Raw genomic sequence first — 72,089 nt, 5'->3', positions numbered from 1 at the left:
AATTCAGATTTTTTTATTGTAGTTGCCCAAGATTTGTTTTATGTATTTTAGTATGAATTATGACAACAATAGAATATGCACACAATTAATAGACAAAACTATATATTTCATACCTTGAATGCAATATGAGATATGCTTACTTTTTTATCCGAATTATCTAGTTCATCCTTAAATTTCATAGAAAATAAATCATAAATATTAGTCAACAATAAAACATATTTGACATAAAATAGCACAAAAAGAAAGCCATTCATTTTGTGTGTGTACATGTATATATTTTTTTTACCTTTGTTCCTAACAAATGAAATAGAATATTTTATAAATTCCACCACTTATATATTTAAGATATTGGCCAAGTAGTGTTTTAAACAACTTTTTGTCACTTATATACAAGTAAATATATATTTTTAGATTAAATTGATAATATTTTAATTAAAAATTTTAAAAAGAAAATTCATAACAAAAAAAAAAAGAAAAAAAAAAGAAGAAGAAGAAGAAGAAGAAGAAGAAGAAGAAGAAGAAGAAAAGACACCCCATTGAAAAAAAAAAAGAAGAAATTTGACCAAATAATCAATCTCAAGACACTTTTATGTAAACGTTTTTTATCCAGTAATCAACATCTCAGTACCTTGAAAGCAAGGTCCCAAATCCAAAAACAAACGAAAACCATTCATTTGGATTTTTCTTTGTAGTTCCCTAATATCTGTTTTATGTATTAGTATGAATTATGGGAACAATAGAATATGCACACAATTAATAGACAAAACTATATATTTCATACCTGGAATGCAACATGCGATATGCTTGCTTTTTATCCTAATTATCTGGTTCATCTTTAAATTTCATGAAAAACAAATCAAAAATATTAATCAACAATAAAACATATTTGACATAAAATAGCACAAAAAGAATCACTAATAGACAAATTTATATATTTCATACCTTGAAAGCAACATGAATTAATTGCCCCAAATCCAAAAACAAATCAAAGACAGTCATTTGGATTTTTCTTTGTATTTCATTATGATCAAGACATTATAGTAAAGCCCAAGATCTATTTATGCATTAGTATGATTATGGAAGTAATAGAATATGCACAAAGAGAACAATTAATAGACAAATCTATATATTTCGTACCTTGAATGTAACATGAGATGTGTTTACTTTTTTTATCCTTATTACCTGATTCATCTTTAAATTTCATAAAAAACAAATCAGAAAAATAAGTGAACGATAAAACATATTAGACATAAAATAACACAAAAAGAATCACTAATAGACAAAGCTATATATTTTATTCATACCTTGAAATATATCATGTATGAATTATATGAACAATTTGATACGATTTCAAAGACGGTTTAAAAAGGATGTAGAAGGATGATACTACTCAAAATATGATAGTTTTATATAAATTCTTAAAATCTGTGTATCGTTTTTTGTAAAATAAAAATATAGGATTGAAACTCAAATTGGAAAAAGATTCAAAACATCTGATTTTTTGTATATAAATTATATTAATATTATAGAAAGAAAAAATATCCCTACTCCACTTTTCAACATTTGCACTACAATCTTAAATGAAATGACAACTCTAACTTTACGTTTATAAGTAAATAATTATTACTTTTTAAATAACACAACTACCCTTTCATATTTTATCTCCTTATCTCTAATTTTTAATATTTTAAATATCTTTTGACAACACAAATAAAATAAAATAAAAATTGAATAAATTTTTTTTTAAGGGACCAAAAATAAAATAAAATTTTGTTATGTTGAATAAATTGCCTCTTTTGGCCCGATAAAAAAATAAAAAGTAACCATTTAAAAAATTATCTCTTTTGACATGAAGAAAAAAAAAAACCCAAAAATATATTTATTGAATAAATTATTTCTATTGTCAAGATCTCAAAAATAATAATAATAATAAAAGTACAAAATATGATTAAAAACAAATTATCTCTATTGAATAAATTATCTCTTTTGATAAGACAAAAAAAAAATATATATATATATATATATATTATTTTTATCAAATAAATTATTTCTTTTGACAGGACCCATAAAAAATTACCAAAAAATAAAGTTACCTCTTCTGACAAAATTTTAAAAAAAAGTCAATTTTGTTGAATAAATATCTCTTTCGATTGTGTAAAAAAAAAAAAAAAAAAGTCACTATGGAATAAATTATCCCTTTTGACTGCCAAAAATAATATTATTAATATAGAATAAATTATTTTATGTGAGAGGACCACCGGAAAAAGCAAAAAGAAAGGAAAAAAAAATAGTAAAAAAAGTAAAGAAAGTAAAAAAAAAAAAAATTAAGTTGTATAAAGTGTAGTTATGACATTATAAATTAAGGAATTGCGCATTAATGCATCCAAGGACTTTCAAAGAAAATGATAAATATACTGCAATTGGAGAAAAATAGAGTGCGAATATCGTCTCCCATATTATAAGGTATGTGGATTACAAAAGCTAGGAAGGTAAATTTATTATTAATTTATTATAAAAAAATATATTTTATTTAATTATAAAGTATATTTATATTATAAGAATGGTGGATTATAAAAATAATGTGAATTTATCATTTATTTATTATTAAAAAAAATGTAATCAACATTAATCTACTGAAACAGAATATGTACTGAAACTCTTTGTACTTTTAATAATAATAGAAAAAGGCACGTGTGTGGTGAATGTTTTGTAACTTATAGAATTTTTGTTTTTTTTTTTTTTTATTATTGTTGATTTGAACCTTGTAATAATAAACCTACAATTTTTTGTAACTCTTTTTATATTAATTAATAAATATTTTTTTATATGAATAAATAAATACTAAAATATTTTGAAATTGATAAAATAGATTAGTTTTGGTAGAGTTTTATATAAATTATTTTATTTTCTGTAAAAATACTCATAATAAATAAATAAATACAAGTTATATGTGATAGAGTTTTATAGTAAATAAAATAGCTAATTTGTGGTATAGTTTTACGGAAATTATTTTATTTTAACCATCTGTGGCCTAGCGGTATTAGGCCCCTACTTTCCAAAGGGAGGTCAGGGATTCGAACCTCAGTGGAGGTATGTGTGTGTGGGTACCGACTAGGAAAAAAAAAATTATTTTATTTTGTTTAAATATATTCTCTACTTGTCTAATTAGATTTTATTTTATTAAAAAACTGATAATAAATAAATAATGTGATAGAGTTTTATAAAAATAAAATAACTAATTTGTGGTAGATTTTATAGAAAGTTTTTATTTTCTTTAAATATATTCTTATTTAATTATATTTTCTTCTATTAAAAAAACTCATAATAAATAGGTAATATGCATTAGAGTTTTATACAAAATATTTTAAAAAATCTTTTTATATGAATTAATAAATATTTTTATATATTAATAATTCTTGTCTACTTAAATTACCTTTAATTAACAAAAAAAAAAAAAAAAAAAAAAAAAACTCACATTTAAAGGTAATTTGTGGTAGAGTTTTAGGAAAATTATTTTATTTTTTATATCAATTAAAAATATATTTTTATATCAATAATTTTTGTTTAATTAGATTTTCTTTTATTAAAAAACTCATAATAAATAAATAAATAAATAATTTGTGTTAGAGTTTAATAAAAACTACTTTAAAAACTCTTTTTATATCAATTAATAAATATTTTTTATATTAATAATTATTCTCTAATTAGATTTTTTTTTATTAAAAAACTCATAATAAATAAATAAATAGGTAATTTGTGTTAGAGTTTTATAGAAATTGTTTTAAAACTTTTTATTCTATCAATTAATAAATAATTTATTATATTAATAATATTTGTCTAAGTAAATTTCCTTTTATTATAAAACTCTTAATAAATAGATAAATAGATAATTTGTGTTAGAGATTTATAGAAACACTTTAAATATATGTTTGTTTAATGTGATAGATTTTTATTGAAAATAAAATAGGTAATTTGTGATAGAGTTTTATAAGAAATTATTTTATTTTTTAATATATCCTTGTCCAATTAGATATCATTTTAGTACGAAACTCATAATAAAAGCTAATTTGTGATAGAGTTTTAAAAAAATTATTTTATTTTATATATCAATTGATGAATATTTTTTATATTAACAATTCATTAATTCTTGTCTAATTAGATTTTCTTTTATTAAAAAATTCTTAATAATAAATAGGTTAATTTGAATTTTATTTGGTAGATTTTAGAGTTTTATGGAGTTTTTTATTTATTTTTTTATTTTTATTTTTATAAAGACTATTTTCATATCAATTAACAAATATTTTTAGAAATAAATAAATAAATACTGAAACTCTTTGGCAGAGTTTCTGTATTTTACTCTGAATTTCTGAGTCTATGCCCTTCTGAATTTATCTTTCAAATTCTAGATTTCTAGAATTCTCAATTTATGTGCCCCTTCCTCCTTCCTCTAAGCCTTTATTTATAGGCTTCCTGGATAAATAAGATGATGACATGTGTCATCTCCTGATAATGACATAATCATAACTGTAACTGGGTTGGGCCGGTTATATTTTGTTGATTATCCATAAAAAATAACTATTCTTTTTTGTCAATTAATAAATATTTTATTGTGATTGATTTTATTAAGTAATTTGTAGAGTTTTATAGAAACTATTTTTATAAAAACCTTTTTATATCAATTAATAAATATTTTATTGTGATTGATTTTATTAGATAATTTTTAGAGTTTTATAGAAACTATTTTTAAATCAATTAATAAATATTTTATTATATAAATAAATAAATAATAAAATTCTGAAACTCATAATAAAAGCTAATTTGTTATATGTGATAGAGTTTTTTTTAAAATAAAATAGTTAATTTGTGTTAATAATAAATAGATAAATTGGTAATATGTGTTAGAGTTTTATATAAAATCTTTTAAAAACACTTTTAATATGAATTAATAAATATTTTTACGTATTAATAATTCTTGTCTAATTATATTACCTTTTATTTATATAAAAAAACTCATAATAAAAGGTAATTTGGGATAAAGTTTTAGAAAAATTATTTTATTTTTTATATCAGTTAAAAAATATTTTTATATTAGTAATTTTTTTAATTAGATTTTTTTTTATTAAAAAACTCATACTAAATAAATAAATAGGTAATTTGTGTTAGAGTTTAATCGAAACTCTTTTAAAAACTATTTTTATATCAATTAATAAATATTTTTTATATTAATAATTTTTGTCTAATTAGATTTTCTTTTATTATAAAACTCATAATAAATAGATAAATCGGTAATTTGTCTTAGAATTTTATAGAAAGTCTTTTAAAACATCTTTTTATATCAATTAATAAATAATTTTGTATATTAATAATATTTGTCTAATTAGAATTCCTTTTATTAAAAAAAATAATAATAAATAGATAAATATGTAATTTGTGTTAGAGTTTTATATAAGCTCTTTAGACATATATTTGTCTAGTGTGATAGAGTTTTATTAAAAATAAAATAGGTAATTTGTGATCGAGTTTTGTAGAAATTATTTTATTTTCTTTAAATATATCATTGGCCAATTGATTTTATTTTATTAAAAAACTCATAATAAAAACTAATTTATGGTAGAGTTTTAGAAAAATTATTTTATTTTATATACCAATTAATAAATATTTTATATATTAATAACTCTTGTCTAATAAGATTTACTTTTATTAAAACATTCTTAATAATAAATAGATAAATAGGATAATTTTAATTTTATTTGGTAAATTTAAGAGTTTTATAGAGTTTTTTTTTTTTTTTTTTTTTTTTAAAAAAAACATTTTTCATATCAATTGAAAAATATATTTTTAATATAAATAAATAAATAACTAAACTCTTTGCACATTTAATAATAGTAACCTATAAATATTTTATAATTTATTAATACACTATTTGGTAGAGCTTCTATATTTTTACTCTGAAATTTTGGATTTCTGAGTCTATGCCCCTCTGAATTTACTATTTGAAATTATGGATTTCTAGAATTCTCAATTTCTGTACCCCTTCCTCTATACCTCTGTTTATAGGTTTCTTGGATTAGTAGAGTGATGACATGTGTCCTCTCTTGATAATAACATAATCATAACTAGGCGGGACTGATTATATTGTGATAATTATATATGAAAAATAACTATTCTTTTTATTTCAATTATTAAATAATTTATTGTGATTGATTTTATTAAGTAATTTTTAGAGTTTTATAGAAACTATTTTTATTAAAACTTTGTTATATCAATTAATAAATATTTTACTGTGATTGATTTTATTAGGTAATTTTTAGAGTTTTATAGAAATTATTTTTATAAAAATGATTTTTAAATCAATTTAATAAATATTTTTTTTATGTAAATAAATAAATAAATACTGAAATATTTAAACTCGTAATAAAAGCTAATTTGTTATATATGATAGAGTTTAAAGAAAATAAAATAGTTAATTTGTAATAGAATTTAGGTAATTTGTTTTAGAGTTTTATAGACTCTTTAAATATATTATTGTCTAATGTGATAACGTTTTATTGAAAATAAAATGGGTAATTTGTGGTATAATTTTATATAAATTATTTATTTTTCTTTATATATATATATATATATATATATATATATATATATCCTTTTTTAATTAGATTTTCTTTCAAAAACTTATAGTAAAAGGTAATTTGTGTTAGAGTTTTAGAAAAGTTATTTTATTTTTTATATAAATTATTAAATATTTTTTATATTAATAATTCTTGTATAGTTATATTTTCTTTTATGAAAAAACTCATAATAAATAGATAAATAGGTAATTTGTGTTAGAGTTTTATATAAACTCTTTTAAAAAATTATTTTATTTTTTTTAAATACATCCTTATCTAATTAGATTTCCATTTATTAAAAAACTCATAATAAATAGATAAATACAGGTTATATGTGATAAAATTTTACAGAAAATAAAATAGATAATTTGTGGTAGATTTTTATAGAAATTATTTTATTTTAACTCTTTTAAAAAATATTTTTATTTTCTTTAAACATATCCTTGTCTAATTAGATTTTCTTTTATTAAAAAGCTCATAATAAATAGATAAATACAGGTTATATTTGTTAGAGCTTTTTTAAAAAATAAAATAAATAATTTGTGTTAGAATTTTATAGAAAGTATTTTATTTTTTGTAAAAATATTCATAATAAATAAATAAATACAGGTTATATGTGATAGAGTTTTATATAAAATAAAATAGTCATTTGTGATAGAGTTTTATAGAAATTATTTTATTTTAAAAATATATCATTGTCTAATTAGATTTCATTTTATTAAGAAACTCATAATAAAAGCTAATTTGTGGTAGAGCTTTATAGAAATTATTTTATTTTTCGTAAAAATATTTATAATAAATAGATAAATACAGGTTATATGTGATAGAGTTTTATAGAAAATAAAATATGGTAGAGTTTTATAGAAATTATTTTATTTTTTTTAAAAATATTTCCTTGTTTAATTAGATTTCATTTTTATTAAAAAAAACTTATAATAAAAGCTAATTTGTGGTGGATTTTTAGAAAAATTATTTTATTTTGTATATCAATTAATAAATATTTTTTTATATTAATAATTATTCTAATTAGATTTTATTTTATTAAAAAATTTGTAATAATAAATAGATAAATAGGTTAATTTGAATTTTATTAGGTAGATTTTAGAGTTTTATAGAGTTTATATATATATATATATATATAAACTCTTTTCATATCAATTAATAAATTTTTTTTTATATAAATAAATAAATATTGAAACATTAAAACTCTTTCAACATTTAATAATAGTATAGATATAGATAAAAATTCTTTTTATATGAATTAATAAATATTTTTTTATATAAATAAATAAACACTGAAATTATTTGACTGAGCTTCTGTATTTTACTTTGAAATTCTGGATTTTTAGAATTCTCAATTTCTATATCCCTTACTCTTTCCTCCATACCTCTATTTTTAGGCTTTTTGGATTAATAGGGTAATGACATGTGTCCTCTCCTGATAATAACATAATTATAAATTGACGGGACGGGTTATATTGGGATAATTATTCATACAAAATAAATATTCTTTTTATATCAGTTAATAAATAAATAAATACTGAAATATTGAACTTTGTACACATTTAATAATAGTATATATATATATATATATATATATATATATATATATATATATATTGATATAAGTATAGATAGATACAGTCTTATAGATATAGATATATATTGAAAATGAGGTCATCTGTACAACTGTTTTCAACTAGAGCGCTTGAAGTAAGGAGCTGATCAGCTGCATGGGATGAATCCTCTTAAGCAACCTCACTAATATTTAATCATATCAAATTAGAAAAGATTAATTAACTTGCGCACGATACCTAGGTACGTAATGAAGAATATAATACATGGAGAGAGAGAGAGAGAGAGAGAGAGAGAGAGTGGGAGACGCTAGATACATTGTACGTACCAAATGAACAATTTTTTTAAAAATATCAACAGCTTTGTCTTAAAAGGGAGATTTTTATATTCACCAGCTTTGTCTTCTTCTCAGTTTAAAAGAGGACCCTGGAATATTATTAGTATACAATTACAAAAAAGTCTTCAAGAATAAAAATTATATTATGAACACGCGAAAACACGTCTCAGTACCAAGTGATACGGTCCAAGCATGCTACTTCAATCCTGACGGTTGAATTAAGGTATAATGACATAATTTATACTGAAATTTAACGTCATTATCGACGAATCGAATGGCTAGGGTTTAGGTGGTGTGGTAATTCTGTATTGTTGGGGTTATGTTATTATTATAATCCAAAATAATATGTGACATTCTATATAAAAAATGTAAAGAGTGCCGAAACCGCTTTGTCAAAATTAAATTAAAAAATAAAAAATGTTCCAGTTTTTCGACGCGGTCCATGTTCATTTTGTCTTTGTCAGGAGATGGTTTTATAGGTTGTTTTTGTACTATAAATCTGTCACAAATTTTATTATCTGGATTATGAATTTGCAGTGTGTCGAACACATTGACTATATATATATATGAATTCATACTACACCATGAGGAACAATCCCACGTAGTATGTATTAATTCACCAATTATATTTTTATGAGTGTTTTCAATAAATATTGCATTCTCATTTTGAATTGTTATTAATGAATGTGTTGGTCTAAATTAGTTGATTCAATCATTTTAGATGTTAGATATCATATCAATGTTGAGTTCACTTATGTTTGTCATGCAGTATTAGTGGAAGAAGCACAAATATTAGATACGACTTCGAACAACTGGACACAAATACAAACATGATAATACAATAAATCTCTAAAAAATAATATACGAGTACATAAAATTAAGAATTACCCATTGAAATCTCATGTGGGACAAGAACACTTGGGTGATTAGGTCCACAGTGAACTATGATGCTATCGTAATCCCAGCAAAACTAAAACTGTGTGCCACCTACGGTATAATGAAAAAGGAGTTGCCAAATAAATAGTAGAATAATAAGATGCATAGTAAGTCAACTATAATATATGGTTAGTTTCGGTTTTCTTGGGCAGTGCACAGGGCCATCCGGTTCACCGCCCCCTAGGATAATTTAATAAATTAAATTCGATTCATTCTCAAAAAAAAAAAAAAAAAAAAAAAAAATTGATATCACTTTAAATCCGTTTTAAGTTACCAGTAGAGTAATATCTATTCTTCCTTAAAATGAAATGCAAGGGTTTGAGCCTTTCCGTAAAGATTGTGGAAGTTCTTTGGAATATATATATATATATATATATATATATATATAAGTTACTCTTATTGAAACTAGTTTGGAGAATTGTACTGGTTAGTTTGGTTAGCATGAATAACTGAGAAAGGAAATTTTTATTTATTTATATATTTTTTTTACAAAGAAAATTTTGAGGAAAATTACTTTATATAACAACTTATTTTTTTCATAAATTTTTTTTTCTAAAAATTACAAAAAAATAAATATTATGTTCTTAAGAAAATTTTGTGAAATTACAATATTGTCATTTCTTTTATGGTAAATTACATACTATTCAAACCATAAATGATAATTTTACATAATTTTCTTGTAAAATTTTCATACTAACCAAATTGATGTTGAAAGCTTAATTTCCCTTTATTTCACTCCACTTTCTTTTACTTTCCATCACATTCGTGTAAAACATATGAATTTAATTAGTAAGTCGTTATTTTTTAAAAACACTTCATTTTTTAAACCATGGTATGAAATTAACCACTTCAAATTTTAAAAACAGTACTTTGCTTACTTCTTACAAGACATTTGATAATTTGCTAGTGTTCTAGATAGTAATATCATTGACATCTTATTTTAATATTTTGTTTTTTTTTTTTAAAGTTTTACTCAAATACGGAACACACCCATATGAGGAGTTAGATACTCTATCAATTAGAGCGCTTAGTAATACCCTTCTAAAATTTTAGACTTAAATTCATTGATAGGGATCAAATGATTTTACTTTTTAATTGGTTTTAGTAACCAACAAAAAGAAAGAAAAAAAAAAAAAACTTTTTAGTGGTAGAAAATTTGGTCTTGGAGGGTCCATATAATTAGATGAAAAATGATATTGAAAAGTGGAAGTAAAATAAAGTAAAGTGAGTGAAAAAAAAATTCTTCATATATATGATTAGTTTAAAAATTATGCAAAATTATCATTTTATAATTTGAATAGCATGAAACTTACTATAAAAAGAAATGACATAATTGTAAGTTAATATAAGGGAGACAATATTCGTACTCCACTTTTCTCAAATTGCACTACATTTAACTTCTTTTTTTTTTTTTTTAAGGAAATGACAAAAAGGTCATTGAATTCATTAATGCATTAAATTTATAATGCCATAACTACCTTTTATACAATTTTAACTTTTTTTTACATTCTTTACTTTATTTGCTATTTTTTTTCCTTTCTATTTGTTTTTTTTTGTAAAGATGCTCTCAAAGAAAATAATTTATTCCATACTAATAATTTTATTTTTGATAGTTAAAAGAAATAATTTATTTCATAATACGTTTTTTTTTTTTGTTTTTTGTTTTGTTTTGTTTTGTTGTTGTTGTACAATTGAAAGGGGTATTTATTCAACAAAGTTAACCTTTATTTCAGTCAAAAGCGGTAAAAAAAAAATTTTGATAATTTTTTATGGGCCCTGTCAAAAGAAATAATTTATTAGATAAAAATAGGCTCATTCTCTTTCTTTTCTTTTTTTGGAGATAATTTATTCAATATAGATAAAAAAAAAAAAAGAAGATAATTTCTTCAATAAAAATTTTTTTTTGGATTTTTTTTTTAATGTCAAAAGAAATAATTTTTTTAATGGTTACTTTTTCTTTTTTTGGTCCGGTCAAAAGAATCAATTTATTCAACATAAATTTTTATTTCTTGGTCTCATAAAAAAAAAAAATTATGCAATTAAAATTTTTTCTTGTCAAAAGAGACCTAAAATAATAAAGATGGAGATGAAATCTAAAAGGACAATTTTGTCATTTAAAAAGTAATAATTATTTACTTTTAAAGTTAGGGTTAGAATTGCTATTTCATTTAATAATTTTAGTGTAAACATTAAAAAGTAGAGTGTGAATATGGCATTCTAATATAACTTTCTCAATAATTTTTTTTTCTACGTTTTTTCATAGATTTTTTTTGGATAAAAATAGGCAGTTAGCTAAAGTAATATTTCCTCAAAATTTTTATTTTCATGATAACCAAAGTGTTCAAAAATATATCATTTCCATTTTTTTCTTATTATTTCCATCTAGCGGGAATTTAGTCAAAAATTCAAAGTTTAAATTTTTTAAGTTAAAAAAGGAAAGGAAAAAAAAAAATGGCGGAATGGTCTATTTGTGGATAGTAAATTTGTGGTATGTGGGTAATTATGGATATTCCGAATTTAATTTATAATCAAATGTTCAAAAAGCTTGTGGATGGAATGATTTTTCATTAAGAAAATACGGTAAAAAACAAAAAAAGAGAGAGAAAATAAAATTAATCTGACGGTGCCGATCATCTTTTCATCCACCTCATCCAATAAAATCATCATACATCATGATTCATGATTCGCGATGGTGTGTCGGCACACCTAAAGCTTCATGTTACAATTTTTTCCCTTGACAGCGAGAGGGCGTGAAAGGAAACGTTTTAATTAAATTTAATAGAAGGGTATTATAGGAAAGTTACCTTTACCGCGTAAAATAAACAGCTCGCTTTTATATTAACCCAGAGAGGAAAACGACCGTTATCTTTCACTAACACAAAGGAATATATAAGGAAAATCTAACTGGATTTAGTCATTGACCATGTGACAGAAGGGAAGGAGTATAGAGAGAGAAAGAAAAGTAGAGAGAGAGAGAGAGAGAGGAAACCCTTTTTTTAGTAAGAGACAGTGGACCTGAAAGAGGGGAAGGCAATTCCAAAATGAAATGAAATTTTTTTTCAAAATATTCACGGAGGGAGTGAGAAATGGAGTTTCCAAATAGATTTTTCTAATTGATTGGAAATGTTCCTTATTTATTTTTCTATGATGTGGATTGGTTTTTCTGGAAGTTTGTGAGAAAGGCCACCACTCCTCTCTCTGTCTTTCTTCTATAAATCACTCACTATCCACCTTTCTCCAACCCCTCCCCAGTCCCCTCTAAAGCTTTTGATTCTGAAATCTAGAGAGAGAAAGAGTTTGTGTTAGAGTGAGAAAGTTATGGAGGATGTGGCTTCTTTTTGGGGTTATGATCAAGAGGTGGGTCACTCTATATTCTTGTTTTTTTTTTTTGTCAGTTTTTCACTTCATTTCTTTTACATTTAAAGCTTCTTCTTCTTCTTCTTTTTATTTTTTTATTTATTATTATTATTTTTTTTTTTATGGAGTGTATTGCATTGAATTCAAAGATGGTTTTTTTTTTCCTTCTAAATCTCCATTCAGTTTCAATTTCAGTTTCTTTATGTGAAATTAATTGGGTTTGGGTAATTGAGTTTTGTCCTGTTCTTTTAAGTGTTACTTTAAGTTTCTTTTTTTTTTTTTTTCTTTTTTTTTTTTTTTTTCTTCTAAGTTTTCGATTTTTTGTGAATTTTTAACCTTACTATGAAAGGTTGACTATTGTGCAAGAATTGTGAGTGTTCTGGTTTTAAATTTTTAGGACTTCGCTTGAACTGGTAGCTTTTGGAGAAATTATTTTTGTCTGTCTCAAAAAAAATGCCATTATTCAGTGTGGTTTGACTGATATGTTTGCAGTGATGAATTGATGACCCAAAACCAAGCTTTTTTCCTTTATAAAAGTTGGATCTTCAATGAAGATTCATCTCTCAGTTCTTTAAAATTGGTTAAATTGGTTCTGTGCACACATACAAACACTTAAATATACATATATATATATATATATATATATATATATAGTTGTATGTATAGATTTTTGTATGTAGTGAAAGTCCGAGATTCTTTAATTTCATGTGATTTAGAGTTCGTGTTGTGTGTGTTGGTTTTGTTTGGCAAAAAGGGTACCGTAATTCTTGTTCCCTCCTCTCTGAACTGAAGCATGTCTCTGTTTTAGACTTTTGAGTTAGAATTTCTTGGTTTTGATGATTGAAACTTGTGGTGTTTGATGGAATAATCATTTTAAAGGGCCCAAGGTCCATTTTGGTTTTTGATGATGGAATCCAATGGTAAATAAACTCTTTTTTTTTTTTTTCTTTCTTTCTTTCTTTTTTCTTCTTGTGCTTTTAGTTCTTTTTTTAATTATTAAAAAGTGGTATCTATTGACTAAAATGTCTTGTGATCTTCATGGTCCCATGATGGACTTTTAACTGTTCCTCCTAACTTTGAATTATTTGTTCATGGAATAATTCAGAACCAGTTTGTTACAATAATATCTTTTCTTTATGTGTCTAACAGCTCCTTGGTGCTCATCTCCTCTTAACAACCTAGAGCACTGATGTGATTTCTTCTACTCATTGAAAACATAAATACATAATATATGTGTGTGTATATATATATATATATATGTCTGTTGAAATTATGATATGACCAAAATCCTCTCGAGTCACGTTTCCATGGTGAAATTTTACCGTTATAGTCTTGCTGTGTAGTTTCCGATCACTTATGTTGTCTGTGGATGGAACTAATTTTCGTACTTTTATGAATTGGCAGAACGTGAATGAATTGAAGCAGAAGCTTATGTTTGCCACTATTGAACTGGAAACAGTGAGAATGGAAGCAAGTAATGAAATGACAAAGAGCCAGGAGCATGTGAAGCATTTGCTTCAACTACTGAAAATTGCTTTTAACGAAAGAGATGAAGCAAGAGATCAACTGCAGAAGCTACTGAACAAAGTCGCACCTTCTTCTACGCCATCCGAATTCCTCAATGTTCTTCCTCTACAGCAATACGAAAGCCCCCTCGTAAACACCACAAAAGCAAACTCAAGTATAACTGAATCCAACAGTCTCTCCGAGACATACAATTACAAGTCACGCGGTTCATCCCCGGTTGAGTCCTTGTTTGATGCTGTCCCATCTCCGGAACTGTCAAACATAGACGTTGGTGATTCGAGAAACTTGGCGTTTGTAAACCATCCCTTAGTTCAAGACCTTAGTGGCACTGTGTCAACCGGTCTAGTCCCTTCAGGGATACCTAAAATCGATCATGCTTCTATGGTAATTGATAATCTAGCCAAGGGAAGAACTCTGCCACAGAAAGGAAAACTCCTGCACGCTGTTTTGGAGGCAGGGCCCCTTCTACAGACACTGCTCGTGGCTGGTCCACTTCCTCAATGGCGCAATCCTCCCCCACTGCAACCATTTCAAATTCCACCTGTTTCGATTAAAGGCTGTGACGTTGAATTAGTGACTCAAAAACCGGTTGCAAATTCAAGCTATGTTGTTCCGAAACCATTGAATTCATCACCATATGTTGAGATGTCTTGTGGGACTTCTCAAATGTTGTCTACATCTATGTTGAATTTTGCAAGTGTTTCTTCTGGTTCATGTCTGGGCAATGGAAGGTTGATATCTGCTGGCGCCAATACTAACGTTCACTTCCCAACTGGCAAGCGGCAAAGGTTCCAATGAGATCATGAACAGAGCTGTGCTTCCTTTTTGTATAAATGAGATTTTGTGTGGTTCGATGGTGTAAATTGGGGGATAATTGTTTTTGGTTTTGAATGACATAGCTGTTTGACTTTTCCTGTCAATGTCGTTTTCTTGTTATCTTCAATATATTCAAGATTATGTATTTGAAGAAAACAGCTCAGTACTCCAATTCATGAATGAGGAATATAAAATTGTACTGCTTTGCATTGGACAATTCAAAAATCCCAATGTCATTGTATAAGTTTTGTCTCTCTGTCGATTTTCATCCTCAAGCTCTGATTAGTGACAGTGATGGTGAGCAATGCAAAGGATGAGGAAACTTGGTGAATGGAGAGAATCTCTTGCTCCTCCAAGAAGAGAAACACGCAGGAAACCGTCCTGCAAGCTCTAAAACAACTACCATAATGTTCAATTTCTTGTCCATCCAAACTCGAATCGCAAAACTAATTTAACAGAATGATCATGCTATCTTGGAGTGGTCTCGGTTTTTTTAATACAGCTGATATCTTGGAGGTCTCTCATTTTTTTTAATACAGCTGATACATTCAAATAACACGATCAACGCAAACTTACCTGACTACCTGATTTTCCTGACCTATTGAGTCACTAAGAAATGCATTTTCTAGTTATTGTAATTGGCAATCTCAAAGCACAGATATAATTTTGTTGCATTTTTTCTGCCATTGTAGATCTTAACAATGAGCAGTGTTCATAATGATTGGAACATCAAAGCAGAACAATCTATAAATTTCAGATTTTCAGAACTAAACATGTGTACAGATCATGGAATAATGAGCAAAGTAAATGCTGCTTTGAACATCAAAGCTGAGAGATCTCTATAAATTTCATGTATCCAGAACTACACATTTTGCGAGAGAATATCAGCACCATTTCATAAGCGCCTGCAAGTGTTTAGATTGCAATTATGCTTTTTTATGAATGGATTGCTCTCTGCAAGTATATACAAATCGAAAAAATCTGTAACAAGGAAAATAAACTGAAAAAATGAAATTCTATATCGTAAAGAAGAGAGTTGCCTGTCTCAAATTTAAAATGTGCGAGTATCATTCGAGCTTTTGCACTCCTTGTTGTGGAGCTGTGTTAGTTACATTTGGATTGATGAATCCGGCTAATGGTCCTTGAATATCAGATCCATATACATGACCCATCTTAGTACGTTTTGTTTCCAAGTACTTCTTGTTTTCCTCTGTAATGGGCGTAAGGACAGGTACGCGCTCAACAACAGCCAAGCCGTACCCCTTCAGACCGGTGAACTTGGCAGGGTTGTTAGTCATCAGCCGCATTGTTTGAACTCCTATATCTCTTAGTATCTGTTGGCATCAAGCAACATAAGTTACTATGCATGTTGATATAACAAGAACATCTGTTGGCATAAGACTGAAGATTCCAACAATTAAAATCTATCCCATAAGTTGAATTTATCAACAAGGAGTGATATATTATATGACTTCTATTAAAACTGACCTGGGCACCAATTCCATACTCTCTTGCATCAGCAGCAAATCCGAGTTCTAGATTGGCTTCGACTGTGTCATGACCTTCATCTTGCAAATTATAGGCCCGAAGCTTGTGACCAAGGCCAATGCCTCGTCCTTCATGACCTCGAAGGTAAACAACAACTCCTCTTCCAGCTTGCTCAATTATTTGCATCGCCAAATCTAACTGGTTGCCACAATCACACCGAGCTGAACCAAATATATCCCCAGTCAAGCACTCGGAATGAACCCTTACTAGGACATCTTGTCCATTTCCAATGTCTCCCTATTCAGATTTGAAGAAAAAAATAATTTAATATGAACTCTGAAATACCAACATGTTTAAGTGGTTAATTGAACATCATGAAGACCATCTTAGATTAACATGGAGCACCAAACCTTTACAAGGGCTACATGCTCCGTTCCATCTAGCTTTGAGCGATAGCAATATGTCTGGAACAGACCCCATTTAGTTGGCAAACGCGAAATGGCACTTTTTTCAACCAGCTTTTCCCTTTTTCTCCTATACCTACAAGCAGAATAAAAGCTGCTTTTATACCCAAAATTAATGAAAAAAAATTCTAGATTGAAAATTTTCTAAACAATCTAAAAGGACGAAAGGATATGTATTATCATTAATATGAGGCAAAAACTAAAGAATGTGCTTTGTTAAAACTACTCATACTCTATTGGAACCCCTTCGTAAGGAGTGCATGAAAGCATGTATATAATTTGTTTGGAACAACTTCAATAGAGTTGCATATAATAACCAGTTAAAGCTAAGATTCTATTTTGAATACAATACAAAAAGACATCTAAAGTAGACAGACAAAAATGTAATTCTTCATGTAAATTATTTCGAAAAATATCCTTAATATTCACCAATTTCAATGGGACACCATGGTAGAACTCACCTGATCAAATCAGTGATTGTAACAATCGGAATGCTGTGTTCCAACGACAACTTTCTTAAACTAGACATAGAGGCCATAGAACCATCATCTGAATCAACAATAGCTGAAATAACAGAAATTGGTCGTAGACCAGCAAGCATAACCATATCTAGAGAAGCCTCAGTATGCCCGGCTCTCCTTAGAATCCCACCATTTCGGTACTTGAGGGGAAACACATGACCTGGCCTTCTGAAGTCTTCTGGCTTGGAATTTGGAGATGAAAGAGCCAGGACAGTCTTTGCCCTGTCTGAAGCCGATACCCCAGTAGACGTGCCAGCTTTCAGATCCTATATATAAAGTCAAGCAAATAGTATGTGAATCCCCATAGCCACTCCACCTTAAAGTTTCAAATAAAATTGATTTGTCTGTCTAAGAGCACATTTGGGCATTTCATGGAAATTAGCTCCACTTCGAATTCATCACAGTGGAATTAACAAATATATGCACCAATTTTTTTAAAAAAAGACATGCCCCCATTTTCTGTAATGACCCCATTTATAATGACAAGTTTTAGCAGAAATTCAATACAAATTAAACACAAGATGCAACCAATTTTCATTGAATGCCCAAATATGCCCTAAATGATGTATATCCAAATTGAAACAATACCACTGTGATTGTGAAAGACGGAGAAGAGGAATCATTTTCCTCTTCAGGTGACATTAGAGGGAGCCTTAGCCTCTCAAGATCCTCCTCCTTCATGCATACAGAAACAATCCCTGATCCATGCCTCATCATAAATGCGATAGCCCGGGAACTTGTACATGATGCTGCCATGATAAGGTTTCCTTCTGTGCCCTCATTTTCATCATCTACAACAATCACAAACTAAAAAAAAAATTCTAATAAAGGGTCAAATACAAAATCATAGCTTAAACCAAAAAACTCACTTGTAAACCAAAAAAAAAAATTTGTGTTAGCACCTATACTCATAGAAAAAACAATGTCAATAATGCATACTAACTTTGCCTTGTTGTAGCGTATGAAGTGCCTGGTCGATAGAAGAGAAGCCTTCAGATGGACAATCAGGATCACCATCGGCATCACTGACAAAGAAATCAGATGTTTCTGGTGTAATTTTAGCATCTAATGTCCCAAACAGTGCGTAAGAAGAGTCATCTAAAGCACCAAACAGAGAACCATTTTCATTTGCTCTCAGAGAACTATCATCAGACAAGTTTTGAGCACCAACTCCAGATACTCCGACAGCCCAGTAAGCAGAATTCAGCAATTTGTTCCTGTACTGCAGCCCAAGTCCTAAACTATGAGGAGCTGCAAAAGATCGATGAAAACTGAAACAGAATCATCAGTTTTAAGTTTATAACATACATGTTTATATTTGGTTGCATGAAATTGGTGTTGTAGAATTTGAATCCAAAAAAAATTTAGTCTAAACTTGAAATTGGAATCGGAGAAAAAAATTTCGATTCCAATTCCAAGACATCAATTCCATGAAACCAGACATAGCATTAATTTTTGAGCTACATAAAGTAGAACTAGAGCTAGAGCTTCATTTAGGAGTACTTAATTATATAATAACACGATATATGTACCTGGAGCTGATGACTATGTGAGGGAATAGTGGATACTGAAACAAGATACAATCCATGGAGGTATTTGATGAAGTTTTTTCACATAAAGGTGTGAAAATTTAGAACTTCTTGTTGAGTTTGTGTTTTTGGTGCCATAAGTTGCATGGTGGCGTGCTAGGTTTGAAGAAGAAACCCAACCTCAAGTTGTGGATGTGTTTGCGATTGGTGGGCGGGTTTCATTTTCAATTAGTAGGATGAAGTGAAAGGGGGGCTTCAGGATGGGCGTGGACCATGTAATGCATCTATGGATAAAGTGGTCAAAACAAATTTGTGAAATAATGGGTTTTATTTTTTTTTCTTCAAAAATTCATTATATTGCCCTAACAAAACTCCAACACTTTAACACCATGTTACCCCTTTCCGTCCATCTGTTTGCGTTGCTGACAGGCCCAATTTAAACATATTCTACGCAGTCACTCACATATCTTTTTGCCCACACTCCGCCTCAAATCCGTTTCCTTTTTTAAGATACGAAGATTATACCATTGGGTTAGACGTCTTTTAATATATGTATTGTTGTATATGAAACTTCTCTAAAAATGTAATTTGTGTTACTTTACCTAAATTGAAAATAATAATGAACTTCTCTAAAAATGTAATTTGTGTTACTTTACCTAAATTGAAAATAATAATGAACTTCTCTAAAAACGTGATGTGTGTTTCTTGATCTAAATTGAAAAGGATAATACTTGTCTACTCAAAGCATTTCCAGCGGTCTATTAAAAAAAAAAAAAATGTGTAAAATATACACTATCACATGTGATTTATAAATTTTTTTCATTTCTGGTCGTTTGTTAAGATACAATGCCACATCACCAATGTATAAAAAGGTTTTGTATTTTACACACCAGTTTTACACTACCATGTAAGCATATTTTCTCTTTCCTCTCCTTTTCCACCCTCGGTTCTCTTTCTTTTCTCTCATTCCTTTACGCATCTTTATTTCCCACTTTTCTAGAGTGGAATAGTGAATAATCTGTAACTGGCGGCAAGGTAAGAACTGTTCGACCATCTTTTATTTACTTTTTTTAATAAACATAGTTTGATTCATTACTTTGGTTTGATCTTATCTTCTGCAATCATACTGTAGATTCTAGGATTTTTAGATTTTTTATCCTTTTACATTCTATTCTAATGAGATAAATATGTACTAATCAAAGATTAGATATATATTTTAATCACGTAGTTTCTACATACTTAAATCTTATTTTATTATTTGTTATAAGTTAGAATTCCGGTGGCGATAGCGTAAAAGGTTTGCTATCGGGGGGATGGGAAAGTAATATAGGAGAAAATTATTATTTTTTTTCTAATTAAGTAGGATTGGGACGTGAGGTTTAATCGCCAAAAAGTAAACGGAATAAAGTAGGTTTGCAAAAGTTAGGTAGGGCCTTAGGTATAACATGTGGTTGGTTGTTATTGGGGGATAGTTTTTTACACAAAATGTATAAAATAACCGCTGGAGCTAAAAAATAGTTAGTACAAAATTTTGGTGTAAATTTACTATGACACATCATTTTTACACAAAAAAATTTAACAGATCGCTGGAGATGTTCTCACCAGTGAGTAGAAAACTCATTCTCACCACGTATGTGGCGAATTACTAAACTGACAAATATTCTTACATTTTAAAAAATAAAAAATTTAATAGCTATCGGATTAAACCCAAATAATTTACACTTTAAAAAATTAAAAATTAAAAATTTAATAGCTATTTGATTAAACACAAATAAATCTGAATCAAATTATAATTCTCTCTCCTCTCCCTCTTTTTCACATTTGATTGTTCCAATTCTCAAGATGTTTCAATGTCTAATCAATAATAGTCTCATTCCTCATCCATGCATAGATAGAGCCCTATTTAATTTCAAGTTTCAGCTGTCTTTTTACTCCAGCAACTATAGAAAGATGGACAAGGGCCTTGAGTAGTATATGAATTCATTTCTTTGTGTGTTGGTATTGAGCATGTCAAGGGATCAAATTACATGATAGATTTGTTTTTTTTTTTTTTTTTTTTTTTTAAAGTGTCCTTAGATTTTATTTTGTTTTCCCTAAATGATTTGTTTATTTTTTATTTTTTTAAATGTAAGGACACTCTTCAGTTTAGTATTGCACCATATTAGTGATGAGTATGAATTTTCTTCTCACCGGTGAGTAAACAAATATTGTCCAATTAAAAATAATGATTAAAGGTATTTTATTCTACTTATCAGATTAAAAGTAACTATTAAATCAAAATTAAGTTTTTAGTTTTGAACCAACACAATGTTAGTACCTCATAATTGGGATAGGTGGATTTTTCAATAAATCTCCTGTATTCATAGGATTTTATTTATTTATTTTTTTTTTCACTTTATAACATTTTAGGATCAAAGTTTCATTGAATTTAATTTTAATATTTGATATCTCAAAAAAGGTGCATTCACTATTTGACCATCATTGACTCAATGAAATCAACCAAACTTTAATTTTTTTACTAATCAAATATAATTGTAAACTGGTTAACCCAGAGGTTAAGTTTTGAGAGATGGAGATTTCCCTTATCAGTTATAACTGAAAAGTTTTAAAAGTATTAAAAATAAATTATAATTTTTTTATTTTTTTTTACAATGTAAGAAGTGTTAAAAGTTAGATTAATAGATACAAGCTTGACACTCCAAAGTTCACCGAAAACACTAATCCACTAGACTATCAAGGCATCTACAAAAATAAACTATAATAAACATTTAAAATTTTCAGTATTTATCCATTTGTTTCAATATAAAATATCTTTCCAAAAAAATATTTTCTATATAAAACTTTTTTAGATAAATTATCTTTTGGATAATACTTCAGTCCTGCCCCTATCAAGACAGATTGTGTCCTGCACACTAACGGTCTCAATAAGAAGATGACACTTCTTTTAAATTTAAAAAAATACAAAACATGGGTTATACCAATTTTTTAGGATTAAACCCGACAAATATATTTTTTTCCTCTCTTTGCTCCCATCTGTGTATCTCCATCTGCATCTTTCTTTTTCCTTAGCCGCCAATCATTCCAAAACACATATTGGATTTTGATTTCGATTTGGTCTTAGCAGGCTCCCATTTGTGTATCTCCATCTGCATCTTTCTTTTTCCTTAGCCGCCAATCATTCCAAAAAACATATTGGATTTGGATTTGGATTTCGATTTAGTCTTAGCAATGATTGATTTATTTTCTTAAAACAGGTATGTTAAAACATTATGTTTGCCCACCCGTGTAATTTTTCATATATAGTGTAATACCCCTAATTTCAAAATGATAATCCTGGTATTTCCTTTATTGGTTAAATTTACATTTTTAATTGTTTATATGTATATGTGTTTATTTAATTGCTTTAATTGTTGTTACTTTATTTATTTGTCTTAATTATTGATTTAGTTGTCGTTAATTTATTTAATTGCGTTACTGTTTTACTTATTGATTTAATTGTATTAACTATTTAATTGTTTATGGTACTTCATTGTTTTAATTATTGCTTTAATGATATGTTTTAATTTCATTTAATTAGTTTTATCGTGACTGTAGGATTGGTTGCATATATAGGTTACACAGTTTATAGCCGACATTGGTATTAACCTAGATTTCTGTATAGGTCAAGTAAATCCAGTTAGGGTTTAAGAGAGCCTACGATTAGTGTGGCTTATAAATACTCATCTACGGTGTCTGCCTAGGGTTTTAGAAGTATATTACGCCATAGTCGGACATTGAAAGTTTGGAGACGTCTGGGGAATCAACCAAGTGAAGAAACAGAGGGTTCGTCGGAGATTATAGACGGACGTCGGTGTAAGGCAAGTTCTATCCTTACTCTCTCCCTTAGACTTCGTGTTCTTTGCATTCTTAAACAGTTTTAGGATTAATGGAATCAATTTAAAACATTTTCTGTTTGTGCTTAAACTGTAATTTATCAATATGTTTTTATGCTTTGTAAAACTGTTAAAAACATGATGGTTGCTTGCATGAATCTTTATTTAAAGCCATGTATGTAATGTAAACTAGACTTAAGCATAGACTGGGAACGTACTGGGATTGGGTTACAGCCTCTGGAAGTCATGGCGGTGAAGTAGCAGAGGCGTAAAACGAAGACAAAGGCGAAGAGACGAGGCAGAGAGGGGGGAGAGCCGGCTCTCCCTTTGAGAGAGCCGGCTCCCTTTGATGGGAGGTGGCTCCCAAGGATGTGGGAGCTGGCTCCAAGGGCAAAGAGTCAGCTCCACACTTGTTTTGGAGCAGGCTCTTGCTCCAGTTTTGCCTTTTAGTTCATTTTTTGTAAGTTTTCAAGTAGTGTATTGATTTCTGAAATTTTCAAATGAGTTTAGGACTGAATGTGGAGGGTTTAAATGAGGCTCATGTCTGTATTAAGGTTTCAGGAGGAGTGTTCATTAATCTAATCACTTGGAATAGCTTGGACAGTAGAGAACTTAATCAGACAAGCACACTGTATTTAGTGTTGGAAGACTTGTAATACTTTGTTCTCTGCATGAGTAATGCTCTGAGATGGATAAGGAGATTAAAACATGTTTCACCATATACCATGATTATGTATCTGACTTATACTTATTTAGGATGTGTTGGTGTTAAATGATACAAAGACTTAAACTTAGCACTGTACTGGATTTTGGTGAAACAACCTAAACTACGCATGTTTATGTATATACTGTGGTTCTGTTTTTAATGATAACGTGATTATTGCTACTATAAATCGTGGGAAGATGAACTTGGTTGATGTTTACCTTAATTGATTGTAATACCAACTGCTGGATGTTGAATGCTACAAAGATTTAAACTTAGCTTTGCACCGGATGCTATGAAACACTACAAATTGAGTATGTTTATGAATATACTGTAATTCTGTTTTGATGCTTTCATTAACACTATTAGTAGCAATTGTTGGAAGCATGGATTTAGTTGATATTTACCTTAAGTATATGTTTTATCAACTGCTGGATGATTGGATAATATACACCGGTATAAGACGGTGGTATACTAGGGATGGTTTGGTTTAAAAACACCAAAACCTACCTACTCTGGATTAAGAATTGGATTAACTAAAAGTTAAGTCCTATTGATTGTAGTGTCATGGTAACAACTAGTTGAGCGACACTACTAGAATACAAGGATGGATTTAAAATATATTGTTATGGTACGTCGATATGAGCTTGAGTCTCAGGATCGACGGTTAGGGAGCGTATATGCATTGGGATGCATAGCTGGATACGATGGTTGGAGGTGTACCCTGTTTAGGTTTAGGTACACATGCCCACTTCGTGTGCGTTTTAGCATGTTACCTCTATTCAGGTTGAGACCGACCTGTAGTCTAGTGAGAGTCCTTTAGTGTGACTATATATATATTTACGGACTATTAGCTATTGTTGAATTGTTTAGGATGTACATGTGTATCGGGCCTCTGTTTGGTTTGTAGTGGTATAAAATCTGCGCGTGGGCCTGACCTATTTCTATTTTTCAGGTACACGACAGTTCCAGACTTCGACGTATTCGTGCTGAGCAGAGGTTTCTACTCACTCTACTGACGACGTAGGATTTTCCTCCATAGCTTATCAGGATGTTCTTTTAGTTGTTTTAATTCAGTTTGGGTTTTTATTAGGGGTCCACTAGAGATGAATTCCCGAGTTGTTAAACTTATGGAGTTTTGGATTGTCAGATTTTTAGTATGCAATTTTTAAAGGATTTATATTTAGTTTCTTTCAGCTTAAATTTTATTTCTTAATTTAATTTGTATTCTGTGTTCATTATAACATATTAATTGTTTGATATCCCTCGGGTTTGGGCCTAGGTTTGATCAACCCGTGTCTCGGATTCGAGGGGTATCACGTATAGCATGCATAAAAAACAATTAAGGTAGTTTTAAAAAGGGAGAAATAGAAATGGTTAGTTCAATTTTTTTAAGAATAATTTTCTATCTTAAGAAAATAAAAATAACAGAAAAAGGTAGGAAAGACAAATTTCCATGAGTTTGTTCTTTAGAAACAGAATTAAAAAAATACATTCAAAGTTGAGTAATTTTAAAACTATATATATATATATATATATATATATATATATATATATATATACATATACATATATATGATTTTAAAAAATTGCCTTGAATTATTTCAGAAATATTTTTTTTATTATTATTCTAAAAAGTGGAGGTGTGGTAGGAAATATTATGATTTGGAATGATTGGCAGTCAGAGTTAAGGGGAAAAAAAAAAGATATGGATGACTGAGTGAGATACATAGATGGGAGCAGAGAGAGGAAAAAAAAATAGATTTGTTGGGTTTAATCCTAAAAAATGGATATAACCCATGTTTTGTATTTTTTTAAAAATTTAAAAGAGATGTCAACCTCTTATTAGGACACAATCTGTCTTGATAGGGTAGGACTGAAGCATTATCCTTATTATTTCTCTATTTTATTTTTTGGTGTTTGACAAAGGGTTTAATTTTTTTTTTCAAGTTTTCTTCTAGGAATCTATATTGACAAAGAAGAGGGTTCGGAATGTTGATATGTTTTATGATTTAGGGATTCAAAGTGTATGGAGAGAGGAGGAGAAGAAATTTCACAGCGGATAGAAAAGAGAGGAAGTGAGACAAGTATGGGTGGTAATTCGTGTTCGTGGGTCGTGTTTGTATCGTGTCGATGTAAGGGTATTATACTAAATAGGTAAACCCAACCCATTTAATAATCGTGTCAAGAATTCTCAACATTAACTCAACCCATTTATTAAATAGGTAAACGTGTTAACCCGTTTAATGACCTGTTTATCAAAATAAGACTTTTAATATTTAATCAAATACTAAATAATAGAAAAATTGTCATGATTAACCCAAATATTCAAAATAAAAAGAAAAAGTAGAAGGCATAGACAAAGTTTATGTTGAAATGACTTAAGTATCTATAGTACTTGGGTTTAAATAGGTAACATATTATATAGTTCATATTTACAATTATAACATGTTGAGTTAAATGGGTCATAAATGGGTTACACGGGTTGAATCCCTCAATCCTAACTCGACATGGTTAAATAAACGGGTTAATCGTGTTGACTCTTTTATGACTCAAACCTATTTATGTCAAACCCAAAGTCGTGTCGTAAATTGTCACCCTAGAGATAAGGTTGTCTGATCTGAAGTAGAGGTTAGAGGTCGATGATTCAATTGAATATAGTTGTGCATAAAATACGGGTCGTGATACTCAGACCGACGATTTTGGCCTATTTCTTAGGCAGAATCCAAAGCGGCAGTCCAGCTGGCAATGAACCTAAAAAAAAGACGTCTGGAGTGGGTTTGTTCTGGCAATGGCGAACTCAAAACGGCGATGGCGAGCTTATAGCAAAGATGGCTTTGTAAACCCACTTTGATTTCTTTCTAAGCTAATACCGAATCTCGCCGGTTAGTTCAGTCACCGGTGCCATTCAGTTGCCAATGGACATTATACCTCCATTAACAACACCCCAAATCGACAAAACAACCCCATCCGCCCACAACCTTCACCACCACCCAAACCACCATCCATCCGCAACCAAACCATACCTGCAAAGCAAAATCAAAATCGCAACCCCAAACCTCCATTACCACCATAATCAACCTAATCATAGAACCCGAAACCTAAAACCCAATTGAAAAACAAAATAAAACAGACAACAACAGTGAACAACCCAAATCCTGGTCTGAAGAACTGAAACTAACCATCGCCGGAATCTCGCCATTACAGTCACTATTCGACGGCATTTTAGTCCACTTCACCTCCATTCCGTTCTCCTTCCTCGTTGCTTACAGTCTCGTCAGTACCATCTGTCTATCACCGGCATGTAAACGCTCACTGTCAGCCCGCCATCTTGGTCACCGAGCAGTTCTCTGTGCTCTTTTTTTCCTCCCTGCGGTTCCTAGCCTTGATTCGTTTTTAGCCATCCTCGCTACATATCAGGATCAATCCTCGCCGATCTGTGATTTATTGCCCCCAAACCCAACATCAGAAGGCAAAACGAGCCCCCCCCCCCATTGCTCTGAAACACAAAATCTTCATCGCCCTTGTTGAGCAGAGAGACGAATACAGGAAGGAAGTTTAGGATTCATGAACGTGTGCGTCGGTTTGAGCCGGAGTCGGAGTAGGGGAGGATAGACCGGCGCTTTAGGCTTACGTTCTTCCACTGTTGCATGACCTATTTGAAGCCCACGATTTGGGTGATTTTGTTGACCTTTACGGCGGAAGACAATCACTTTATCCGCATCTTCTTGCCGGATTTGTGTGTGGTAAGTGAGATGCTTGAGAGAGAAGGAGATATAGGAGAGATGAAGGAAAAATGCCAACTAAATTGCCACGAGTCTATCCACGTAGACTCTGCCTAACTAATCGGTCAAATATCTCAGCCAAAATATCATTTTCCATAAAATAATTAACTAAAAATACAAAAGTATAAAAAAGTTGAGTTAACCAAACGCTAAAACTAAAACATGTTTTTTTGAAAAAATATTTTATTTGCAAACAAATGGAGCTAGACAAGACAACCTTAAAACCCCATCCCACCATAAGTGGAGTGGGCAAGCTTGGACTCCAGTCCGCCAGGCCCGGCCCCAGTTCTTCCCAACTTCTTTTTCCATTTAAACATTGCGCTAGCCCAACATCCCCTGCCCAAACTAACGAGAAAATTTAAACCGTCCATCTGATACATGCACCTGCGTCCGTAATGAGGCAAAATTTTTTAAAAACCAAACCAACCTCCCAATTATTATTATTATTTTCTTGGCCTACCATAAAAACTAATGTCTACATCTCACACTAATTTTAGTGTCATTTATGTCCTGTTTGGTATGTGATATGTTTTAGGCCTTATATTTTTTTTGTCAATACCAACTACTGTTTTGTTGTTTGAGTGTTTTAGATAGAAATCGAAACTATATTTGGTTACGAAATTTTGTATTGGAAAAATAAAAAATTTGCTTTAGTTTACAAAAACACACAATATCACCAATTTGGTGATATGGGTTTGGGCAAAAAAAAAAAAAAAATCTGATATGTTATTAACTATTTCAAACTAATATAAATTGTCTCAAACATGACATGGGTTTAAATTTGAAGACCAATATCAGAAAAAATAATATTATAACACATTCCAAATAGACTCTAAATATTCTATTTTTGTTAGCAAATTATGGACTTGAATCTTCTCCACATGGTCAGGTACTGTATCATATGTTGAAGTACCAAATGGGCAATAGTTCAATTGGTACAAATTTGGATGCATCATCAGGCGTAGAAGTAGACCACGATAAGTGAGTCCTACTTGATGATGGGGTGGAGGGAAAATAGAAATGAATGAATAAATTTTTTTTTTTTATTTGATAGAAATGAAATGAGAAGAGAAAGGATAATAGGATGGATGAATCATTCTTCACAAATTTTGTTCCTTCCAATATGGACAAAAGAGAAAAGAAATGCAAAGTAGGGAATATTATAAAAGTTTTAAATTACAATAGATATTTACTATAGATAGTGGGCTACTTTCTTTTTTTTTTTTCTTCCTCTTTGCTTTATTTTATTTTATTTTTTTATGATGAAATATGATTTTGCTTCTTAAAAAAAGAAAATAATAGACAATCAAATTTTGCATGCATAACAAATTAGAGTGAAATTAATTGTACTTATAACATAATAAATGTTCAAATAAAGTGATGGATATAATAATAAAATAATTTAAATCTCCCTTTTCCCTTCTTTCCAATAAAGTAATAGATAATAATGAATTTAATAATAAAAATGATTTAAAACTCTTCTTTCCAAGTAAAGTGAGATTTTTCTTCTCATATCTCAACCCGAAGAAAAAGATGAATTGTCTAATCCATCCTGTCTTTTGTCTCCGGGTTATTCAATTTTTTGTTTCCTTTTTTATTGGAGAGAGCATAAGTTTATTCTATCTAATTTTGATTCTTATTTTTTCTTCACACTTTTATTGAATTAAGGATGTGCAAACCAATTAAGGTGCACAAAAATGGGTTAGAATAGACCGGAATTGTTTCCGACTATTGCTTAATCAATTTCGGTTTCAAAATAAAGACTCGCTAATTTACAGTTTCAGTTTCGATTCTACACCCATTAGAATCGAACCATAAACTAAACTATATATATATATATATATATAAAATAAGAGATAATTACACTGACCTCTCTCTTATTTGTCAAATTACACTGACCTCCTTTGTAAGAGTGAAGTTACTAATTTGCCCTCATTATATTTAATTGTATTTTATTGCAAAAATGATAAATTTTGAAAAGACCAAAAAACCCATCTCTAAAACCCTATTCTCTCCACCTCCTGTATCATTTTTTTGGATCACCACAAATAGATTATCGGGCGTTGCAGCCCTACCATCCCCACCCCCACACAACCGCCCATTACCACCATTATTAACCCCACCCACACAAGAATGACCACATCAGTAATGTTAAGGTTCTTCATTAAAAAATAAATTGAGTCAAGCATTGCGTCGAGCACAATGAAACAAAGTGTTTGGATCCACCATTTTTTTCGAATGTGGCAATGGGTAGAACTATCCAAAAGAACAACCCCTTTGTTCTCCAAGGATAGGGAGAATAATTGGGACAAGGTTTGGTCGAAGAATGCTTGAGACGGCGGGAATGGGTCGAGAACAATTGACGCTACACGTGATGTCGAGATCTTGATCTGAGTGTGGAGATTGGCAACGATAAGAGCGCTGTAGAGGGACTTGATTGCCATTATGAGTAGGGGAGCGAAGAGAGTATGGTGGTCAGGACCTCGGCGACGGCGGTGATAAACGTTTGCGGGTAGTACACAGCGATGTTGCGGCTGTTCCAGGCGGCGGCGGCGGCATTGTAGGACCCAATTGCGAGGAGCTGGTTGTTGGGCACACTGATGATGTCCCGAATCTTGGTTTTGGCCAGAGCTTTGAGAATGTCTACGTCGGCATCGTAGAAACGAACGTGTGTTATCTTTCACTCATGTAGAAACAAAACCAAGTCCTTTGGTGATAACAAATTTTATATATCTGTACCTATGTTGACTCCAACATATGGCTCATCTTCATCTTGTTACGCTTTAATATCTGCAAACAATACAAATTCAGTATACAATTCTACATATATACATAAATGGGTATGTAGGTATGTAAAGACTGATATTTTAGAAATGGGTTTGTGGAAACAATGCTAATTTAGTATACAAATCTATACATATACATATATGTTTGTAAGACTTTTTAGTATACCAATCTATTAAAGATTGATTTTTCTGAAGTGGGTTTGTGGTTTTTTACCTGGTAAGAATGTGGATGTTACTAAAGACAGTGAGATGATGAAGAGGGTGAGCTTAGAGTCTGCCATTAGAGAGACGCTTGAGCTCTACTTTTTACTTTTTCTGTTATCCTCTGCTTCTGGTTTAACTAAGCTTTGTTGCATTATCTTATGCAAGACCACTCACGGCCTGGGTGGGTTGCAATGACTGATGGTGATGGTTTGGGCAGACCCAAACTCAGTGAAGTGTACAGAAGCTTACACTGTCCGGCAACCCCCAAGCAACAACGAACCAGTTTGATTGGTTTGGCCTTAAAGAAAGAAGATGTGATATTTAAGTAATTTCATATGATTTAGTTAGGATAATAATTTATTTACATGTCTAAAATGGGAATTTGAGAATTAAAAATTGATGACATCATCATTTTCAGTAATGGAGGGGAGGTCTATGTTATCAGTATACAAATATCGAGGGAGGTCAGTGTAATTTGACAAACAAGAGAGACAAGAGGGAAAGTCAATGTATATTAATGAAACCTCAAAGAAGGTTAGTGTAATTATCCCTAATAATAAATATTAATATAGCATATGTTACAAAGATAAGACTACACACAAGCACACAACAATATATATGTTTTAAATTACACAAAAAAAGATAAAGCTATAGTCAAATAATTTTTAACTTCTAAATTCATATTTGTTTCATAAGAACAAGATAATAACTCATTTGCTTTTAAATTACAAAAATATTTTGTTTGTTATATAAAACTTATATTTACTTTGGTAAACTAAATCTATGTGCTATGTAGTCACTGAGTTTTTTTTTTATTTTTTTATTTTTAAGATAAAAAAAAGTGATGCATAACCAAACCAAATCCAATTTTAATTTTAATTTTCAGGAACTATTAGAATGGATTCAGTTTTGTTTTAGCTAATCAGACTTGTTTTACTCTCCTTAAGTAATACTTCATCTATTCCAAAATACTTGCTCATCTTTTTATTTTAAAACGTACAAAAATACATGTCTCATTCTAAAATTAGATATACTATTTTTTATAACATTTCTAAACTATTCTTTTAACATTTCTAAACTGTTCATACTTTATTAAACAAGTGCATTAATTTAGGAGTATATGTCTTTCTACTAGTAACGATAAATTTTAAAATTAAAATTTTTCAATACAATAAAAAGTAGTTAAAAAAAAATTTAAAAAAAAAATATTCAAAATCATAAAAAGTGAATTCCCAGGTGAAGAATTTTAAGCCGAGGGAGTACTATTTTTTACAAGCTCTATGGGCCCCAGTTATTTTGAATTATCCACGTAGAGTTAAAATTATCCACGTAGAGTTAATTCGAAGCTATGTGGGGCCTACCCTGGTTATTCTGGAGGGCTGACGCGGCATAAAGTTACGAGGGGAGACCGACAGAGACACGACGGCGACAGCGAGTTCAAACTCTTCCCTCACTCCTGAGTTTCTTTACTTTGCAATCCCAGCATCTCTCTTTCTGTCGCTCTCTCGCGCGCGCGCAAACACTCAACCCCATTCATTTCAACCTGTTCCGTGATTCCCTCCTTCCTCTCTATCGACCTGTCTCTTCCTTTCTCTAAAGTCTCCGATCACAAACACTCCATTCTTGCATCACTTATCACCTGCCTTTGAATTTTCCGGTGAGCTGAAGCGGCAATTTTCAACCAAACTACTCGTCTTTCTCAGTTGTAGCCTTGTAGGTGACTCAATCTTTTACTCTATTTTCTCTCTCTCTATATATCAGACATATGCACATAACATTTAGATATTTTCAGAAATATTGATTTGATGTCAAACTTGTGATGAATGTAGATGTTGAGTATTTTTTATTGAGGGTGGTGGTGGTGAATTGGATGGGATATGGCGGAACCACGGTCAGTGGACTTGAAAGAGACCAAGTTCCGTAAAGGGGTTTTCGCTGTGGTTGGAATCATGTCCACTCTCCTCATCTATGGCCTCTTACAGGTTCACATTTATCATCTCATCCACTGCTCATTAGTTTCCATCGGATGAACCTTTTAATTATTTTAATTTGAGTACCTGATAGACTTTGTTTTCTGTACTCTCTTTTTATTTTTTTATTTTTATTTTATTTTTTTTCACAATTCAGTGCAATTGAATTATGTTCACTGTGTTGTCAAAGGAAGGAACTTTGTTTTGAGAAACTATAAATTACCACATATGAATGCATCTTTGAGCTAGTGCTTGAAAGGTGATTGTTTGTTCATTTCCTAACTGACACTCTCATAATCATTTTTGGTTCTATTTACTTTGATAGGAAGCAAAGTTGAGGCCTTACTTTGTATTTATTGATACCCTAAGTAAGGATTTGAAAGACTGCCTGGTGTGTCAGTGTAGAAACCCTTTACTTGTAGAGGTTGAACTGTGACATGAGGACCCCAAATATGCTAGATATGCGCAGGAGCATTTGGAAGTTATAGTGTGGCTTTGATTTGGGAGAGGGGATTTTGAAATGGTAGAAGAATTTGCTTTGGATTATCTTGCCTGACCTGTCAATTTGTTTACTTACAATGCCATTAGAGCCTTGTTTGTGACTCATCATTGCTTGAACAGTCCTTTGGGGCCTTATCAATGACCCTTCATTCTTCCCTTTCAATGTCAAGGTCAGGTTGATATTGCCAGAATTTCATTCACAATGATTCATATAGGATGATATTTTTGTTTTGGATTCCTAATTCTCGAAATGCCTCAAGAGCATATGCATTTTGAGATAGTTCTACTATATGTTCTTGATGATAATTCATAACTATCATATATAGCTATGGTTGATGACCGCGCCACGTTAGCTGCTTAAACGGCGCCACCTTTGCAAAATAGGCACAACTAGCCAGCGTTTACTTGGCATGCCCACGGTGGATTAGGTATTCTCGAGCTACCTATCCAATAATTGAACTCACTGGCCGAGGAAGGGGTCACTACCCTTCCTCTACTGTGGTCGCGCCCCGCTCCAGTCGGATGGGCCCCTCCCCCCCCTGGCTCGTTCGAGGATGCTCTCTGAAAGAGCGGCCTCTGCTAATCTGCTTTGCACACCCCCCTTTCCGGTTAAGGAAGCTTTGGGATGAAATTGGGATAGAATCCCGCGAGATCATGAAGGCAGGATCTCGAAAGGGATCTATTCCTTCTGAAGGTCGGGAATCTGAGGACATGTGGATAGGTGGCTGAGATCCAAGGGCTCGTCTTGGCCCGAAGACGGCATGAGGGGGAAAGGATACTCGGTACCCGAGCTCGAACAAGGATAAAAGACGTATTAATTACGAAAGACGTCTGATAGGACCCATATTAATTAAGAAGCGCCATTACCCCTTTGAACCAAGGGGTAAAGCATGGCGAACCATCCGTCAATGTCTTTTCCGTCAGAAGGAGAGACCCTCGAACCTTTGGGTAAGAGCGAGTTCATTCAAAGAACTAAAAGATATTAACCGAAGAGGAAAACACTATAAATAGGAGTGTTAATCAGCCTTTAAGACAACAACAACCCACATTAATAGCTCTTATCTGATAAGCTCGAGCTTATACGGTATCGGGGTCGGCCTTCCCTTTCTTAACCTCCATAGCCGGAGAATCCTTCGTGTTGCTTGGATCTCCACTTGGATACTGTTCTCAAGATTCTTGGCTTATGTGGAACGATCTTCTAATCCCATTCACGATTCACGAACTACCATCAACATTTTGGTGACTCTACTGGGGAAGGAGCGCTTCACATTTGTCAAGTATACGAGAGATCAGTCCACCCTTTCAAACTAGCCCTGCCCTAGTCGAGGGCTACGATGGATGTGTGAGCATGCCGGGGTCGTACTTTCCCGGAATCAGGATTATCTACCCTGATGCCTTAGTCGAGGCCCATAACGCGCTGTCGTACAGAATGGAATAGCTGGAAGGCACAAAGCGAGAGGTGGTGACCTTGCTGCGGGAGATTGTTGGCTGAGGGGTACCTCGGCGAGGTGCAGATTCGATCGGTGACCCCTCTGACGAGCTCACTGGGGGGATCCGACCCCGGACAACTCGGCACGACATGCGCTCTCATCATCAGCCGAAGTGAGGCGGGTTGCTGGCTAACGCAGGTGGTCACGAGATATGCCGCCACGGGCTCGCTGAACTCTTTTTAGTACCCCTCTTTCGGCACCCGCGAGGGTGGGTATGCCAAGTACCAGCCGAAGGGAGGCGCGTTATGGGGACACGGGTTCGAAGGAGCTTGGACATCAACAGGATCTTGCGCAGCGGTCGCCGTATGTGACCATAGCGGATCTGCAAACACTGCTGCGGAATGAAAAGAGTATGCTGATGCAAGAAACGGCCCCAGAACCACCTTACGCACAATCCATCGTGCTTCTCCCTTACCCGCCGGGGTACCTGACCCCTAAGTTCAGCAAGTTTGACTGGAGGAAAGGAAATCCGCGAGAGCATGTGGTGCGATTTATTGAAGCTTTGGGGCCTTTCGGAAATGATCACACTCTGCGGCTTAGGGAGTTTTCAAAAACTCTCACAGATAGGGCCTACAAATGGTATGCGAACTTGGAATCCGGGTCACTTAGTACTTGAAACCAACTAGCCACGATTTTCCAATCGAAGTTCTTTCGGGCAGAGGAAAGGGTGACTACTCTCTCTTTGACTAAAGAGACTCAAGGGCCCAGGGAGGACTTACTTACGTATGTCCATAGATTCCACGACCGAGCTATGGAATGTTACGAAACCCATGAAGAAGAAGCGCTAGGTAAGATTTGCATACAGGGCATGCAGGGGTCCTACCGAATCCATCTCATTAACTTAAAACTCCTCACTTTTGCCGATCTAATAGAGGCGTCTCGGAATTTGGCGAGTAACCTCGCTATTTGTGCGCAGGGCGCCACGCAGGAGGAGTACAGAAGCAAACGTAGACCTTAAGTTTCGGCTGCAGACGAGCCTCCCAGCAAGAAGAGCTCGAGGGGGGCCCGCACCCCTCGACCCAGGAATCCGGACGAGGCGCCTCCGTCGTTTCCATGCACTTCGGAAGAAGTAGAAACTATCCTTAAGAAATGGATCCAATATGGGGATATCAGACTGCCCGAGGTCTCTCGTGAGCTAACTACGGAAGAAATGACCCACCCAAATATTGCATGTATCATCGGCATACTCGCCACCCCACTTACGACTGTTGGGCGTTGCGAAATATTTTTTATAGGCGGATTGCTAATGGCGAACTCATTCTCCCTTCCAAGGATGTGAGGGAGGAGCCTTTTCCTACGCATGACCGAGGTGTTGCCATGATGGTCTCGGGCGTGGCAGTCGACGGGGAAGGAGCCGAGGAGGGTGTTGCCCAAGTCGCGCTGGTCAAGGGAGATGACCTCGATGCATTCCGTCTGTTGGAAGCTGCCCCTGTTAAAAGCATTCTCCAGAAAATGGACTTTTCTCCTCTTGCTCAAAAGGAAATAGCCAAGTTTCTGTGGCTGGTGGCTAAGGAAGGTGTAAAGGAAGTCGTGTCAATAACATCACTCCCTGTACCACAAAGGTCACCTGGATCGGCCATAGTCTTTACTGAGGAAGACAAGTGTGTTCCTACCCCGCACAACAGGCTGTTGTATGTTACGGCTTCACTCAATGGAGTCGAGCTCAAACGGGCATTTCTTAACAATGGTTCATCCCTCAATATCATGCCGTTGGAAGTCTTTCGCCGCAGCGGGATATTGGACGAGAAACTTATTCGGAAGCCGATTGAGATTGCCGGATTCAGAAGTGATATCCGGAGGACTGAGGGGCACGTAACGACCGAGTTGGCTATCGGAAAGTTCAAGGGTTCAGTTAAGTTTCACGTTATTGATTCAGACACCTCTTACAATTTACTCATGGGCCGAGGTTGGATGCATAAGTTTGGGATTGTCCCTTTTTCGTACCATCAATGCATGAAAGGGTTTTGGAATGGGGAACAAGTAACGGTCCGTTGCTCCGATTGACCGTTTACCAAAAAAGAATCTTATATGGTGGAGGCTGGGTTCTTTAATGAGCTAGAGGATCTGGAGGAACCCTAGCCGTTGAAGGCTATTCCTCTACCGAAGTGGGAGGAGATTGACCACCAAAGGAGACAAAAAACGCCCACAACGACTGCCAATCAGAAGAAGCCAGCTGTCTGCAAAAGGGTACGGTTGTCCAACGGAAGGATCGCCTATCGCTTATGACGGTGTTGGGGGGCACGACCTCGGGCGAGACCGTGCCCCCGGGTAGAGTCATGTCAAGTGGAGTTTCCGAACTCCATGGAGGAAGCCAGAGTAGAGTCGGCCGAATCGAGTCGGCTTGGTCAGGAGGAATTGGAAGAAGTCAACCTAGCCAATGATGGTCGCCACCGGGTGATCTATGTGTGTAAGCTGTTGGAAGGGAATGCAAAAGCGGCATTAGTAGCCCTACTCAAGGAATTTGAAGATATCTTTGCCTGGATATATGAAGAAATGCCTGGATTGAACTCTCAGGTAGTGGCTCATCATCTCAACATACGACCGGATGCACATCCAGTTAAGCAGGGGCAAAGGAGCTTCCAGCCAGAGGTCGAGTTGCAAATAGAGGAGGCAGTGCAGAGGCTTTTGCGAGCCGGCTTTATCAAACCTGTTCAACACCCATGGCTAGCGAATGTGGTGCCAGTAAAGAAGAAGAATGGAAAGATCAGGGTTTGTGTTGATTTCAGAGATTTGAACAGGGCATGCCCAAAAGATGAGTTCCCGCTCCCCATAATTGATAACTTGGTTGACTCAACCTCGGGGCATGAAATGTTTTCGTTTATGGACGGATACAGCGGATATAATCAGATTAGAATGGCGCAGGGTGATGCAGAGAAAACAACATTCCGCACGCCCATGGGGAATTTCTATTTCACAGTCATGCCCTTTGGCTTAAAGAATGCAGGGGCCACTTACCAGCGAGCCATGACGGCTATTTTCCACGACATGTTGTATAGACAAATGGAGGACTATGTGGATGACCTAGTAGTAAAATCACGAGCAAGGAGTAATCACCTAGCCGATTTAAGAAGTGTTTTCGAAAGATGTCGACAGTACAAATTAAGGATGAACCTGCTAAATGCGCCTTTAGGGTCGGGGCTGGCCGATTCCTGGGTTTTATAGTGCATCGACAAGGTATTGACATTGAGCGAAGCAAGGCCCGAGTTATCATGGAGATGCCGCCGCCGCCGCAATCTCTCAAACAGCTAAAGAGTTTGATGGGACGGGTTTCGTATCTACAACGCTTCATACCCGCACTTGCCGAGGTAACTCATGTCTTTGGCACTCTAACAAAAAAGGGCTCCGAGTTCAGATGGAGTGAGGAACATCAACGGGCTTTTGACCATCTTAAGGGGTTGTTATCCTCGCCGACCACCATGATAGCCCCTCAGATAGGGGTTCCTCTCAAGCTTTATATTACCTCGACGGAACGCTCCATTGGGGCGTTTCTCGCCCTGGAAAAAGATGGCCGAGAGCGTCCAATAACATCAGTCGAGTTGTGCAAGGTGCCGAAGCACGATATTCTCTGATAGAGCGCCACTGCTTGTCCTTAGCATTTGCAGCTAAAAAGTTTCGCCATTATTTTTTGGCTCATACCGTTCATCTCATCACCAAATGTGACCCGCTGAGGTACTTGCTTTCGCGGCCAATCATTTCAGGCCGAGTGGCGCGGTGGCTCCTGATGTTGGCCGAGTTTGATATCCAGTGCCTGGCACCTCGCGCCATCCTGAGTCAAGCCATGGTAGATCTGATAGCTCAATTCCCTTCTGGAAACTTAGAGCAGGTGCATGACGACCTTCCTCACGACGAGTTCAAGTCGGTTTGCTGCGTAGACGAAAATATGATATGGACTCTGTCATTTGACGGGTCGTCGACCTCTACAGGAGTTGTATTGACCCTTGAGGAAGGCAAAGCCCGAAATCTTTCATATAAGCTTACCTTCGGATGCTCCAATAATACGGCGGAATATAAAGCCCTGGTGTTAGGCCTCTTAGTAGCGCGAGAAGCTAAGGTCAAACGGTTGCACATTCAAGGTGACTCGAACTTGGTAGTAAACAGTTGGATGGTTCTTATGCTATCAAGGAGCTGACTTTGGCGGCATACAGGACAGTCATTCAGAAGCTTAGCAGTAACTTCGATGAACTCCGTATAACTCATGCGCCTCGGACGGCCAATCGACACCCGGGCGCTCTGGCTACCTTGGCGTCTAAGGCTGAAATTACAGGGGAGTCGGTAGACATTCGAATCCAGAAGAAAGAGGAGTCTTGCTTGCACAGTGAAGAGTTTGCTGATCAGAAGGATGAGGGGGACTGGCGGAACCTGTATGAGTCGCAATTGAAAGGCAGTGCGGGCGAAATTCCTTTGCAGATACTCAAAAACTTTACGTTGTATCTAGGAGTGTTGTACTTCAGGGCACCGGGAGGAACCCTGGCCAGATGTATTGGAAAACAGGAGGCCGACCAAGTGCTGGACAAATTGCACAGGCATACGTGTGGGGATAACTCCTTGAGCCTGTACCGGAGAATACGAAGGCAGGGATACTACTGGCTTTCGATGGCAAAGGACGCAGTAACAATACAGAAAGCATGTCTCGATTGCCGAGAATTACTCGAGGAGGCTCAGTGTGTGGCCAATGTCGAGGAAGACTGGAGGTGCAAGTATACGGGGTATTTTGAAAAACGATATCTCCCACAGGACCCCGAGGAGGCCGCTCTACTTAGGAGGGAAGCAATCCGATTCTTCATCTGCAACGGCGAATTAATGAGGCGAAGCTTTGACAGTAAGGCTAAGCGATGTGTCAGTATGACTGAAGCCCGTGAAGTTCTGAAGCAGGCTCATGACGACGAACACTAGGGGTGGAAGAAATTGTACAACCGCATCATACAACTAGGCTATTACTGGCCTACGATGCAGATTGACAGCAGAGATTACGCCAGGAAATGCAGAGAATGCCAAATCCAGTCATGCCATCCACGCGCCAGCAGTAGAGCTACACCCCACGGACGCCCCTTGGCCGTTTCACACTTGGGCCATGGATTTGATAGGACCAATCTCGCCCAAGTCGGGAAAAATGAAGTGGATACTAGTGGCAACAGAGATCTATACTAAGTGGGTCGAGGCAGTAGCTCTGTCGACGGCAATCAGGCAGGTGGTGGCGAACTTCATTAAAGAAAATATAATATGTCGCTTCGGTGTACCTCGGGTCATCGTATCGGACAACGGAACCCCCTTCATCAACAACAGGGTTCATGCACTCCTTCGAGGATATCGGGTGGCCCACCGCAAGTCTACGCCTTATTATTCGAAAGGTAACGGACAAGCAGAGGCGACTAACAAGACCCTACTTCGGATTTTGAGTAGAACTTTAAAGGAACAGCATGACAAATGGGCTAAGCAGTAACCACTTGCGCTTTGGGCATACCGAACTACCACAAGAGGAGCCACAGGTACCACGCCCTTCTCCCTGGTATATGGTACAGAAGCAGTGCTCTCAATCGAGATAGCAATTCTGTCTGGAAGTTTGGCAGAGCAGAGTCAACTGCGGTTTGACCCCAGGATTGGGGAGCTCGAGGGGGATTGCCAAATTCTTCACGTGCGCTCCACTTCAAGAGTCGGGAGGTGTGCTGCACAGACGCGGTCATACTGGAAGGAGGAAACTCTTCAAGAAGCCTATCATCTTGATAGCACGAAGCTATCTTCCCCGCCGAGGTAACGCCGTTACGCAACTTGGCAGCAAGTTTGACTTCGTCCTCAGGAATGGACTAAGAGTTGGGGTCGTGTTCACTAAACACATTTAAACACATAAGCTGTACTACGTCTTCTAAGGTTCTTCTAAGGTGGGGGAAAACTCTCCCCAAGAAGTGAAAAAAGTATGGGTATCTCGGCTCCACCGAGACAGAAGAAGAGCGAGGTCATGAACGTCTCGAGGTATGGTCAACTCTCGGGTGTTGCGAACAGCGTCTGTAATCCTTGAAGCCTGCAAAATCCCTGAAAACTCGGCATCAGACAAAATCGCATTTGTCCATAATTCCCACCCTCGTCCATAGCCAGTTTGACTCGTAAAGGGAACATTAGAATGAGGAAAGTCGCCGCGCTCTACCTTGAACCGCAAAATCGAGCTAGGCTGAATGGGCACCCCCGCGAGTGCATAAGGTTCGCCCTCAAATAAGAAAGTGCTTTCCTGAGCCTCGTCCATTTCACTTAACGCATCGCTGTTAGCCCAGAAGGTGTCGTTTGGACCAAAATAAGGAGCAACTCGCCACTCATTCAAAGGGGGGACATCGGGGACATCGTCACGCACTGCCATGATCTTTGGCTCTGAGTGTGAATCTTTGTTTACCGAGGGGGGAGTGAGGAGGATGAGTATTGTTTACGCCTTGAAAAATGCCCTAGTACAACTTAAATAGTGAGGGTTCGGCATCCCAGGCATCATACCTCTGGCTAATGAAGGGACGCGACTCGAGACCCAAAGCGTCATAAACTGACACGCCAATAAAAGAGGCAACACGTGGATCAAGAAGCCAGAGCGACATGACCCTCTGAAGTGACGCAACTCCTCGGTACTGGAATGATATGACCCTTCAATAGAAATAATAATGACCAAAATTGGATCGAATTAGTGGATTGCTCGAGCTCCCCTCTTGGCAACCTCGAACAGGGGGGCAAAATGTTGATGACCGCGCCATTTTAGCTGCTTAAGCGGCGCCACCTTTGCAAAATAGGCACAACTGGCCAGCGTCTACCTGGCATACCCGCGGTGGATTAGGTATTCTCGAGCTACCTATCCAATAACTGAACTCACTAGCCGAGGAAGGGGTCGCTACCCTTCCTCTACTGTGGACGCGCCCCGCTCCAGTCGGATGGGCCCCTCCCCCCCTGGCTTGTTCGAGGACGCTCTCTGAAAGAGCGGCTTCTGCTAATCTGTTTTGCACGCCCCCTTTTCCGGTTAAGGAAGCTTCGGGATGAAATTGGGATAGAATCCTGCGAGATCATGAAGGCAGGATCTCGAAAGGGATCTATTCCTTCTGAAGGTCGGGAATATGAGGACATGTGGATAGGTGGCTGAGATCCAAGGGCTCGCCTCGGCCCGAGGACGGCACGAGGGGGAAAGGATACTCAGTACCCGAGCTCGAACAAGGATAGAAGACGTATTAATTACGAAAGACGTCTGATAGGGCCCATATTAATTAAGAAGCACCATTACCCCCTTTAACCAAGGGGTAAAGCATGGTGAACCATCCGTCAATGTCTTTTCCGTCAGAAGAAGAGACCCTCGAACCTTTGAGTGAGAGCAAGTTCATTAAAAAAACTAAAAGATATTAACCGAAGAGGAAAACACTATAAATAGGGGTGTTAATCAGCCTTTAAGACAACAACAACCCACATTAATAGCTATTATTTGATAAGCTTGAGCTCATATGGTACGGGGGGTTGGCCTTCCCTTTCTTAACCTCCATAGCCGGAGAATCTCTCGTGTTGCTTGGATCTCCACTTGGATACTGTTCTCAAGATTCTTGGCTTACGTGGAACGATCTTCTAATCCCATTCACGAACTACCATCAACAGCTATAAACCATTTTAACATAGCTGATAGCTCTATTGGGTTTCTCTTCAGAGATCTAAGCTTTTAGGAGACAATGACATGTCTTGCTAACATAGATGTTCAATAAGATCTTAATAACTAAGAAAATGTGGATCGTAGTAGATAAGAAAATGTCTAATGAGTTGCTTAAAATTAATTTTTTACCAACATATAAAATAAGGGATATTCAAAGTTTTTCTAAATATCATGATATTAAAATATTTAACAATGTTATATTGTGGAGTGATTAAGTAATGACTAAGGCTTCAAATTACAGCATGGAAAAATTAATTATGTAACCTTTTCATTGTCTTTTTCATTTATTTATTTTTAGTTAATTGTTATAAGCAAATGGTTTGGTTATATTTATTTAACATATTCGTATATGTGTGTGTGTGTGTATATATATGTATATATTGTGCAGGAGAAGATCATGAGAGTTCCATATGGACCAAACAAAGAATTTTTTAAATACTCATTGTTTCTTGTTTTCTGCAATCGCATTACAACATCAGCGGTTTCAGCAGGCGCTTTACTGGTACCTAGCTATATGTGGTTAATTGATCAATTTTTGTAGGCCCTACTAGGTATACAATTTTAGTTCATGGAGATTCTGGTTCAGTTCACACATACTGCACTTTAATAGGAATTTACCTAGACTTGAAGCATCTTTGTTCAGCTAAAATTTATTACATCAATATCTTCTCTTCTCTAGGCAAGTAAAAAGGCATTGGACCCTGTTGCTCCAGTCTATAAATATTGCCTTGTATCAATAACGAACATTCTAACCACTACATGTCAATACGAGGTAACCTTTGCTTATTTACAGTGTTATTTACCATGATTTATATGAGAGATAAAATTAAAGTACAATGTTTTTGGTTCTGTTAGAAAAGTCACTTGAAGGTTCAAAAGTAATAATTAATTATTGTATTAATTATTTATTAACCCCTTGAAATCTTGCTCCAGGCCCTTAAATATGTCAGTTTTCCTGTTCAGACACTTGCAAAATGTGCCAAAATGATACCTGTGATGGTAAGTTAACTGTGTAAATAATAATGGTAGTTACTTTTTCCATTTCTAATTTTCCCAAATAAACAGAATTGCTTGTGTTATACAGTTATACCAATTGTCATTATTTTCTTCTATGTAATTTCTCATGGCTGTAGTTGCTGTTTTGCCAAAAAATTTGTTTATACATTTGCATATTTACTTGCTTTTTATTTTTTATTTTTTTTTATTTTTTTTTGCCGTGTAATTGTTCCTTTGAAAATTGATAGCTGATAGGTTAATGTTGTAAGTTGGAGCTACTTTTTTGTTCCATCTTTTGGTTCCAAATCTAGCGTTGTATACAGATGCTCTCAGCCTCTCACTATCACTTCAAAAATAAATTGTTATTATACTATTATCATTTCCAATGTTTTTTGTCACCTTTTTTACAGCATTAAATGTTGCAGTTGGATGCTAAGAATCGTAAAATTTTAAAAACTGTTGTTTAGTACATCTTGTATGGTAAAAGTTCTTCCCCATTCCTTCCCTCCCATAGAAAAAAAAAAATAATGAAACAAAGAAAAAAGGAAAAAAGAGAACTTTTCTGGATGAAATTCCATTAATAGAACATGCTTCCTCAGTGTTTTTTATGGTGTCTTCCCATGTGTTGATTTTCATTCTCATTCTTTGTTCCTCTTTTTTTATTTTCATTCTTTCCTTTCTGTTTTTGGGAAATAAAGCAGTTGTGCTAAGCCCTCAGCAAATATGTTTATATCTTTGAACACATCTTATCACTAACAAATTAGTGGTTTCTTTAAAAATTGTAGCATGAGTGGTATAACAGGCTTTGACACACCATATGGGTCCTATCTTTATACCGTAAAGATTATTCTTGATCGAATGGGTTAAGGAGACCTGACTTATCCCAAAATAGAAATAACAAAAGAAAAAAAAAGAAAGAAAAGAAACATGCACGACGTTAATGGTTCTAAAAAAATAGGATTTGGGTGCAGCATGAATAGGATGATATAATTATATATATAATGGATGATGCGATGGAGAGAAATGAGGTAAAAAGTGGACACCATTTATTCTTCACTACCACATTTCCTTTTGGAGAAGCCTTTGATGGAGGCCATTGAAAACGATTCTACCGCCTAGTAGAAGTCATTCTATCATATAACTTAGTTTAGCGCTAATATTTTTTTGCTTCAATTAGGAAATTGCCGATCATTGGTAGATGAATCATATTGCATTTGTCTGTTTCACGCAATTACATTTTATTTCTCCTTTTTTTGGCTTGATCGAACTCTTCATTCATTCTTTTTCTATTAATTATGCAGCTTTGGAGCACTGTCATTATGCAAAAGCATTACAAGGCGCAAGACTATTTTTTGGCTTTTCTAGTGATGCTTGGGTGTGCATTATTCATTCTATACCCGGTAAACAATTACAGTTTCATTCTTCTATATCTGCCTGGTTTCAGTACTGTTCCATTCTGGCATGTCAAGTAATTTACATTCTAAAGGCAGGTGATGAATGTCAACATGATGCTGACTCTCACTTCCCACGTATGGTCGACTAATATCCGCAATCCAACTTTGTTTCATGGTGAATAATTAATTAATTTACTGCCAAAGAATTAACAATTTACTGAAATATCCTATTATATCATTAATTATTTGTACAAAAACTTAGAATAGGATTTAATGAGAATATAAGAAAATATTTTCTGAGAGTTGGAATGACATATATGCTGTTCTTTGTGTAAAAGGTTTCTACATGTAAAGTAGTTCTTGGTTTCTAAAAGTGAAAGAGAAAATTTATTAGTTTCTTTTTGGTAAGTAAGTGAAATTCTTATCCAAAAAAAGAAAGATATTACCATGAAGCTCAACACACATCACTAGAGAAGAAATATCCCACCAATAGAAAAGACAAAAAAATCTCATATTACATGAGAATCTAGTTAAAAAAAAAGGACAACCTAAAAAGTAACAGCAGAGAAATTGAAAGTTTTTGGGAAGACATGCATTAATTAATAAATATTCTGTCTTACCAGGGTGTTCAAACCTAGGTTTACATAAAAAAGATCTGTCTTTCACATTTATTAATTAATGCAGAGTTCTGTACAAGGTGTTAACTTGATTTAGTTTTCTCCTGATTTTGGTTCCATCATGAACCAAGAATACAATCCATAAACACCATGATTCTACATGGTATAAATTATCTATGAATGCTGGAATTAAGAGGTATTGGACCATGATTGGTTGGGTGCCATCATCAATATGGTGATCTTCACCACAGATCATCATCCAAAGCTTTAGATCTAGTTTCTTATACTTTTCATATTTTCAAGGGTCTCTTTCTTTTTTTTTTTTTTTTTTTTTTTGTGGTAATTAACCACACATTTGCTAACATTTTCATCTATGTTGTGATTACCATAATACATGTTAAATATTTGCTAAAATATCCATCCATTATGTAAGTACCATTACTCATGTTACTTCTATAACCAAGTAAGATGCAGGCTTGTCTCCTAGTACACTTGAGTATGTTACTCCCGCTTATCACTTATCTTCACAATACACTCAGAAATGTACTTTTTGAAAACTGATGTCATAATCATCATTATTTAAGTATAGGCACTGTATTTCTTATGGTTAGACATAGGTCAGAGTGCCACTATAGAAGAGACATTCCTTTTTCTTTGTGTTTCTAGATGAAACGATGGCTAATAAAGACCTCTAGCGTTTTCAGGTGTCCAATCTGGAGTATTTTAAATTCTCGTGTATGTACAAAAGAGTACTGCAAGAATATATGGGAAAAGAAAGTAATTGAGCATTATTCATAGCTTTCACTAAGAAAAATATTTTATTTGTGAATATAAGTTTCAATAAGGTCACTTGGATGCTGCTGTTGTTACTGCACTAACCCCACCTTTTTGGGGTAGGTTAATGCACATGGCTTTATTAACCTGTGCCAAATTTTTAATATTAACTGAATGGTTTTCATTTTGCATTTGATTTAGGCTGCAGGTGACATTAGTCCATACGATAGAGGAACGGAAAGCACTGTCTGGGGTGTTTCATTAATGATTGGTTATCTTGGGTATCAGTTTCTAACTTAAATTCAATCATTACACTCTTTTTGAACTTTTTAATTATTTTCTTTTTAAACTTTTAGTATCCTGAATCTGACATGGAATACAACCTAAATCACTTTTACATCCATGTCCCAAAAAACAACATGAAATTATTATAGTACACTGACTGCTAAAAACTTTTAGATAAATAAAACGATCAGCAGCTTAATAAAAAATACATGAAGTAATAAACAATGTGACTTATTCCCAAGTGGGCCTTGTCTTGAAATTGTAACTTATTGCGCAGTCATTTTCTTCAAATTTCCTTTTTCTTAAGAGCAACCCCAGCGCTGTGCTTGTTTTCCATTCCACACTTTCTATAAAGTGTATAGCCACATCATCAACTTTATGTAAAGTGTATAGTCACGTCATCATTGATTGTACACTTATTTTGAAGGCTCCAAGTTCTTGTTGTGCACTCATTTTTTCATTGTACAATTTATTATATTATTATTTTTAAAATAATAAAGTAAATTTTTTTATTGTTTTTTTTTTCCAACCGTTTTTTCTCAACAACTATAATACTAACAGCTATAATTGTTTGCTCCGATTTAGATACAAGATTTGAACAATATATATATATTAAAAAACAATAATATTACACATATATATATATATATATATAAATAAATAAAAGTGCATTACATAGCTTTCCTACAAATAAAATAAAACAATACAACTCAGGAAAAAAAAAAAATAGTAAACATTATAATTAATTGCCCCTTTTTGCATAACGCGCCATAATTTTATTTTGTCTTTTTCCTAACGGTTATATTCCCAACGGCTATATTATGTTTGTCTTATTCTAACGGTTATATTATGTTTGTCTTTTTGCTAACGGATATATTCTGTTTGTTTTTTCTTCAACAACTATATTCTCAATGGCTATATAAACCACTCATCTCTCATTTTTTCAATTACCAAGTCCATTTCTTTACATCTTCAAATTCATTTTCTCTTCTTTGAGTCTTTATCTTTATTATAGAAAAAAAATGGCTTCATCATCATAATCTATTCCAGTGTCCGGGTCAATTTCTCCATTAAGTTCCTTTTCATCTTCTGTCGGGGAAGATTTTTTTGAAGAACGTCAAAAAAGGATGAATGCAGTGATGCAATTGTTATCGCCTGAGAAGGTAAAGGCATTCTTTCGACGTCGTAAGAGAAGATATATTAAACATGATCAAGAGGAAGCAGCCCAGCGGCTATTCCAAGATTATTTTGCTGAAAATCCCACTTTTCCACCTGAGATGTTTCGTAGACGATTTCGGATGCGCCGAGAGTAGTTTATTCGCATTTTAAATGATGTTACAGCATATGACGAATGGTTCATCCAGAAGCTTGATGCCCTCGGTCGTATGGGTTTCACTCCTATACAGAAGATGACAGCTGCAATACGTATACTCGCATATGGAATTTCAGCAGATCTTAGTGATGAGTATATAAAGATTTCTGAAACCACTGCGGTTGAAAGCTTGAAGCGCTTTTGTGATGCTGTAATTGCGGTGTATGCAGGGCAATACCAATGCACACCGAACGAAGAGGACATTGCACTTCTGCTTCGAGAAGGGAAAGAAAGAGGCTTCCTAGGTATGCTTGGCTTTATAGATTGTATGCATTGGGTATGGAAGAACTGCCCTACAGGGTGGCATGGCACACACAGGGGAAGAAATCATAAGCCTATCCTCATATTGGAGGCGGTTGCATCGAAAGATCTGTGAATCTGGCATGCTTTCTTTGGTATGGCTAGTTTAAACAATGATGTGAATGTCTTGGATCATTCCCCAGTATTCAATAGTCTGATTAATGGCACAATGCCTCCGATTAATTACGAGGTAAATGTGCATCGATGTACAATGGGGTATTACCTATCTGATGGTATTTATCCTAAGTGAGCAACTTTGATTCAGACCAACCCACACCCAACAACTGTCAAAGAGAAATTGTTTGCTAAAAAACAAGAAGCTGTTAGGAAAGATGTTGAACGAGCGTTTGGCGTGTTGCAGATCAGGTGGGCTATAACGCAAGGACCTGTGTATTATTGGGATAAAGAAGATTTAAACAAGATAATGAGAACGTGCATCATATTGCATAAGTAAATCGATGTACAATGGGGTATTACCTATCTGATGGTATTTATCCTAAGTGAGCAACTTTGATTCAGACCATCCCACACCCAACAACTGTCAAAGAGAAATTGTTTGCTAAAAAACAAGAAGCTGTTAGGAAAGATGTTGAACGAGCGTTTGGCGTGTTGCAGATCAGGTGGGCTATAACGCAAGGACCTGTGTATTATTGGGATAAAGAAGATTTAAACAAGATAATGAGAACGTGCATCATATTGCATAATATGATCATTGAAGATGAGCATGGACACATTTTGCAATGGACACCTCCGCTGGATGAGCCAATATCCCTCCCTCAATACATTCGAAACCCAACAATGTTGGCAGCACACATCTCCGATTGTTTTAGAAGAATTCGTAATAGAGCGGATAATGCTGATCTCATGAGACATCTGATGGACCATTTGTGGAATCAATTTGGTAATGAAGATGTTTAAATTTGGTATAATCGAATAAAATGTAATTTTTATATTATTATGCGAATTAATTAAATCAGTACGTGATGAAGATGTTTAAATTTATTAATTGAATAAAATTTTATTTTTTATATTATTATGCAAATTAATTAAATTATTATGTAATAAATAAATAAATAAAATTGATTAGTCAATGTGTACAAACTTTTTTTAAAAAAATAAAATTAATTAAACTATCATGCAAATTAAATGACTCTTTTTTTTTATTTAGGAAAAATGATTTTTTTTCTTAATTAATAAAAATTTGACTATCTTTACATTAATTAATTAATTCAATACACATACAATAATTATTTTACACACCATCACACAATATCATTTTTTTCATTTTATATTATTTTCTCACACACAATGACCCAACAATGACCCACTGCGCCTGCGCTTCTGCTACTACCAGCCGCTACTTCATTCCTTAACTGTGAAGTGTGGAGTATGTAATATGAGATGGGCCCCACTTGTGTGTAATCTGCATACTAGAGCCTTTCCATTCCACACAGGCTCACATATTGTACGCTTTGCTACGCGCTGGGGTTGCTCTAAGTACTTTAGAGAGCTAGGGAGTACGGACGCTTCTACAAAGGTGCCTTGTCCATATGCATCATGGACAATTTTGAGTATGTATTTCACACCTAACAGACACGTCCTTAATTTTGGACACTTAGTGCACATCTTAGACAGTCTTAACGTTTGACTTGTGATAAAGATTTTCTGAAAGGAGTCTGTTTGACAATCTTGGAAACAAGATGAATACACCTAACATGTCCAATCTGTGTTTAAACAATTTGAGATTTACACATGACTAACACAGGTAAAGCATGAAATGAGCACTTTAATATAAATGAAGAAAATAATTATAATAGCAGAAGTATAGCAGGAGAGAAGGTTATATCTCACATTATGCAGTTTTGGTATAAAAATTCTGAACTCGTTTAATGTCCTATAATAATTATCTTTCACAATACATGTATAAAAGTAAAACTTTCTATTTTTATATTGCTGTGATATGCCTGTGTCCTAGGATTGTACATGCTGGTGAATTTGTCGTATTATGTTAGTGTCTGTGTTTCTTTGGTTGGGAGAAGACTACTATAAGAAAACAATTTAACATGACACCAGCAGAGTGCACATTTCTACTGTTATTTGGTTGAATAGGGGAGAAAGAAAGCAATGTTTAAGATTCCTCAACTTGAAATTCATATGGCTGAGTAATCTAGCATGTCGAACGACACTGCTTGCGTGCTGGTGGTTTGAAGTATCAATAGCTGTAAATTATAACCATCTAAATATGTATACATATATACAATATACAATATTATGCAAATATAGAGATGCATCTAGTATTCCTTAAGATACCCTTTCACCATAAATGAATTAAGCTTTTGACATTTTCATCAATATCAAGCTTTTGACATTTTCATCAATATCAAGCTTTTGATATTTTCATCCATATGCTACACTGTACCAGCATTAGTAAAACCATTATATTCCTATTAGCTTTGTGAACATTACCTTCGTGATGACCTAAATATATGTTGGGGAAAGTTATTGTAATGCTACATACCTATGTGTTTAGATGTGTTTTTAATGTCAGGTTTGATGGCTTCACAAGCACATTCCAGGATAATTTATTCAAAGGATATGATATGGAAATACACAATCAAATATTCTACACAACATCATGTTCTTGTATACTCAGCTTGACTGGTAAGTTCCATCTTTAGCTGAATCTCATAACATTCTGAAGAATTTATTTAGTTATTTATTTTATCTATAGTATCTTGAATGATGGTTCTTTTCCCTTGGTTGTGTTAGAGATGATGTTGGGGTTGTTGGTATTTAGGAAGAAAAATTATAGTTTCATTGTTTCCATTCTATCTCTCTCTCTCTCTCTCTACATGTATATATATGTGTGTGGATATATTTTATTTATAGGCATAAAGAAAAATTCTTACTGTATATCTTCTTACTAAGCTATGAGTTTCACTTGATGTTTGAAAGTTTCACTAGCTCAACACATGAGAAGGAACTGCAATTCATAGTTTATTAGCATTGCTAATGGTCAAGTCATTTTATCGTATGCAAGCACTTTGAGGGGATAAGATCAAGGTTTAAAGTTCAGCTTCGGATCCAACTTTGGTAACCAAAGATGCTGAATTGATCTATGGAATTTTTAATCAAGTCGTATACAAGGATTTAAATTTTTGACTTTGCGTGAACTTCGGTCACTTGTGAAATTAATCAAAGGAATTTCTTTGAAGCTTTGTAAAAGGATACATCTACTTGAGCTTTTCTATCCACGCTGGAGTCGCATACTTATGCATGCTAGAAGGTGTTAGGGTGCAGTGTCTGGCATTGTAATTGCTCAAACTAAAAGTCATTGGTTTGGTAAGTATGTGTCAGTCAACCAGAGTTGATTTTCTTGCTGAAATACATTAGAAACTTGATTGCGGAAATTCCTCTACGCTGATCCAAGTATCCAAATCTGAAAAATTGCCTAATCCTGTTAACTTTGATTTGGCTTTCTAAAACATTATAAACAGGTTAAACGATTTTTTCATTACATTATTAAAAATTTATTGGATGCATTGGTTAGAAATGGAACGCATTCTGAGAGATAAATGTAGCTTTGGGGGAGAAAATCCACAACAATTTGGGAAGTAAATAGCGACGGAGATGACTGTTGGGATTATATGTCACTTTTTAGAACTTAATAGAAAACATGACTTTATCCACTTGAAAACTCAAAATATCATATAAAAATGCAAGATAATACACTGAAGGAAAATTCACTTCAAATGAATAACATGAAGTTTCAAACAATAAGAAGTGAGGGAGGTATGTTTGAATGCAGAATCAATTCTGTCTATGAAGAGGAAAATATGACTGTTGGGAACTCAGGAATAGTGTCTTTTCAGAATTCACACACTTACTATCAAATAAGTAAATAATTATATATATATATATATATATATATATATATTTCATTGACCAAATTATAACAAGAAATCCTAAGTTAATAATTTGATTTTGTATAAAATGAATTAAGTCTATGAATGAGAAATACATAACTTATAGCAATCTCGGTTTAATATAAAATGATAACTATCTTCTTTTATTAATGTTGATGTGATATAAAATAATATAAAATTTTCAGGAAAAAAAAACAATGAATATAAAAATCCTCTTGACATTTATATTATCTCATACATATAGAATAATACACCTACATTTAGAGTAATACACCTAGAAATTGTGAGCATATAGAGTGAGATTTTGATAGCCGTGCACATAATTTAGGTCATTCTTGAGAACCTTAGAAGAATTTTGTATGGTCAAAGCTTTTTTTGGGGCTCGACTTAAAGTTTGCTTTGAACAACAACCAGTGACAATTCTTTTCTTCAATCTTCGGAAGACTGGAGACTGGTGTTACTTATTGCCTATAATGGGGTTCCTAGTAGAGTGAGTGAAGTCATTGTACGTTTCTTACGAGTGTCTAGAAGAGTTAGTGTGTGGTGACGAGTACTATGAACTATGAAGAACGTTGGATTGCATGGCGATGAATTCATTGACCAGCTATTAGAATTTCTACTAAAAGGTCAGATGTATGAAGGGTAGAGGTAAATCAACTTTGGTTATTCATGGAGAAGAGTCCATAAACAGAAGTTGTATTCTTCTCCTACACAGTGGATTGTTTAGCATCTCCTATGATTTGTTCTGCTTTCCGTTTTACGTATAAAGATCTCTGTGATTACTTTTATTGCTTTTGATTATATATTTGGATGGTATGAATAAGTACTTTTTCAGTCACTGATTGATACAATTTAAATGCTCAGGTGACAAAATTGAGGACTCGAATTTGAGTATGAGAGGAGCCCTTCTATGCATGTTTGATCGATGACTAATTAGATTAAATTTAAAATTGATAATTAACCTTCCAAATGACATAAAAAAGGAGGGACATATCCACCCCTCTTCTAGGTTTGAAACACCACTAGTGAATTCATCTGGATTCTTCGTGTGCACAACTATCAGAAGTTGTTTCCAATTATAAACCACCTAATATTTAACACCTAAATACAGTTTATAATTCCTTCTCCCGAATCTCCCTGGCATGGCCTTGGAGGCATGTTTGGTATATATGCCTGTTAAAATACAAGGAAATTATGTTCATCGAATTCTAAGATTGCACCTTATATACCCTCAGGGTTTTTTTTTTCCCTAGTTTACCCTCAGGATTTTACTTGTGTTTGTTCCTAGTATGATCAAACCTCAAAATCAGCAAAGGATATTTGTGTTTGGAGGCCTGAAATTTTAATTTTAGGTCATTATATGGTAAGTCCTCACTGAAAGATTTTTTGATGATTGACTTCTCTCTCGAACCTAACAAGAAAGGAGTTACAATTACTTCTGCTTCTTTGTTAGCTGAATAAAGGCTGATGCCATTCACATTAATTTTCATGGCACATGCAATTTCATTTATGTAATGGGTACTGATTTTTGTCTAATGATATCCTCATGATGTAGTCTGAGAACCCTATTTTGCTGAGTAGATAGGTAGTCCTAGACTCCTAGTTGAAACAATTATTTGAAACTATTTTTCCTCTTTATTTTCCTTGTATGAGCATCTTTTGTGCCTTCCGAGTTTATGTGTTGTATTTTAGTTTCCAATGACTAAATAGTGTTGGCTTTCTTTGTTTCTATTAGGTCTAATACTACAGGGGCATCTTCTAATGGCAGTAGATTTCGTTTACCGCCACAATGATTGTTTCTTCGACATTGCACTGCTTTCCACTGTAAGTATCTTTGTAACACTACAGTTCCTTGACAATAAATTTGAAGCTTGTGAGGCAAGATAGCAGACTGGTTAGTCAGCTAGCAGACGAGACAGACAAAAACTAGATTATAATATAATAATATATTCAAGAAATCCATCGGAATCGCTGGCTTTTAAAAGCTTTTCTAGTTCTTCTCCCATTTCTATTAATAACATTGCTGTTATATCATTCTCATGCCAGCAGATGATGTCCATTTTCCTCAACATAACCAAAAATAATTATTTATTCCTATTTTCATTGCAGGTAGCAACTGCCAGTCAATTCTTCATTTCTTACACAATTCGCACATTTGGCGCTCTAACATTCGCTACAATAATGACAACTAGACAGGTAAAAAGATAAGTTCCCAAAAAAATAAATAAAAAAATTCTTGATCTGTTTCCTCTGTCATTTACATTTATGCTTCTGATTTATGGTGCCCATCAAATTCTTTTGTCGATAAAGTTGGTGAGCATTCTGCTGTCATGTTTGTGGTTTGCCCATCCACTCAGCTGGGAACAGAGCGTTGGAGCTGTAAGCCTCGACCTTGATCCTTTTATACATATATATATTTGAAAATTTCAGAAGCCCGTTCAAACTAATTTGTTTTATCGATCAGGTTATTGTTTTTGGATCCCTTTATGCAAGAAGCTTTTTGAAAAATAGACCTCAGAAACCGTCATCTCCAGAACATTTGCAAAATTGACCTAGTCCACTGAAGGCAAACCCCTGATACAAGATGGTCTGGTGTTCCCTCTTCGGTATTGGCTTCAAGTCCAGTGATAGGGTGCTGTATTTGCAGCAGCGTGGAGTGCATGCCTATATGTACAAATATTTCATAGGGATATTAATTATAAACTAACTAAAGCCACAAGAATGAGTTTTATTTATTTATTTTTTCTTTCGCTTTTTCCATTTTAAAAAAGAAATGTACAAATAATTAAAATAAAGTCTATATGTATAATCATACACAAATTATAGCTCTAAAGTCCAAGAGGTGTTTCCTGGCACATTTTCTTTAACTGGATTTAGTTCCAATTGTGAATGCTTCAGGTTCCAAATTTCTTGGTTCCATGTCATTTGTTGTCTGAATAAATCAATCTTATCATTTTTGTGTTTGTTATAAACTACTTTTTAATACAGGGGCACATTGGTGAGTGAATTTATTGAAATGTTATTTGGATTAATGCAACTAGGACACTTCCAAATTTGATGAAGTAATAGTAGTAACCCTTGCTAAAATGATAGGCCACTATTGTCAACAATCATATATTCTTTCTTGGTTTTTTTGTATACCAGTTTTGAAATAATTAGTTTGGTGAATTTAGTTTTTAAAATAATTTTTTCAATTATCTATATATGATACTTTGAAAATAAATTAACATTTTTATATTTAAAATCAATAATCCATATTCATTACCAAAAGGCACCCAATTGTATAACCTTCTTTTATCTTAAAAAGGAGTGGAGGGGGTCTACTCCGTGTGTGGACAAAAAAGTGTGTGAATGGGGGAGGGGTTCTACTCCTGTGTGGGCAAAAAAGTGTGTGAATGGGTGAGGAGCTCTATTCTGTGTGTGGGCGAATGGGGGTTGGTTTTTACTTTGTGTGGGTAAAAAAGGTGTGTGAATGGGTGAGGGGCTTTACTCCATGTGTGGGCAAAAACGCGTGTGAATGGAGATGCGTGTGTTTCTTCTAGTAAATGTAAAAATAAATTAATAAAATAAAATATTCTATATTCATTTTTTCAATTATTTCATAGATTCACTTATCCGTTAATATTCTCTCATATTATGTTTTTTTTTTTACAAAGAATATACACCCACTTTCCTGCTTCAACCATTGATCATGTTCTAATTGAATTAACACCTTAGTAAACTCTCTGTAATTAACCTTATCCATCCTTAAACGAAACCAAAAAAAAAAAAAAATGGAAGAAGATAAATAATAATAATATGAAGATCATATGCAGGCAATAACTTAATTATTGTGTTCGGATTACTTTGCATTGTTTTTTTTTCCGGAAGATACGGGAGATTTTATATATTAAACGAAATTACAAACGGAGGCAAGCCTCCACTTTGGGCCAGGTACACGAATGATGGCCTTGCCAAATCACAAAAAACAAAAGAATTGTACACAGGGCCGAACCCAACAGACAAAGACATTTCTAGTCTAATACAGGCGAACTAGACTATTCATGTCTAGGGCAAAAACACAATGCTTGAAGCGATTACATTCCGGTGTGACAAATTAGGGCAAGAACCCTAAGGCGTGAGATCCGGTGGCTCAGGTGGCGAACGAATGAACGCCAGCAAATCCCAATCGAGCATCAGCCTTCTGGCAATGGGTGAGTCTTTAACCTTAATAGATAGCAACTTTTGGCGCACCATGTTTGTGATTTGCCTAAAGATTGCGATCTGCGAGCATCTTTGGCTTGTGAAGATTCTGTTGTTGCGCTCTTGCCAAATTCTGTTGACGGCCATGGAGAGGACAAGTTTGTTCACAGAGGATCTGAGGTCCCCTCTTGGCCAACGATTCGTGATCCATTCAACAAGATCCGTCCAAGATGAAGGAGCAATATGAAGCCCGCACTTGTGCTGTAAAGAAATCCAGATGGGTCTAGTGTATGAGCAAGCAAAGAATAGGTGATTGTGTGTTTCGTCCACCATATTACAGAGCTTACAGACTCTGGAACAAGTGAATGATCTCATGCTGCTTCGATCGAGGGTGGGAAGTCTACCTTGCACAGCGAGCCATAGAGAGAACTTACACCTTGGGATTGAGAAAGGACTCCAGATCAGATGATGCCAAGGCTTTGGGAAACTGTGTGTTGACAACCATCTGATTGTGTGGCTAAGAGAAAATGATCCTGAAGGAGATGGCAGCCAAACAAACATGTCGTCTGTTGTAGACAGAGGAGGAATGCCGACAATATCTGGAAAAAGATAAACTACAGATTGAGAGAAATGCCATTGGGCATCATGGTAAAGAGAATCAAGTTTCTGATCAGGTAGGATTGGTGAATTAAGTAAGTTTTCTCTTGTAGTTTTGATAGAGAGAGGACCCCCTTGCAACCAGTTATCCTCCCAAAAGAAGGTTCTAGATCCATTTCCCACTTTTGTGAAAATCATTGCTCTAGCCACTCCTCTAAGGTTTAGGATTTTTTTCCAATTGCTTGAGCAGGCCTGAGGAGGGCTAATTGACCAGAAACATCTGTCCCTAATGAGTTGAGTTCGCAACCCAATTGGCCTATAGGTTGTCTCTTCTGTTAGAAATGAGTGTCCATATGTGTCTAAGATTAGATGCTTTGTTGGCAATTGCAAGATCCCTGAACCCAAGGCCTCCAAGTTCTTTAGGTTGGCAACATGCAGCCTAATTGACCTTGGCACCAGAGTGCTTGAAGTCTGTTCCCGACCAGAGGAAGTTCCTCATGAGATTAGTGACCTCTGCAATAACTGATTTGGGCAGGATAAACAAGCTGGACCAATAGTTAACCATGTTGTAGAGCACTGACTGAATAAGTTGAATCCTTCCAGCATAGGAAAGGAAGCTGGAAGACCAATGACAAATTCTTCTAGTGATTCTTTCCACAAGCCCTCTACAATCATCAGCTTTGAGCCTAGTGGAGAGAAGAGGAACCCCCAAATATCTTATAGGAAGTGAACCACACTCAAAGCCGAGTAACTCCTTAGTGGTAGTGATGAGAAAGCTTTCCATCCCAATATCAATCTTATAAATATTATTAGCACTTATTGAAGGAATAATCCATTTGTTTAATTTATTTTGAACATTTTCATATTCGACTAATTCTAAATTTTTTTATCAATTCAAACAGAAGAAGACAAAAAACTTTTAAGAAAGTCTTTGATTCTACAGTTCACAGCTAATCAACTATTATGGCTTTACTCTTATCACATAAATTAGTGGTGGATTATCCGACTGCACTCTGATCCAGCACTCACCATCCATTTGCTATGCTGACTTCAAAGTTTAATTTTCAAGTCCAAATTTTTATATATAAAAAGAGGGCCATGTTTACCCTTAAAGCATCTTTCAGTTTTCTATTCTCTCTGTGTAAAATTTCGTAGGGCCTGTTTATTAATGATTTCTGATTTTTATTGTCAATTTCTAAAATTGAAAATCAAAAATAAAAATTATGTTTAATAAAATACTTTTACTTTTTTATTTTAAGAAAGTACTTCATAATTTTGTGAAGAGAAGAGAAAGTGAGAAATCCTCACTTTCTTGTTTTTTTCACTGTAGTGAAGGAATTACTTTCGCCACTGTAGCGAAACTTCTACTGACCTCACCCGTATCACCCCTTCTCACTGAATATCACCACAACCACCATCTGTCTTCTCTCTCTTCTTCTCTCTACCACCACAAACTACTACCAAACACTGTCGATTAGCCATTGAAAACTCCAACCCTTCATCGTTTTGAAAGATGCAAGTTGCATATGAAATTCCTCCTCAAAGAAGTTAAAATCAACGAAATTATTTGCCGAATCGGAGACCCTGGTGGTCTCAAATGCTGCCTCCGTTGCCGACGGAGTTCGAGTCGTATCCGATGAGAGAAGAGAGAAGACAAACACTTTCTCTCTATAGTTTATCTCTCTACTGGTTTAACCTAAGCCCATTTGGCTGAAAGTAGATGAACGGCGCCGACGAGCAGTTTCTCCAAGCTGAGGCAGGACTGAACGTATCGACGGACTGAACGACGACGAAACTGTGATGATGTGAGCAAGGAATCAGGCAATTGGGCATCGGAGAGGGAGACCCAAATTCGTATCCACAAGCAATTTATACTCCAAAATTTTATTCCTAGTTAGTTAGTTAGTCCGTGAATTCCGGCATCGGAGAGGGAGACCCAAATTTGAGGCTCTGGTTTCCATGGATTCCGGCATCTACACACAGTATATAGAGAGAGATTGACGAGACTGAGGTCACAACAGGAAAATATGTAAAACTAGCAATGCAGCCCACAACAGGAAAATATGTAAAACTGGCCAATTTAAATTACACAAGATTAATTATTCTTGATCAGTAGCTTTGGAGAGGATTTTGACAATTGACAACTTGAGGAAGAGCTGTCTAGTATGAACTGGTGTTCCATCTTCTATGTACAAGAGGGATAAGGAGTAAGTGAACATTTCCTTTTGCATTGTCTTATGACTAGAAAAGTTTGGACGATGTTTTTTTTTTTTTTTTTTTTTTTTTTTTTGATACATTGGATTTTGTTGGATTCTACAAGGAGCATTGCCAGGCTTGCAGACCCAAATTTGAGGCTCTGGTTTCCACGATCCGGCATCGGAAGAGAGAGATGGTTCACTAACAAGAATTGTTTTGGTTGCTGGATGGATTTTTGGTTTGGAAATGGTCTATAGGGGGTGAATATCAGCCTTGTCAATCTCTCTGTACTTTTTCTATATACCCATAGAATACAGGGGTGAATTCAACCAGAATCACACCTGTATACAGAGATTGTATATATATATATGCTTGTAATCATTTGTGTTAAGTCTATGTTGCCCATCTCTTACACAGGAAAGCAAAATTAAAATTAAAATTATAAAACTTACTTTCTATTTTTTGCTTTCAAAATATTGAAAGTAAAAAAAAATTAGGATAAAGTGCAAAAAACCTCCCTCAACTATGTTTTGTGCATAAAACTCCCTAAACTATCACATTTAGTTGCAAAATGCCCCATTGTCTTACCTATTTTTCATTAAATGACCATAATACCCTTTCTTATTGAATTACACTTGATATATTTTTCTTGTTAAAATAAATTATGAAAAAAATTCATACTAATTTAATGAAATATTCTCCATTAAATTTGCATAAGTTTGCCTTTAATTTTTTAAATTAATTATTTAAATAAAAATCTTAAATAGAAAATTTTGAAACAATTTAAGTAATTTCTTAATTTTCATAAATATCTTGCATTAAAAAGAAGATATTTTTTATTTACGTAATTTATTAATTTTTTAAAAGTGAGTATAATAAGCTTTATTATAATAAGTTAATCATTTTAGAAAAAGATAGCTACAAATTTATTTATTTATTTTCCATTTTTATAATCAATTGATACTAATTATAAAATTAAGGTAAATGGTATAATTAATATTTAAATAAGAGAAAATATAATAAAAACAATTTAATAAATAAATTTGTAAAAATGAAATTAAATAAATAAATTTGTAGCTATCTTTTTCTATAATAAAAACAATTTAATAAGAAATGATAAATTTAATAACAAAGGGTAAAATAGTCTTTTGTGATGGGTTTGTCCTTAATTGTAACAAATTAATAATTTAGGGGGACAATCTTTAATTCAGGTGGGTTAATTACAAAAAGCTAATAATTCATGGGAGTTTTTTGCATTTTACTCAAAAAATTATTAAACATTATTTTACTTTCTATTTCAGCTCAAAAAACCAAAATCATGATTTTACTTTTACATAAATCAAAAGTAAGAAAATGAAAACTTGGACCTAAGTGTGTACTTTTATGTTGGAGTACAACAATAAAGAACAAAATTTTCTGTAATTATTGTAGGGTAGTACGACCCACTTCATCTATTTGACCGAAACTAGGAGGCATCAAATCTCTTTATCTAATTTGATATAAAATGGCACACACTCAGAGTTGCACTCAATAACTAAATCGTCCTGATTTTATTCCTTCTCAAAGTAGAATTTGAGTCAATCTGAATTCAATCCGTTCAGAATATCGTACAGTATGTTTCGTTCCTTATCTGGCAGAGAATCTTTATACGCCTTTATATATATACACACACCAATACTCTATTCATCTTCACTGATTCTTGTTAGTATTTGCTTTTCTTTCTTGTGCTTCTGGTTTATACATATTAAATTTTTGTGTGAGACGAACAGAGAGAGAGGAGATGGAGATTGATCTGTCACCAAGATTTGTGAAGAAGGTGCATGGAGGAAACGGAAGGGCTTAGTATGCTTGGTGTCCCAATGAGCTCCCAATATTATGTGAAGGCAACATAGGCGCTTCTAAGCTTGCTCTTGAGAGGAATAGCTTCGTTCTTCTGAGATACTCTGATTCTGCCAAGGTCGCTTATATTTTTCAAGGTATATATACTTATATATATATATATATATATATATATATATTCTAAATTTATTCAATGATCATGATCTTATTGTTGGGAGAGATGACAATAAACAAACACAGCGGAATAATTCTTCTCCCTATATGCAAGCAAATATAGTATATCTCTACTTTTATATGTGCTGAAAATAATAGAGAACAAATCAATCACACTAAGTCACAAAAACACAAGCAATTTTTTATGTAGAAAACTTCCCCAGTGTGAGGAAGAAAAATCACGGGACCTAGTCCAGTTAAAATCTCCACTATCAACCAAATAATGGGTACACAAAATCTTCTCTAATCGCAATTAGAGGCTACAAAACATCTCATCAAGATAGCAACAATCTTGGCAAAAAATAAAGAGAATTGGAGAGAAAAAATACCAAAACCCGGTTACTGTTCACGGGCACGAATCACTGTTCCCGAGCTCAAAATCCGATCTCCACCGTTCAAATTTTAACTTACTAAGTCATGAACCTCTCTTTCAAATTTCAGCTCGATCGGACAACGGACGAAGCGGGATCGGACATTTGATGAAATCTAGGCAGAATAGAAAAACCTGCGTTTTTCTACCAAAACCCAGTTACTGTTCACGGGTACGAATCACTGTTCCCGAGATCAAAATCTAATCTCCACCGTTCAGATTGTGCGCCACTGAGTTGTGAACCTCTCCTCCAAATTTCAGCTTGATCGGACCACGGATGAAGCAGAATCGGACGTTTGATGAAATATGGGCAGAATGAAAAAACCTGCGTTTTTCTTCTCTTTGTTCTTTTACTTGCGGCTAACCTCTCTTTCTTTTTATACTAACTTCCTTAGGGTTTTCTTTTCCCTAAAGGCTGGGCTTTGGGCTTTTAATAAAACCCACTTGGGCTTTCTTCCATATAGAAGGAAATAAACCCAACAAATCTCCCCCTTTTCGACTATGTGGAGGGAATCGCCATCCCGGCGATCGAACAACAAACTTCAAGCTTCTCTCTTGGTAATGTCTTTGTCAACATATCAGAGCCATTATCATCAGTGTAAACCTTCTCAAGTTCAAGTAACTTATTGTTCAACGCATCTCTGATCCAATGGTATCATACATCAATGTGCTTAGATCTTGTATGGAAACTGGAATTTTTAACAAGATGAATAGCACTCTGGCTATCACAAAACAACACATACCTCTGCTGCTTGAAACCAAGTTCTCTCAAGAACTTCTTTGCCCATAGGAACTCTTTAGTCGCTTCTGTTGCTGTAATAAACTCTGCCTCTGTCGTAGAAAGAACAATACACTTCTTAAGTCTCGATTGCCAACCTACAGCCCCACCTGCAAAAGTGATCAAATAGCCCGAAGTAGACCTACGAGTATCCACATCCCCTGCCATATCTGCATCTGTGTAGCAGACTAACAATGGTTGTTCGTTTCCCAAACCAAGTCTCAAACTGGAAGTGCCTCGAAGATATCTCATGATCCACTTCACTGCATTCCAATGCTCTCTTCCCGGATTTAACAAGAATCGGCTAACTACACCAACTGCATGGGTTATATTTGGTCTTGGGCAAATCATTGCATACATCAAACTTCCTACTACTGAGGCGTAAGGAACTCTTTCCATGTCTTCCTTTTCCTTATCTGTAGAAGGACATTACTTTGTACTCAGTCTGAAGTGGGTAGCAAGAGGAGAGCTAACCACTTTAGCGTTGTCCATATTGAACCTCTGAAGCACTTTTTCAATGTACTCCTCCTGTGACAAATATAACTTCTTGGCACTCCTATCACGACTGATTCTTATGCCAAGAATTTTCTTTGCTGGCCCCAAATCCTTCATAGCAAATGACTTACTCAATTACTTCTTCAACTGGTTAATCCTTGAAGCATTCCTGCCAACAATTAACATGTCATTCACATAAAGCAGTAGAATAATAAAATCATCATCAGAGAATTTTTTAACAAATACACAGTGATCAGAAGTTATCTTCTTGTAGCCTTGCTCCCCCATAACAGACTCAAACTTCTTATACCACTGTCTCGGTGCTTGTTTCAAACCATATAGGCTTTTCTTCAGCTTGCACACATAATCCTCTTTCCCTTTTACTTTGAAACCCTCTGGCTGCTTCATATAAATCTCTTCCTCCAAATCACCATGAAGAATGGCAGTTTTCACATCCATTGGCTCAACTTCTAAGTCAAGACTAGCTGTTAGGCCGAGTGCTATACGGATTGATGACATCTTTACGACTGGAGAGAAGATCTCATCAAAGTCAATACCTTTTCTCTGACCGAACCCTTTGACAACCAATTTAGCTTTGTACCGTGGATGTGAAGAAAACCCATTTGGCCTCTTCCTGGTAAATCCACTTGTTTTCCAAAGTTCTTTTTCCTTTAGGTAGCTTTACTAACTCAAAGGTGTGGTTATCATGCAATGACTACATCTCATTTTGCATAGCCTTAACCCACTCTGTCTTGTGTTCATCTTCTATTGCTTCTGCAAAACACTGGGGCTCTCCCCCATCAGTCAATAACACATATTACTTTGCTGAATACCAAGTGGAAGGACGTCGGTCTCTGGGAGACTTCCTAGATGGAATCTCTGGTGGAATTTTTGGAGCTGTCAACTGCTCATCAGTCTCAACATCTCCCTGAACTTGTAGGGGAACATCCACATCACCTATGCACTGGTGGTCATCTTGAACATCATTCTCAACCTGAGATGGCAGATTCTTCAGAGGAGCTGGATCTACATCAATCGAGATATCACCTTGCTGAGACATAGATTTCCCTGCATATCCTGAATTGTCTGATCTTTTACAAACACGACATCTCTGCTTCTCACAATTTTCTTCTCAGTTGGATCATAAAGCTTGTACCCAAACTCATCTTGGCCATAGCCAAGGAATATTCACTGTTGCGTTTTCACATCAAGTTTGGACCTTTCATCTTTTGGAATATTCACAAATGCTTCGCACCCAAAAACACGCAGATGATTATAGGAGACATCCTTACCTGTCTAAACTCGGTTTGGCACATCAAACTGTAGAGAAACACAGGGTGTAAGATTCAACACATGAACAACTGTGCTCAATGCCTCCCCCCAAAAAGATTTTGGTAATTGGGCTTGTGAAAGCAAGCATCTCACTCTTTCAACCAGTGTCCTGTTTATCCTTTCTGCTACGCCATTCAACTGAGGAGTTTTAGGAGTTGTCTTTTGATGCCGGATACCCTGTTGTCTACAATACTCATCAAAAGGACCAAAATACTCTCCGCCATTATCAGTACGAATGCATCTCAGTTTCTTCCCAGTCTGTCTCTCAACTAGGGCTTGGAATTGCTTGAATACTGCCAACACTTGGTTTTTTGAATTCAAGGTATATACCCACAACTTCCTTGAATAGTCATCTATGAAGGTCACATAGTATCTAGACCCACCAAGTGTTCTCGTCTTCATAGGGCCACACACATCTGAATGTACCAAGTCCAGTATCTCTGACTTTCTCGAATGAGGGGAATTCTTGAAGGAGACTCTGCTCTGCTTCCCTGACAAACAATGAGTACACCTTTTTAGAAGTGTACTTTTCAGTCCACATAGTAGACTTTTCTTCCTAAGTAGAGCTAATCCTTTCTCACTCATGTGGGCCAGTCTCTTGTGCCACAATTCTATTGTATCATTATCCTCCGTCGCATTAACAATGTTGTTGGAGATCTTTGTTTGTAGAACGTATAGTGCAGACTGCTTCATACCTCGAGCCACAACCATAGCACCCCTAGTGAGCTTACACTGACCATCACTGAAAGTGCTGCAATACCCTTCATCATCAAGTTTACCTGCAGAAATCAAATTCAAGCGAATGTCAGGAATATGCTTCACATCTTTATTCATCTTCAAATACACATCCCCAATTCCAATGACTTTAACCAAGCCATCGTTGCCATCTTTACTGTTCCAAAATCACCAGATTTATAAGATGTAAGGAAATCCTGCCGAGATATAGCATGAATGGAGGCACCACTGTCAATCACCCAACTAGTTTCATGGTATGCAACATTTATCATCTCATTATCATAAACAATGAGGAAGTCTGCAGGAGTGGTGGTAGCAATTCTGTCATCACCATCTTTGTCATCTCCATTCTTCGTCCCTTCCCTTTCTCATTCTTGTTTTCTTTCTTCAATTGCCTGTAATATTTCTTGATGTATCCTTTTTTCCCGCAATGATAATACTCAACATTTGCAAACTTGTTGGACTTGCTTATGTTATTATCTCTGTTCTTCGGACCTCTGCTCTTACTTCTCCCCCTCTTTTCTGTAAGCAAGATCTCTGACTGTGAAGAGGATTCCTGTGTTTTTCTTCTCATCTCTTCGTTTAGCAAACAACTTTTGGCTATATCCATTGTGATTACACCTTCTAGAGCGGAGTTAGACAATGAAGTTCTGAGCGTTTCCCACGAGTCTGGTAATAAACCAAGCAACCATAACCCTTGTATCTCATCATTAAACTTAATACCCATTCCAGCCAGCTGATTAATAATTCCTTGGAATGTATTCAGGTGATCAGATAAAGGAGTCCCGTCCTGGTATCTCAAAGCCATCATCTGCTTAATCAGAAACAATTTATTATTTCCTGTCTGTCTAGCATATAGCTGTTCAAGCTTACTCCATAGAGAACGTGCATGTGTCTCTCCACCAATATGGTTCAAAACATTATCATCTACCCACTGTCTGATATACCCACACACCTGTCGATGTAACAAAGTCCATTCCACATCAGATTTGTTTTCTGGTTTTTAAGCACTAAACACTGGTAAGTAATAATCTTTCACATAAAGAAGATCCTCCATTTTTCCTTTCCATATGTGATAATTTGAACCATTGAGATTAATCATTCCACTCGTATTTGCTTCCATAACTCAAACTGCAACCTGACAATCTGTCAACCTGGAGCTCTGATACCACTTTGTTGGGAGAGATGACAATAAACAAACACAGCGGAATAATTCTTCTCCCTATATGCAAGAAAATATAGTATATCTCTACTTTATATGTGCTGAAAATAATAGAAAACAAATCAATCACACCAAGCCACAAGAACACAAGCAATTTTTTATATGGAAAACTTCCCCAGTGTGAGGAAGAAAAACCACGGGACTTAGTTCAGTTAAAATCTCCACTATCAACCAAATAATGGGTACACAAAGTCTTCTTTAATCGCAATTAGAGGCTACAAAACATCTCATCAAGATAGTAATAATCTTGGCAAAAAACAAAGAGAATTGGAGAGAAAAAATACCAAAACTCGGTTACTATTCATGGGCACGAATCACTGTTCTCGAGCTCAAAATCCGATCTTCACCGTTCAGATTTTAACTCACTGAGTCATGAACCTCTCTTCCAAATTTTAGCTCGATCGGACCACGGATAAAGCAGGATCGGATGTTTGATGAAATCTGGGCAGAATAGAAAAACTTGTATTTTTCTACCAAAACCCGGTTACTATTTATGGGCACGAATCACTGTTCCTAAGATCAAAATCTGATCTTCACCATTCAGATTGTGCATCACTGAGTCGTGAACCTCTCCTCCAAATTTCAGCTTGATCGGACCATGGATGAAGCGGGATCGGATATTTGATGAAATCCGGGCAGAATAGAAAAACCTGCATTTTTATTTTCTTTGTTCTTTTACTTGCGGCTAACTTCTCTCTCTTTTTATACTAACTTCCTTAGGGTTTTTTTTTTCCCCTAAAGGCTGGGCTTTGGGCTTTTAATAAAACCCACTTGGGCTTTCCTACATATAGAAGGAAATAAACCCAACACTTATATATGTAAGTAATTTTAGATCTTGTAATGGGTTTTTTCTTGTGATTAATTTGTCGATTTTCAAATCATGATTATGCCAAGGTGGCTTATGTTCTTCAAGGTATATATATACACATCATACATATATATATATATATTTCTTTTTTTCTAAATTTATTCAAGGGATAATTTCACTGACACCCCCACTAGTTTGGCCAAATATCAGTCTAAAATATCTTTCGAAAATAACTATCACTCACATTACAAACGTTTGCTCCATTTTTCACTCACACCCCAAAATTTAGTTGACAGGTGTGTCAGACCACTTTTTATATGTAAAAAGACATTCTTGCCCTTAGACTTTGGTTTGACCCAATAAATTATTTTTTTAATAATTAAAATTACATGTTTACCCTCATTTGACTTTAGGTTGACTATTCAAATGACATGTTTACCCTTCCTTTTCCATATACAAGAATAAATAAAGTAGGTGATCAACATCATACAGTTTGGTATTGAGGGCTATTATACGTCATACAGGTGTTCGATTCTATATATTTTTAAGGAAATTAATGAAATTTTAAGTAAGAAAATTTTATTTTTTTAAGAAAATTAATGAAATTTAAAAAGAGAAAGAGAAAAATAAGAAAAATTTTAAAATCTAAAATAGAAAATAAAATAAGAAAAAACAACCATTCATATATTTTTTAAAGGAAATTAATGAAATTTTAAATAAGAAAAATTTATTTTTGTAAGGAAATTAATGAAATTTAAAAAGAGAAAGAGAAAAATAAGAAAAAAATTTAAAAATTAAAGTAAGAAAAATCATCCATTCATATATATATTTTTAAGGAAATTAATGAAATTTTAAGGGTTATCGCACGTTTTAAGAAATTGAATGTGTTTATATAGAGGGAAACAGAAAATGGAAGTTGTTGCAGGAAATTCCCAATTCCTTTATTGCTCAGAGTACCGAATACTGGTTCTTTGTCAAAAAACACACTTCGTTTCTCTCATAAGAAAATAAAAATTATTCCATTTTTTTGTCAGAATTAATGGTAGAAACTGGAAAACCAAACATTTCATGTACTCTATTTTATACTAACAATATGTATTACTAAAACGGTACTCGCATACCTGTAAAACAATATATTTCGATACTTAATACCACCAACTACATTCATATTCTTAATTTCATTTTCTGTCCAAACATTATTTTGTAGACAAAATTCCGGCGAACTCCACTCTTGATCTGTCATTCAACAATTTCACTGGAGAGATTCTGGAATCACCTGTTTTCTTCAACCACGAAAAGAAATCATTTTTCGGAAATCCGAAATTGTGCGGTAGACCACTCAGGAAATTATGCCCAATTCCTTCCACCACCTCTTCTTTACACCAACCACTTCTCCGCCGGAAATTGCAGCTATCCCGAAGACCATAGATTCAACTCCGGCCCTCTCCTCCAGAAACCTCACTGGTATTCTCTCATGGTGGTTCCTCAGAAACATGTCTCACCTTCAAACCATCGACCTCTCCAACAATTCTCTCAAAGGCTCTGTTCCAGGTTGGTTCTGGTCCAGCCCATCTCTCACCAAAGTCAATCTCTCCAAGAATCAATTCAGAGGGACCATTGGGTTCGAACCCACTTCAGATATAGCTTCATTTTCATCGATTCAAGTCCTCAATCTTTCTACAAACAGGTTCACTAACTTGGCTCATCTCTCTGGTTTTCGAAACCTCTCTGTTCTTGACCTCTCCCACAACAATCTCAAAATATTACCCTCTGGTTTTCCCAACACAACCAAACTTCAATAACTCATCCGCCATGAATGATTCCACAGCTTCAGGTGAAGCGAGCGTCGCTTCTTCTGGCAATCAAATAGTACCAGCAAAATCAACATCAAAGAAGAAGCGAATTTTGGTTGCCGGCGGCTTGGATAGCTGGTACTTCGCCCACCGGCAAGTGAAGGGGAAGAAGGGGAAATTTGGGTATGCGACTTGTAGCCATATAGAGATAGAGGAGAGAGAAACAGTGTGTGTAGGGGTAAAGAAGTCATTTCCGCTATCTAATATTTTGGAATAAATATGATTAAAAAATTACGGGCAAACATGTCTTTTTCCATGTTTTTAACGGAGGCTGTAACGAAAAAGCGAAAATGGACTTAAGTATTAGTTATTTTCGAAAGATATTTTAGACTGATATTTGGCCAAACTAGTGGGAGTGTCAGTGAAATTATCCCTTTATTCAATGTTCATGATCATATGTAGGTAATTTTAGATTCTTGTAATGGGTTTGTTTTTGTATCATTTTTCAATATTTTGATAGTGGGTGTTCCTTGATCCGTAGACGAGATTGCACGATTGCACATTTGATAACAATTTACTTAATTTTATTTCATATTAATTTTTTATTTTATTATTATTATTATTATTTTATTTTTTATTTTTTAATTGGCATGTCTTTTTTGAGACTTGAATCTCTGACCTCCCTTTGGGAAGTAAGAGGTCAATACCGTTAGGCCTGACCCATTAGTTATTTCATATTAATTTGTTGGTACTTCGATGGAATAATAAATAATCTACTCTTCATTACTTGAATTATTACTTGAATGAATTGTATAAGGTTAAAATTTTGACTTTATCCAATCCATTCAATAGATATAATTATCTTATTTAGGACTTTGGGTTAGATTATTTATTACGTATAATTATATTATATTGTTGTCCCATTGTCTTCCAACTTTCATTATATAAGTATATATTCTGATTTTGATAATAACAGCAATAATAATAATAATAATAATAATAATAATAATAAAACAAAAGATATTTAATAAGAGAGCTTTAGAAAAACCTATTAGTGTGACTGGAGTTTGACATTTACTTTCTACCATTTATATTTTTTATGCAGCATTCTGTTTAATGGGGAAGTGGGCCTAAGGCTGGTCTTACTTCTTCCAATATTTACTTTTTAGATAAATAAAAGTAACAAAAATAAATCTATAACTTCAATATTAAATGTAAATGAAAACAAAGTCAATAAATTATTATTTTATTTTATTTTCTGAAAATTTATGTTTTCCTAGACCAAATATAGTTCTTTCTTCGAAACAAATTTCAATTGATACAATGACACCAGGGAATATTGTTGATTTTTATTTGGTGGATTGGGTTTTATCTTAGTATTAGCTTTAGCTCCTCTCTTTTAGCTGATGGTTGATGATACTGTTATGTCAAATGGTGAGTTAGCCAATTAGCCTATTATATTTATGTCATTTTTTTTTTTATTTCACAGAGATATTGGACTTCACTAACCACCATTCCCCAAATATGAATACTCTGTGAGATATCTTCATTCACCATGGATGGATATGGATGACCAATAATGGTATGATCATCACTTTTACTACTCTCATTGTTAGCCTTGCCCATGAATTGATGAAGTATTTGGTTGTTTAATAAATTAACTATGAATTGATGAAGTATTTGGTTCTAACTAATATGTATCCTATATTGTCTTGTTTAGGAAGTGGTGTTGCTGGCATAGTACTTCCTGAACAAGAAGAGAAAGTAGTTGCAATAAAGAAGGGTGATGCCATTGCCGTCTCTTTTGGCGTTGTTACATGGTGGTACAACAAAAAGGACACTGAACTTGTGGTCCTCTTCTCGGGTGATACTTTGAAAGCCCACAAAGCTGGTTCGTTCATAGATTTCTTTCTAACGGGATCAAATGGAGTCTTCACTGGCTTTTCTACTGAGTTTGTGGGCAGAGCATGGGACTTGGAAGAAAATGTTGTGAAGACCTTTGTCGGAAAGCAATCAGGCAATGGCATTGTCAGCCTCCCTGAAGGCTTTAGGATGCCCGAACCGAAGAAGGAACACTGTGTTGGTATAGCATTGAACTGTGAGGAAGCTCCCCTGGATGTCGACATTAAGAATGGTGGAAGAGTGGTTGTATTAAGAACTTGCCTTTGGTTGGCGAGGTTGGGCTTGGTGCTGATCTTGTCAGGCTGGATGGTAGTGCTATGTGGTCTCCTGGTTTTTCTTGTGACTCGGCACTGCAGTAGACTTACATTGTTAGGGGCAGTGGACGCGTTCAGGTTGCTGGCGTTGATGGCAAACGCGTGCTGGAAACGACTGTCAAAGGCCGTAACTTGTTCATTGTGCCAAGGTTTTTCGTGGTGTCAAAGATTGCTAGTCCGGATGGCTTGGAATGGTTCTCTATTATCACCACTCCCAAGTAGGTATTTTTTTGACATATTTGTTTTTGTATGTTTGATTTTGTCTGATGACCTTCACTGGCTTCACATGTTTCTTCAAAATTTTGTAATCTCACAAAGCCCCTCACCAAATAGATGCAGAATTACATTATTCTTATGATAATTCTTCTTTTTGATGGAAGTTGTATCTAAAGCAATTAATATCGTTCATTGCAGCCCTGTGTTCACCCATTTAGCTGGAAGGACTTCGGCTTGAAAGGCCTCGTCTCCACCAGTGCTCCAGGCTTCCTTCAACGCGAGTCCGGATTTAGAAAAGCAATTCTCCTCAAAGAGGATGACAAGTGAAATCTTCTTCCCTCCAAATTGAGGAAAAGCAATAATGGGGGTTCCTTTTTCATTTAGTCATGCAAATAAAGCATTTTATAGGATTTCCTAGTTTTGGTATCTGTTCTGTTTGCTTCTATATATCTACTCTGGTGTTTGGGATGGATTTTCGTAAATATAAATATGGTTTCAGTTTGGATGTTCATTTTTAGTGTTAAATGGATATTTGCTATCTGGACGTGTGTGCTGTGATTATGTTGCTTTTGAAGTAGATAGCTGGCGTTTAGTCAATTGATGGTCCAGCGACCTGGACAAGGATGACCTCCAGTTGCATAATAGTTAATTTTCTCAATTTTTGCAAGTAAAAGTACATCCTAATATTTTTGTAAGGTGCATCCTAACATTTTCCTACTGTGTATCCCAAACATGGGTGATATGGCCATTTCTGGACCACTCATTTTAAAATAATATAAACAACACACTATCACTGGAGGTGATTTTCACCTGTTATTCAAATATTAAAAGGATCCAAAAGCTCACACACTTGCACCTGTTGCTCCAATGAACATCCAAACTGAAACCAAATATGATGGTTTCAGTTTGGATGTTCATTTTTAGTGTTTAATGGATATTTGCTATCTGGGTGTGTGTGTTGTGATTACGTTGCTTTTGAATTAGATATCTGGCTTTTAGTCAATTGATGGTCCAGTGACCTTGGACAAGGATGATCTCCAGTTACATAGTAGTTAATTTTCTTCATTTTTGTAAGTAAAAGTACATCTTAACATTTTTGTAAGGTGCATCATAACATTTTCCTACTGTGTATCCCCAACATAGGTGACATGGCCATTTCTGGACCACTCATTTAAAAAAAAAAATAAACGATAAACTATCACTGGAGGTGATTTTCACCTGTCATTCAAATATTGAAAGGATCCAAAAGCTCACACACTTGCACCTGTTGCTCCAAGGGACTTGTACCTCAATCATGTGAAAGAGGA

The 72,089-nt window shown here is 34.4% G+C and overlaps 4 protein-coding genes and 2 pseudogenes across 4 annotated transcripts; 3 read left to right on the top strand and 3 right to left on the bottom strand.

The window, feature by feature from the left end:
• The first annotated feature begins 12,391 nt into the window (after nucleotides 1-12,391).
• Nucleotides 12,392-15,312, top strand: LOC132307053 (uncharacterized). The gene is made up of 2 exons (XM_059804708.1): nucleotides 12,392-12,813; nucleotides 14,218-15,312. The coding sequence occupies exons 1-2, from the start codon at nucleotides 12,775-12,777 to the stop codon at nucleotides 15,136-15,138; spliced, it is 960 nt and encodes a 319-aa protein (XP_059660691.1). The 5' UTR covers nucleotides 12,392-12,774; the 3' UTR covers nucleotides 15,139-15,312.
• Nucleotides 15,313-15,951: 639 nt separating this feature from the next.
• On the bottom strand, nucleotides 15,952-19,400 carry LOC132307052 (monofunctional riboflavin biosynthesis protein RIBA 3, chloroplastic). The gene is made up of 7 exons (XM_059804707.1): nucleotides 19,162-19,400; nucleotides 18,573-18,900; nucleotides 18,218-18,436; nucleotides 17,570-17,895; nucleotides 17,055-17,184; nucleotides 16,645-16,941; nucleotides 15,952-16,490 (listed from the first exon to the last, which is right to left on the bottom strand). The coding sequence occupies exons 1-7, from the start codon at nucleotides 19,215-19,217 to the stop codon at nucleotides 16,224-16,226; spliced, it is 1,623 nt and encodes a 540-aa protein (XP_059660690.1). The 5' UTR covers nucleotides 19,218-19,400; the 3' UTR covers nucleotides 15,952-16,223.
• A 10,157-nt stretch (nucleotides 19,401-29,557) lies between these two features.
• LOC132306037 (glucan endo-1,3-beta-glucosidase 1-like) lies at nucleotides 29,558-30,585 on the bottom strand (annotated as a pseudogene).
• A 983-nt stretch (nucleotides 30,586-31,568) lies between these two features.
• LOC132310258 (UDP-galactose/UDP-glucose transporter 5B-like) lies at nucleotides 31,569-54,735 on the top strand. The gene is made up of 12 exons (XM_059808447.1): nucleotides 31,569-32,221; nucleotides 32,338-32,490; nucleotides 42,515-42,628; nucleotides 42,806-42,898; nucleotides 43,060-43,125; nucleotides 44,424-44,522; nucleotides 46,109-46,188; nucleotides 50,413-50,525; nucleotides 53,526-53,614; nucleotides 53,900-53,986; nucleotides 54,101-54,169; nucleotides 54,255-54,735. Exons 2-12 carry the CDS (start codon nucleotides 32,386-32,388, stop codon nucleotides 54,339-54,341), a joined length of 1,002 nt encoding a protein of 333 aa, XP_059664430.1. The 5' UTR covers nucleotides 31,569-32,221; nucleotides 32,338-32,385; the 3' UTR covers nucleotides 54,342-54,735.
• Nucleotides 54,736-55,427: 692 nt separating this feature from the next.
• Nucleotides 55,428-57,061, bottom strand: LOC132307051 (uncharacterized). Its single transcript, XM_059804706.1, has one exon. It carries the CDS (start codon nucleotides 56,765-56,767, stop codon nucleotides 55,901-55,903), a length of 867 nt encoding a protein of 288 aa, XP_059660689.1. The 5' UTR covers nucleotides 56,768-57,061; the 3' UTR covers nucleotides 55,428-55,900.
• Nucleotides 57,062-60,545: 3,484 nt separating this feature from the next.
• LOC132310257 (12S seed storage protein CRD-like) lies at nucleotides 60,546-71,131 on the top strand (annotated as a pseudogene).
• Nucleotides 71,132-72,089: the final 958 nt, after the last annotated feature.

Source organism: Cornus florida, unplaced genomic scaffold, assembly GCF_030987335.1.
Source record: "Cornus florida cultivar Cherokee Brave unplaced genomic scaffold, ASM3098733v1 CherokeeBrave_3.0.0_Hap2_Chr05, whole genome shotgun sequence".
Lineage (NCBI taxonomy): Eukaryota > Viridiplantae > Streptophyta > Magnoliopsida > Cornales > Cornaceae > Cornus > Cornus florida.
This window is presented reverse-complemented; position numbering and strand designations above follow the sequence as displayed.

Excerpts from the sequence above, each read along its gene's own strand:
- LOC132307053 (XM_059804708.1), top strand. The coding sequence starts at position 12,775 with ATGGAGGATGTGGCTTCTTTTTGGGGTTATGATCAAGAG. Across the intron at positions 12,814-14,217 it reads TTTGGGGTTATGATCAAGAG|AACGTGAATGAATTGAAGCA; the intron begins GTGGGTCACTCT and ends ATGAATTGGCAG.
- LOC132307052 (XM_059804707.1), bottom strand. The coding sequence starts at position 19,217 with ATGGATTGTATCTTGTTTCAGTATCCACTATTCCCTCACATAGTCATC. Across the intron at positions 16,942-17,054 it reads AGCATGTAGCCCTTGTAAAG|GGAGACATTGGAAATGGACA; the intron begins GTTTGGTGCTCC and ends AAATCTGAATAG. Across the intron at positions 16,491-16,644 it reads AGTATGGAATTGGTGCCCAG|ATACTAAGAGATATAGGAGT; the intron begins GTCAGTTTTAAT and ends TGATGCCAACAG.
- LOC132310258 (XM_059808447.1), top strand. The coding sequence starts at position 32,386 with ATGGCGGAACCACGGTCAGTGGACTTGAAAGAGACCAAGTTCCGTAAA. Across the intron at positions 42,899-43,059 it reads CCACTACATGTCAATACGAG|GCCCTTAAATATGTCAGTTT; the intron begins GTAACCTTTGCT and ends ATCTTGCTCCAG. Across the intron at positions 46,189-50,412 it reads TTAATGATTGGTTATCTTGG|GTTTGATGGCTTCACAAGCA; the intron begins GTATCAGTTTCT and ends TTTTAATGTCAG.
- LOC132307051 (XM_059804706.1), bottom strand. The coding sequence starts at position 56,767 with ATGATTTTCACAAAAGTGGGAAATGGATCTAGAACCTTCTTTTGGGAG.